The sequence below is a fragment of the Protopterus annectens genome, chromosome 5.part0 (assembly GCF_019279795.1).
Source record: "Protopterus annectens isolate FY-2018-M chromosome 5.part0, PAN1.0, whole genome shotgun sequence".
NCBI lineage: Eukaryota > Metazoa > Chordata > Ceratodontiformes > Protopteridae > Protopterus > Protopterus annectens.
Window position 1 is genome coordinate 1,356,253,452 of NC_056735.1, and position 72,089 is coordinate 1,356,325,540.

At 40.6% G+C, this 72,089-nt stretch overlaps 1 pseudogene; it reads left to right on the forward strand.

Moving 5' to 3' along the window:
* Positions 1 to 2,564: 2,564 nt before the first annotated feature.
* Positions 2,565 to 42,531, forward strand: LOC122802369 (annotated as a pseudogene).
* The last annotated feature ends 29,558 nt before the right edge of the window (positions 42,532 to 72,089 follow it).

The window sequence follows — 72,089 nt, forward strand, 5'->3', positions numbered from 1 at the left end:
TGGAATAGCCTCTTCATGTCCCAGCCATAACAGAAAAAGGTCATCCGCAAATCTCTTGAAAAATATAATATGTTTAGAGAACCTGTTGCATTTTAGAACATATGTCTGTTCTCAATGCGACATGATTAAGTTTGCGTAACTGTTAGCACAGGGTGTGCCCATGGCAACACCCTGTTTTTGCCAATAACAATCACCATTAAATAAGAACACATTGTGTCCTAAAATAAAGTTTACAAGGGAACATATCATAACAATATTCTCATCACTAAAATTGCTATGCTCCTTCAGATAAATATCTAGGAACCTATGGCCTTCATCATTAGGTATGGATGTGAAAAGAGACTGTACATCCAGAGTCAAAAATATACATTCTCCATATCTTGAAATGCTCTACACATAAAAAATAACTCCCTTAAAAATTGTTTGGTATCCCTAAAGATGGTTGTGGAGGAGTCCACCAAACACCTCAATTCTTTTTCAACATAAATGGAAAGTGACTCCGTCACCCACACCCTACCCAAGACAATAGGTCTTGTAGGGGCTCTGCTCATGTCTTTATGTAACTTGGGTAAATCATTCAGTATAGGTACTAAAGGCATACTCACTATAAAATAATTGAATAAGTCCAAAGTAATCATACATGCTGCCAAATAACCTTTTGAAACTTGTGCACATCATTAATAATAATATTGAACTGTGCTATAGATACAGAGAATATAGAAGACGAAGGTCTGAATTTTGATAAAGAACAATTCAGCAATGAGTTTAGGCTGTTAGAGAATGACTTGTTTTAATTAAAACACTATCAGTGTTAGCATCTCCATTTTGAAGCCTGTTTGTACCATAATGTAATTCCCAGGGGCCTTCGTGTACTTAGAATGCCCACTTATGAGGACACCTTTATAGATGTGTTGAAAGATTGGCGACAACTGAACTTGGACCTCAGTTTCAATTATATTAAATTATTGATTCATTATTTTAAACCTACGGAGTGTTCATTTGTTTGTGATATTAACAAGAGACAGCAAAAGCTGTCAGGTATTGCCCCTAGAGATATATATATTTTAAATTCACGAATGAACTGACAGATAAAGTCTTGGCTTTTCTAAATCAATTATTAGCCATAAAAAAGAAAACACTTGACAGAGATGTTCATGATTTTAGGAATGGACATGTCTTTTCATGGCCATGGGTTCAGGCCACAACATCATCAAACAAGGCAACTTCCAAAATTGAATCTGGAGCCACTGTTAGGTGAACAGCAATTGGCTGACTCCAGTGTCAGTATGCCAACTTCTGATTCTATTGGTGCAGCTGGCATTTCCATGGAGTCAGAAGTTACTGCAATAGCAGGGTTTAGTCAAGCTACACCCTGCATGTCATCAGATCAAGGATTACCCATTGTTAGAAGGAAAATACCAGCACAGAAGGGTTCTAAAATGGATTTTCCTTCTCTGCCGCTCCCCATCAGGAAGATGGACTCTCCAAAACAGCATCACTCATGCAGTCAAGCCAGAAAACGGCAATTGCAGCATTCAGGGTCAGACATAACTCAACATCAAACGATAAAGAAGATGTGGTAAGTACAACTGAACAGTTAGTTCATAATCTTTCATCCAGAATATTAACTGAAGCAGAGTTTTCACTACTACAGAAAGGATTAATGTTTATTCCTGCCACTGGTATGCTTTTAATGGACATTGTGTTAGATATTAAATTATTTGCCAGGAATGTTATGCTTAAAACCTTGTTCTTAAATAAGACTAATCAATGTTTGTATAAAAAGTCAAGTTGTTTTGTACCTGTTTTTGATTCAGCCCTTGAATTTTTTGCCGTATGTGTGAGAATGATGTTAGGCAGTTTTTTTCTAAATGGCTCTTCACATGCAGGATTCCATAATTTAAATAAGTCTGAATGGCAAGCTTTGTGTGATTTACATGCAGATGAAACTATTGTTTTCTGCCCTGCTGATAAGGGTGGATCTTTAGTTGCTTTAGACAGGGATTTTTACCTGACATTAATGCAGGAAATGCTCAGTGTTAGCAGTGTATATGAAGTTACTGATGTTCAAAAAGTCCACAAACTTATTAATGATGTGCACAAAGTTTTAAAAGGTTATTTGGCAGGATGCATGATTACTTTGGATTTATTCAATTATGTTAGAGTGAGTATACCCAGGTTACATCAAGACATGAGCAGACCCCCTATGAGACCTATTGTCTCGGGTAGGGGGTGGGTGATGGAGTCACTTTCCATTTATGTTGAAAAGGAATTGAGGGGTTTGGAGGACTCCTCCACAACCAGCCTTTGGAGCACTAAACAATTTTTAAGGGAGTTATTTTTATGTGTAGAACACATGTGGCAAACACAAGGCCCAATCCAGCCCACCTGACCGTTTTATGCGGCCCGCAGTGAGGGATGCACTGGCGGTGGCGAGGAGAGTGATCATCAGCCGGCTAAGAGGCATGCTGTGGCAGCGTCATCTCTGTGTGCCCCAGCACAGCCCCTGCACTGAACACCTCTACCCAAGGCCAACATCTGTGACTCTAGCAATCACTCCCAAAATGTCCAAGAGAAAAGTTGATGCAGAAGGGAGAAAATTTAATGAAAGATGGGAAAGCGAATATATGTTCATACTTCGTGAAGACAAACCGGTGTGTATTTTGTGTTACGAGGCTGTGTCAGTGATGAAGGAGTACAATATACGTCGGCATTTTGACACCAAACATGGAGCTAAGTATGCTAAATATACCCTTCACAAAAGACATAAAATTGTCCAGGAATTAAAAGGCAGACTGCAATCACAGCAGAACATGTTTACTAAAGCTACAGCCAAAAATGATGCAGCAGTGAAAGTTAGCTATATTGTGGCTGAAGAAATTGCCCGAACTTCCAGGTGTTTTTCAGAGGGTGCCTTTTTGAAGCAATGCATGGTGAAAGTGTATGAGCAGGTGTGCCCCAAACAGATGCAACCTTTCCAAAATGTCAGTTTGTCAAGAAATACCACTGCAGGTCGAGTTTGAGATCTTGCAGGAAATCTAACAACACAGCTGGCTGAAAAGGCATGCAGTTATCTTTTACATTAGCTGTTGATGAAAGCACAGACAATACTGATACAGCACAGTTGTTCATCTTTTTACGAGCCATGAAGGCGGACCTCTCTGCCACTGAGGAAATCTTGGGTGTAGCTGTAATACATGGGATGACAACAGGGAAGGACATTTTTGAGGTGGTGGAGAAGTCCATAAATAATATTAAATCACCCTGGGAAAAGTTGGTGGGGCTAACTACCAATGGTGCACCTGCAATGTGTGGAGGAAAAAAAGGCTTGGTTGGACTATTGAAGAAGAAAATGCTAAATAATGACTGCCACACACATCTAATTACCTATCATTGTATTATCCATCAAGAAGCTATGTGTGGTAAGGTTCTGGAAATGGATAATATAATAACCACAGTCACAAAAACAGTAAACTTTATACAGGCATGTGGCCTGAATCAACGCCAGTTCCAGCTGTTTTTACAGGAGGTGGGTGCAGAGCATGGAGACATGCCATACCACACAGAAGTAAGGTGGCTGAGCAGGAGCAAAGTCCACAAATGATTTTTTGAGCTCAGGGAACAATTCGCACTTTTCATGCAAAGTAAAGGAAAGCCCTTGCCTGACCTGTCAGATCCAACCTGGCTTTGTGATTTTGCTATGATGTGTGATTTAACAGAACATCTCACCCAACTGAATCAGAAGCTGCAGGGATACAAACAAGTCACCACAAAGATGTCTGATATGATCACAGCATTTCAGCGTAAACTTCTCTTATGGAAGTCCCAACTAGAATAGGAAAATCTTGCCCACTTTCCTGTTTGTCAGAGTATGTTGGCCTCCTTATCCAGTGCTTTTCCTTGTACTCGGTTGGCTACTAAATTGAGCCGGTTAATTGATGAGTTTGATCGGCGCCTCTCTGACTTCAGAGCGCAGTACTGTGGCTTTGACATCTTTGCCAATCCTTTCACAGCCGACATCAACAGTGCACCCCATCACATTCAGATGGAGTTAATAGAGCTTCACACCGATAGTGGCCTAAGAACAAAGTTCCAGGATGTCAAAATAGAGGACTTTTACCATCTACTGCCCCCTGACTTGATGCCACAGCTGTGACTTCATGCTGTCCGTGTTATGTCCATGTTTGGGAGCACCTATCTGTGTGAACAGATGTTTTCAATATTGAATCTAAACAAGAATATGCACAGATCACACATCACCAATGAAAACCTCCATGCTGGTTTGCGGGTTGCCACAGCACAAGACATAAAACCAGACATTGACTTACTGACCAGGGGAAAATGGTCTCAGATATCTAGCCAGAAAACAAATAGGTGAGCAATTTTAAAACCTAAATTTCAATGTATTAAAAAAAAACTTTTTTTTTTACTTTTATGCTTAGTTTGTTTTTGCTTGTTGTTATTTTCAGAACATGATTAATGCACCTTGCTAAGGCACACAATAATGGCGCTGATGGAATTCAATGCTCTGTGCACTGATTAATGCACCAGGATGGATTAAGATATGGTCTCTCAGGAAGATGAAGGATCTTTACTTCTACTAGTCTTAGTAGAATCTACTATATCTTAATAAAAAATTAATAAAAAATTTTGGCCCACGACTTAGCCTATGTTTTTTTATTTTGGCCCCTTATGTGATTGAGTTTGACACCCCTGGTGTAGAGCAACATCAAGATATGGAGAATGTATATTTTTTTAATCTGGATGTAAAGTCTCTTTTTACATCCATACCTAATGATGAAGGCCTTAGGTTCCTACATATTTATCTGAAGGAGCAAAGCAATTTTAGTGAAGAGAAGATTGTTTTGATATGTTCCCTTGTAAACTTGATTTTAGGACACAATGTGTTCTTATTTAATGGAGTTTATTATTGGCAAAAACAGGGTGTTGCCATGGGCGCACCCTGTGCTAACAGTTACGTGAACTTAATTATGTCGCATTGGGAACAGACATATGTTCTAAAAGGCAACAGGTTCTCTGAACATATTATGTTTTTCAAGAGATTTGTGGATGACCTTTTTCTGTTATGGGCGGGACATGAAGAGGCTATTTCAGAATTTATTGAGTATTTACACAGTACAACCTCTTTCTTAAAATTCACTTTTAAATGCTCCAAGTCAGTTATGGACTTTTCAGATGTAGAAGTCATTAAGATGGAAGATAATAAGATAGCTACTAGACTTTACAGAAAACCCTGTCATTCTAATACAATGTTGAGAAGAGATAGTATGCACCCATCTAGGTTGTTTAGGAATGTATTGAAAGGCCAGGGTATGAGGATGTCGAGGTTAAACAGCAAGGACAGTATTTTTGATTCTAACCTAACTACCCTTGCACAAGAGTTCAAAGACAGGGGCTATAGGACCAATGAAGTGGAAGGTATGGTCAGAGAAGTGAGAGCTTTAAGGAGAAGTTCAGGTCAACCCTATTTTTCAGGTAGTGGTATTACTGGTAATTATGAGTGGACCATCAATAATAATAATATTGATAGAGTTAACTTTTTGATGCATTACATCAATAATACTGACATTTTTTGTAATATAATTAAAAGAATTTGCCAGTTCTATTATCAGATACAGAGATTAGTAACATTGTAGGACAGCATCCACATTTTGTCTTTAAGAACAAACAGTCTCTAAAGAGATTGTTATGCTATGGCAGTAAACGAGGTGTGAGAAGCCAGATACAGGTATGAACACTACCTTTTGGTGAATGTAATTTTTGTCAGTATATAGACAGTAGTAAGAGATTTGTACATCCCACCACCAAACAAGTGTTTGAGTTTAAGGTTAGTGCGGATTGTTCCACTGTAAATGTGGTTTATATAGCTTTTTTTGTTTTTGTTTTTATATAGGCAAAACCAACAGGATGCTAAAGGACAGAGTCAGAGAACATCTATTGGCTCTAAGAAATAGAGATATTAGGAATGCCCTGGTGAAACATGTACAGGAAGAAGGAGATCTACATAAGTTTAAATTAAGAGTGTTAGAGCATTTATGTGTTTTGGGGAACATTTAGGAGACATGAAGAATATTACAGAACAGCATGAAACTGGATGGATTGTCAGATTTCAAGCAAATGAACTTCCAGGGTTAAATGGTTATGTACCTTTAAAACCGGTTCTTAGAGCTCGTAACTTATTTAAATAGTATTAGTGGTAATTAACCACGTGACTGATTTTACTTGATGTATTGATTATATAAGAGCTGTTGGTTTTAATTACTTTATATTGGTCTGAAGAAGTGCTCAGTTGGGCATGAAAGTGCTCACATTTTAAATAAAGTTGCATTTTTTTACTTTTGCCTGCTGTCGTGGTTGGTCTTGAGAAGTATTTTTTGGATTTTTGTTTTTGTTACTCTATAGAACTATCCACAGTGGATTACATTTTTGCTGATATTGTAAAGATACCTTGTGTTTATTCTCGCTGTACCTTCAGTTTTGTATTCTTATACCTCACTAGTGTCTGTATATTGTCTGAAACTTTAAATTCTTCCTGGGCCTCCACTTAAAATAAACATTAACTTGTTTCATTCTGTTTATCAAAAGCAGTAAATATATAAATCTAACAAACCCACCTCCCTTGAAAATATTATGCTTCCTCTACACAATCTGTGTCTTCCATTGCTAATCAAAAAGAACCTTATCCTTTCCTTTACCAAAAATGTCATCAGACTAACTACTGTCAATACTTATTTATTAAGTGGCTTACACTTGCATTTGAATGGAGCTTCCTAGCAAAGCACTCAACCTCAAACAGCACCATGAATGCACTCCAGATTTTAAAAATATTTTTTTTTGTTGGTGGTGATAAAATAATATTTGAATTCCTACTAGGCCACAAATTAGAAATAAATTAATTGTTTGTATCATGTGGTGGCATTGGTCACATTTTTGACTGGCAACTATGCTCCAATATCCTTATTAGAAAGTTGTTTCACTTTAGTATTCCTTGCATATTCATTTTTTTCTTGTTTTACACAGTATATACATAGTCTACGTCACAGAAAAGTGTTGGAAAGTGATAGTGAACAGGATGTTAAAATGTGAGAATAACTACTAGGTGCATATCTGATGACTGACTCTATGCCAAATGACAGCCTCATCCATGCCCAGCAATGTTCAGCTTCTGTTTCTGTATTCCTAGACATTGGCCTAGTGGAAAGCCTTGCCCTCAATACACTGTATGGAGCTAACAGAAGCTAGACTGTACACATAGCTTTACATATCTGAGACAGTACTTCATTCAGTCTCTGAGCATTGAACTGACTTGCTGGTGCATCATCATCTATAGACCAAGCAGATGTCATTGATACACAAGTCCTGTATGAATGCAATCTAAATGTACATCATTACTGTAGTTTTAACTAGTCAAGTAGAATTTAATACATAATTCTATCATTTGTAAATACTGTGAAATGTTGAACTTAAAACAATGTGACAACATGGCCATCTGCTGTAAAGAAAGCTAAGTCAAGCATTTCTTGTTGGTCCTTTGAAATTAAAATTATTTCATCACTGCCTTTGATGGTTACAAGTCGGCTTCAGTCCGGCTAGATGAAGGTTCCTGCCTATTGTTTTAAGGCTAAAGTTAATGACTAGAATTTACATGTGGAATGTCCTTTATTGCTCTAAGTGTAAAACAATGTAAATGCAGTTTATGTCAGCCTGAGAACACAAGGAAAGTGTAAAAGATGATGTAATGGTTATCAGGACTGCAGTTTCAATTTAAACAATGAGAACCAGAGATTATTAAGCATTTTTGTCTTGACATCCAACTTACAGCACTGCCTTATGCCCTATGTAAGTAAGTTATTTTAGAAGTGTGTTTTCTTGTAGCAAAAGCTAGGAATTAGAAAGTTTAGACTGTGTTTTTCTGTGATGTCAGTACTGTACCACTGATTTATTTTAAGTATTTCTGTGTGATCTCTGAACTTTTGACTAACACTGACTGTGTAGTAGAAAGTATTGTCTTGTGGTTTTAATTATTTATTATTAAATATTTTAAAACCTTTTAACCATGGTTGGTTTTGTGTAGAGATAATTTAAGCTCTTTAGAGTACTTGTATGCCTTTGGTAAAATTGTACAAAGCCTCTCCTATAGCTTTAGTCTTGGGCTATACTACCAATTGGATAATAGTACTGCACAGTAATAATTGGATACCCTTTTAAGGGCCTTTGAGTAGCTGATAATTATTAGTGGGTGGTGGCAAGTGGAACTACCATGTAGTCTGGGAGAAAGGGGCACAGCTGGAGAACCTGTGCCACCCTTCCCCAGGAGTGTCTGTGCGGTTCTATAACCTCTTCTCAAAGTGCATGTCTGTGTGTGTGTGTGTGTGTGTGTGTGTGTGTGTGTGTGTGTGTGTGTGTGTGTGTGTGTGTGTCAGCTACTTGGGACACAAAGCACTGGTTGGACAGAGATGGTGCTAGAGGTTTTAGCTTGCCCATTAGGCTGAGATCTGGACCCTATAGCTGTGCCAGTGGGGAGTCTTATTTGGGACATGGGGAGCAAGGAAGAGACCAGCCCTGGACTGATTGTGATCTCTGTGTGCTCTTAAGGGAAATTGTACTTTAATGTGTGTATTTGTTATCCTTTTCTCATATATGAGAGAAATTCTCTTGTGCTAGTGGTGAGGATTGAAGCTCCATGATTGCAGGGCCAGGGCATGGGTGTCACATTTGTGTTTGGCAACAGTGTGATATCCACACCACATATTAATTAGTTGGCAAATGCTAAATGGCATGCAGTGGTGAGGGTAGAGTGACTCCTGTAGCTTGTGTACAGTGAGCTTTGAAGGTGTTTTTGTACTCTAAAACAGCCACGCAGTGACTAGTCAGAGTTCAGATCACAATTGTTTCATTTCTTTTGTTAGCTTAGTTAGTTAGGGTGAGCAGGCAGCATCTTAACAAAGGAGTATGAAAAGTTGACAAGGAGCCAGCTGGCAGAGATGTGCCAGACTAGGGGACTGGTGCATGGAAACCTGACTAAGGCAGACCTGACTGCAGCCTTGGTTATAGCTGCCTCAGAAAATAGCAACCAGGAGGACAATCAGACTGGCAGTGGAGATATAATTCCCTCAGAGAATGGACAGCTCAACCTTTCTGCAGCGGGCTTAAAATCCAGCTGGAGCTAAAGAGACTTGAGTTGGAGGCCAGACATGTGGAATTAGAAGTAAATGAGAGACTGCAACGTTTGCAGGCTGAGGAGAATGAGAAACTGTTACATCTGCAAGCTGAGGAACAAGAGAAGCAGATGTAGCATGATAAGGAGATACTGACTCTTTGCCAGAGTCATAGAGATAATGTGGAAGGGAGTAACTGAACCCCAGAAGCACAAAAGTTCAGTAAATTTCTTCTGCAGTTTAAAGAAGGGGATAATTTTGATAGTTTCATTTATATGTTTGAGAGGGTATGTAAACAGTATGAAGTTGACCAAGGGCTCTGAGTATGGTTCCTGACCCCCTTACACCATGGTAAAGCTGTAACTGCATTATCTAAAATGCCTGATGTTGCATGGTTTGATTATACTGCTGTAAATAAATGTCTTTTAGAACTGTTTAAACTAACAACTGAAACGTGTAGGAAAATGTTTTGTGACCATAGACGCAAGGCAGATGAAAGTGTGTGTGAATATGTTGCTGAATTGAGCATGTATTTCCATAGGTGGGTGAGTGGATGTCAAGTCACCACTTTTAAAGGGCTGGCAGACCTTTTGATGAGGGAACAAGCCCTTAGCACTTTGCCTGAGGACATGAGGATCTGGTTAGCTGATAGACAATGTGCTACTTCAGATGAGTTGGGGAAGGAGGGAGACCTATAACTGGCAAGCAGGGCAGCCCTGCACAGGAAAGGGACCCCAGTATTGCTCATGGGTCTAAAGGAACCCATGGTGGGCAGCACAGACTGCCACAACATAATCTGCCAGTAGCAGGGGAAGCCACTAGTCCAGGTATATGTCCAGGAGCTAGGGTTAAATGTTTTAAATGCAACCACTGGAGCCATGTAGCATACAGGTGTCCACGGAGGCAAGCTGGGGAACCAAAGGTGAGGGAGCCAGTAAGTGGGAAAGACAAAATGCCAATAGGAGGTTGTCTTGAGACAACAGGGGTACTAAACTGCCATCCTGCAGATGTCCTGAGAGGGAAGGAGTTGGACAAGGCAGTACCATGAGCTTATGCAGTTACACGTGGTCAGGCTTGGAGACAAGCAGATAAGTCTGGTAGCCTGGAGGAGACCCAGACAGACTGCATGCTTGCAGCTAGGACTGGTGAGGTGCTTACTTCAGGGAGTGAGCTATGCTGCAGTGAGACTGAAGGTCAGCCACAGCAGCTTATGGGTACTGATGTTGCCTCGGACAGAGTGACTGCAAAGGTAGAGGTGGGTAGTAGTACCCAGGCTGACAGTGAGGCACCACTGTCAGAGGATGCCAGACTTCCTGTGGAAGGGGAGCTGGGAAGGGTTACAAGGAGAGAGTTGAGACAGGCTCACCTCTCGGACCCTACATGGCAAGGCCTGAGGCAGGTAGCTAGGGAGTCACCTGATTCTCAAGGAAAGGGGGAATCTGTATACTGGGACAAGGGGTTATTATACAGAGAGTGGACCCCTGAGGGAGGGTTAGAAGGTGAGAGAGTACAGCAGTTGGTTGTGCCTAGAGCCTACTGTCTGGCGCTTCTAGCCATAGCCCATGGTATTCCCTTTGCAGGTCATATGGGCATAAAATGTACAAAGATGAGTATTATGCAGAACTTCTATTGGCCTGGAATTTCCAGAGATGTAACAGGGTACTACAGGACCTGTGAGCAGTGCCAAAATGTAGGCAAGGCAGGAGACAAGGTGAGACCTCCTTTGATTCCTTTGCCTGTGATTGAGGAGCCATTTCAGAGGGTAGCTATGGATATTGTAGGTCCTCTGAGTACCACAAGTTTCACAGGGAAAAAGTATATCCTAGTGGTAGTCAATTATGGTACATGATACCCTGAGGCAATGGCTTTGTCCTCCATTGAGGCAGAGAAGGTGGCAAATGCTTTGTTAGAGATTTTCAGCAGGGTAGGTTTCCCAAAAGAAATACTGACTGACAGAGGTGTCAATCTTATGTCAGACCTGCTGGCTTGTCTGTGGAAGTCCTGTAGGGTGAAGCACATGAAAACCATCCCCTACCATCCCAGACTAATGGTCTTGTTGAGAGGTTAAACTCTACAATCAAGTCCATGCTACAGGCATTTGCAGATTAGTTTAAGAGGCAGTGAGACAAACATTTGCTCCATCTGTTGTTTGCTTACAGAGAGGTTCCCCAGGAATCCACAGGTTTGTTACCCTTTGAGTTGCTGTATGGGCATAGAGTGAGGGGACCTCTAGATTTAATTAGAGATAAGCGTGAAGGTGAGTGTGAGTCTCACAAGGAGTCTCTTGTGGCATACATCCTAAACCTTGGACAAGGCTCAGGGAACTCATGGGCTTGGCCAAGGAGAACCTGGCAGAAGCCCAACAACAAAAAAGGTGTGGTATGATAGGAATGCTTGAGCTATAGAGTATGCTGTAGAGCAGCAGGTAATGGTTATCATTCCTGTCAGACACAACAAGCTGCAAGCAGCTTGGGAGGGTCCCTACAAGGTGGTAAGAAAGGTGAGTGATGTTAACTACATGGTGGAACTACTAGACAGAAGGCAGGGGCACAAATTGTACCATGTTAAGATGATGAAACCTTACCATGATAGGGAGGCCCTTGTGTTGAGCATTTGCAGTGGATTGCAGGCGGAGTCTGAGGGAGATCTGGGGACTGATCTCCTCAGTGAAACTTGGGCTGAAGCCTCAGTGGAAGGGGTAGCATTGTCCCAGCAGTTATTTCCTACCCAGGTTTGGGAAATCCGAGCAGTGTTGCAGGAATTTAGAGACATGTTCATTGGGAAACCAGGTGCACCCACTTGGTGCAGCACCAGGTGGATACGGGACCCCAAAGGCCTATTAGGCAGGCCCCTTATAGGGTGCCTGAGAGAGTCAGACAGATCCTGAGGGAGGAAGTACAGGAGATGTTGGAACTAGGGGTGATTCAAGAGTCCAGCAGTCCCTGGGCCTCCCCAATGGTGCTGGTGCCAAAGAAGAATGGCAGCAGCAGGTTCTGTGTGGACTACAGGAAATTAAATAGTCACACATAGTTGGATGCTTACCCCATGCCTAGCACAGATGAGGCTCTAGAGCAGCTTGGTGGGGCTAAGTATCTTAGAACCATTAATCTTACCAAGGGTTACAGGCAGGTACCCTTGACTCCCAGTGCTAGAGAGAAGTCAGCCTTTGTGACTCCTTTTGGCTTGTATGAGTTCACAAAGATGACCTTTGGGATGAAGAATGCCCCAGCACTTTCCAGAGGCTGGTAGATCATATCCTAGTAAGAGCCAGAGGGTTTGCCCTTGATTACCTAGATGATATTGCCATCTATAGACATTCTTGGCCAGAGCACCTTCAGCATGTCAGGGAGGTGCTGGGCAGACTACAGAGGGCAGAGTTAACCCTTAAGCCGAGAAAATGTCATTTGGGTATGGCAGAGGTCTCCTACCTAGGACATGGAGTGGGGAGTGGTAAGATAATGCCAGAATCTGCCAAAGTGGAAACTATTCAGGCATGGCCCGCACCTGTTACCAAAAAGCAGGTGAGGGCATTTTTAGGGACAGCAGGGTACTACAGAAAGTTCATTCCCAGTTATAGTACCATAGCTGCTCCTCTCACAGATCCGACAAGGAAAAACAGGCCAGATAAGGTAGTGTGGACCCCAGCATGTGAGCAGGTATTCCAGAAGCTTAAAGAAGCTTTGGGAAGACCCCCTGTGTTAGCCAGTCCAGATTACAGCAAAGAATTTGTTGTGCAGGTGGATGCTTCAAATCATGGGGTGGGGGATGTACTTAGCCAGATTTCTTCAGAGGGGGAAGAGCACCCAGTGGTTTATCTCAGTCATAGGCTCCAACCCAGGGAGGAATGCTATGCAGCTGTAGAAAAGGAATGTCTAGCCATAGTGTGGGCATTGCAGAAACTTCAGCCTTTTCTGTATGGAAGGAAATTCACTGTTATGACAGATCACAACCTTCTAATGTGGTTAAACAGAGCCAGCCCACAAAATGCCAAGTTACTAAGATGGAGCCTAGGGTTGCAAGCATATGATATGTCAGTGCAGCACCACAGTGGGAGTAGCAATGCTAATGCAGATGGGCTCTCAAGACAAGGAATGGGGTAGGTATACTCAGATAGACCCTCTCAAGCAGTGTTTCTCAAGGGTCAATTGAAATACTAGCTTGAGTTCTCCAAGGGGGGAGAAATCTGAAGACTGGTAGAGATGGGTGAAGGCTGCCAGCCTAGTCAAATAGAATTTGGTACACAATTCCATCATTTGTAAATACTGTGAAATGTTGAACTTAAAACAATGTGGCAACATTGTCATCTGCTGTAAAGAAAGCTAAGTTAGCATTTCTTGTTGGTCCTTTGAAATTAAAATGATTTCATCACTGCCTTTGATGGCTTACAGGTCGGCTCCAGTCTGGCTAGATGAAGGCTTCCTGCCTATTGTTTTAAGGCTAAAGTTAATGACCAGAATTTACTTGTGGAATGTTCTTTATTGCTCTAAGTGTAAAAGAATGTAAATGCAGTTTCTTTCAGCCTGGGAACACCAGAAAGGTTTGAAATTATGTAATGTTTTGTCACAACTGCAGTTTCAACTTAAACTGTGAGAACCAGAGATTATTAAGCATTTTTGCCTGACTATCCGACTTACAGCACTGCCTGTTGATCTATTTAAGTAAGTTATTTTAGAAGTGTATTTTCTTGAAGCAATAGCTAGAAATTAGAAACTTTAGACTGTGTTTTTCTGTGATGTCAGAACTGTACTACTGATGTATTTTAAGTATTTCTGTGTGATCTCTGAACTTTTGATTAGCACTGACTGTGTAGTAGAAAGTATTGTCTCGTGGTTTTAATTATTTGTTATTAAATATTTTAAAAACTTTTAACTGTGGCTGGTTTTGTGTAGAGATAATTTATGCTCTTTAGAGTACTTGTACGCCTTTTGTTAAAATTGTACAAAGCCACTCCTACAGCTTTAGCCCTGGGCTATACTACCAATTGGATAATAATACTGCACAGTAATAATTGGACACTCTTTTAAGGGCCTTTGAGTAGCTGATAAGTATTAATGGGTGGTGGCAAGTGGAACTACCATATAGTCTGGGACAAAGGGGCACAGTTGAAGAATCTGTGCCAGCCTTCCCCAGGAATGTCAGTGTGGTTGTATAACCTCTTCTCAAAGTGTATGTGTGTGTGTGTGTGTGTGTGTGTGTGTGTGTGTGTGTGTGTGTGTGTGTGTATCAGCTACTTGGGCAGGGACACGAAGCACTGGTTGGACAGAGAGGGTGCTAGAGGTTTAGCTTGCCCACTAGGCTGAGATCTGGACCCTATAGCTGTGCCAGTGGGGAGCCTTATTGAGGACCTGGGGAGCAAGGGAGCGAACAGCCCCGAACTGACTGTGATTTCTGTGTGCTCTTAAGGAAAATCGCACTTTACTTTGTGTATTTGTTATCCTTTCCTCATATATGAGATGCCCTTTCTGGTATTAGTGGTAAGGATTGAGGCTCCTTGATTGCTGGGCCAGGGCACGGGCATCACATGTAGAAATGGGGTTAGGGGAAAATCTCCCATATGGAATGGCATAAACACACAGAGATACATCGTTGCCACTTTTCAGTTATACTTATATACTATTATTATGACACTCCTGAATTTTTATTATATGAACACAACATTTTTTTAAGTGTAGAATGCCAAATGGCATTCTCCCTGTAGTATTCCATACCAAGAATGTCCTTGCAACAGATACAGTAACATCTCTCTTGGAAATATGTACCAGCTGCACAAACATTGTAAACAACTGAAAATACATACCTGGGGATTTCATAAAATCTGTGTAGGCATAGTTTAAGGCCTACACAGAATGTACCATGGCTGTGTATGCAGAACCCCATTGGCAGCACTCCTTGCATAATAATGAAGGTGTGTTACTGAGGAAGAGTCATGTAACATGATTATTGAATCAGTGTAGGGAGTGCGTTACTGTGTCCAGAGATGAGTAACACACCCCCTGCACTGTCAAAGTGCTGGATATCACTATAGGCAACTGAAAAAAAGTGACATGGAATCTTTTTTTAATTGTATTTTTTTTTTTTTTGTGTTTGTGCAGTGTGGCTCGGCACGCAGCAATGGACAAGTGCTAGACATCTAAAAATAGAAACCGGATACATTTACTTATAAATGGAAAGGTCGAGTTTAAGCATAGCTGTGCATGTTTGCGTGGCACGCCTTGGTGCTTAAACATAGTGGAGAGTTATATATAAATGTATAGGAGCAGTCTGCATGTCCATGTAGCTGAATGGTTAGAGTGACAGCCTTATGTGCTGTTGGTGCAGGGTTCGAATACACAGGCATGTTATTTTGCAAACGCACATATATGAGAATTATTCCAAATTCCACTTAAATATTTTGTTTGATTACACAGACAGGTTATTAAATTTATTTTGTAAATATACATTTATGAGAAGAACTATTAAATCCCTCATTAAATTTTGTATGAATGCACAGACAGATTATTAAGCATTTATGTTGCAAATACACATTATGAGAAGTATTCTTAAATCCTTGACTTAATATTCTGTGTTCAGACAGACATGTTATTAGGCATTTATGTTGCCAATAGACAATATGAAAATTATATTTAAATCCTGGTTTGGTGCACCCAGCTAAGCTCCGCTAAGCACAGCTAAGCCTAGCCAAGCATCTCTTTAAATCAGGAATGTTTTTAGCAGTGCTTGACTGGTTGGTGCGAAGCACTGCTAAGCAATGCCCATTTAAGCACTGCTCAGTTCAGCTAAGCATTGCTTGTTTAAGCAGTGCTCAGCTGAGGTTAATGGGTTTGCACAGTGCTAAGCAATGTGCCACATTTTTAAAAATGGCCCAGTGGTGGTAAAGTGCAGGAAAACAGTCTTACCTAAGTGCAACAGGCCGGAATACTGCCATATCCTGTTGAAGTTTGAACTTGGCAGGCCCTATGGAAGGAGTAGAAGAGGGTGTGCACTCCTGGGTGCAACACTGGGACATTCTGAAGTCCAGAGTCATGGTTGAACTCCTCATTAAATACCATGATGTTTGGCTGCTGTATGGCCAGTACCAGGGATTGAAGTACAAGTCGGAGGCCTGGGACTGGCTGGTACGTGATCTCACCAGTGCAACTGGTATCCCCAAACAGTTGAGCAAGTGTGTCATCATTATGATGACCTGAAGTGTCGGAAGGGGTATCTCTTTTCCACCTGGGTCCAAGATGCTTGAGATGGGAATGCCCCACAAGTTTGTAAGTATTGTTATCATTGTTTTACCAAAACCTACTCTGAACGTATGATAGACAAGTATGCATAATGGTGTGTTTCTCTCCCCACAGCTGCAGAGGAAAGAGCTTGCAACATAGAGGCCCATGCAGGGCACCTGGCCAGATTGCGCCATGAGTGTGGTGAGTACAGATGTAACTTACAATCTATAGTCATATAAACAAGGAGTAAATTAGTAACTGCCAGTAGGTATATTCACTTTTGATTGTACTGCAATGAATGTGGTCATAGACCTGGACTGAAATAAGTGAATAATGCCAGGTACAGTTTAATAGAGATGAAAGCATGAAACCTGATAATGTTAAGGAAATAAAATTTCTACTACATTATTAATGTTAAGGGAATAAAGTTTCTACTGCATTAATAATGTGAAGGAAATAAAAGTTTCTACTGCATTAATAATGTTAAGAGAGTAAAGTTTCTACTGCATTAATAATGTGAAGGAAATAAAAGTTTCTACTGCATTAAGTGTGGAATTAGAGCTGTATTGCAACACCTGCATTATATGAACTATTCTTCAATAAAGACAGGAAATATATAGCAATCACTGCATGAAGTCACCCCTAATAAAGCTTTGTTGTGCAATATGTGTGCAGTTTGAGCTGTTGGTCATGAAATCGAGTATTACATATGCTGTGATTTAAACACACAAAGAATACCAGTAAATGACTGAAGGTTAGCTAATAAAGAGTGTTCTGCTAAACTGTAGATGTGGACAAGATATAATGGATTATGATATTTGTTCTGCGCTAAGATCTGAAGAAATAATCGGAACCCCTAGGGTATATTGTGTATGTCAGGATTGTCTTATATTAACCATTGCATTTCAGCAATATGTGTTCCTGCTGGTAGATACCCTGCTGCAGGCAAGCATGAAACTGTAGAATGTAAATATACCATCTGCAACTGTCTATGGGTCAGGTAGCCAACCCAACACTCTGATATGGTTTGTACACATCACAAATATTCTCACCAACTAGGGGTTTATTGTCTACACCTGCATTCCATGTATTAATGCACTGTTCACCTACCACCTCTGTCATGCATGGATCTCATGCATGTATGAGTTCAAGTGCCATTGCAGTCTTGTATAACACTTTACCTCTATTACCAGGTCATATTTTGTTACCAGGTAAGCTCTAGGCACATATCAGTCAATCAATATGCAGCAGGGGCTGTAGTAGCCATTAGAATGGGTTAATAATTTGTGTGTTCAGATGTACCAGAGTGTTAACAGCATTGCTCAGCAATGTGATAAGACGTCAGAAAATAAAGGGAACAAGTACAATTCTAATAAAAGTTAATACAATAAATAAAATGTATACTCTTGGTATGGCTGTATGCCTGTTGTGTCTGTGAATGTCTGCTAATAGTCTAACCCCATGCCTGCCAAGGACAGCATGATAGTCGTAAACACTTTGTACTGTGTGCAATACATGTCTGTGAAGTGTCACGCTGTTATGGACTGTGATCACTGTTGCCTAGTCCCTCGGTCACAGATCTATCATGGACATGAGTTATGTCAATAGCACAGTCACACTACATCAGTCCACAGTGCACCAGGTAGTCATATATGTCCCCCTGACATGTAACAGTCCCCTGTAGTTGTGTACCTGTAGGTGTTGCAGCTTGGCCCATACTGTCCTGTGCGGACAGCTTGAGAGGTATGTATGTGCTACAGATGCTATAGGGCACTTGTATAGATAAACTAAGGACAGACCTGTAGAGTATATGAGTACTGTTGCAGACAATATAGCCTATACCTGAATTAATGGACTGTATCCCCCCCCACCCTTTATCTGCATCAGTATGTAGCATTCTTATACATGAGTTATGGTTTGCTATTCACATCTGTTTTCTCAAAACATGATGTTGGGCCTTGTATTTTATTATTGTTATGTATTATAATGGTTGCATACTAACATACCTTGTTGAATTAACCTATGTTGTTGGCCTTATGCTGTAACTGTTACTGGCATGCTATTACTATATTGACTATTATCTCACTTATTGTTGTGTTCCATATGCTATGCAATGTGATGTTACTGGGTTATTTGCACTGTTCTGGCATGCTGTTACAATTAACTAAATGTTCTGTTCATTACTAACCTATACACTTTGAAATACCTCAGCACCCTAGCTCCACTGGGTAGGCCGGGTCCTGGCGATCCACCTACCCTACCTCAGCTGGACGTGGCACCAGGTCCCAGCATGTCTGGGACCCAACCTGGTGCAGCCCCCTCTGCTGGCCCTGCATCACCTATGGGTGGAACCGCCTCAGGGGAAGAGGCCTGTCCCCCCTGGAAGCGGGCATGGAGGGGGTTTGTCACCCAGCAACAGCTACCAGAGATGGTGCGCAAGATAGTGAACTGTGGCTAAGAGGATTGCCTGCACTGGATTGAGGTGGTCTTGGTGCCCAGCCCCCAGCACAGCCACCTTTGGGGCAGTGAAGGAGCAGTGTTGACTGCCCATGGGTGGTGAGCTCAGTCTCATGCCATCTGGGGGCATATGGCTCTCTGATTCCACAACACCTTTCCAATCCAATGTGTTTACCCCTCATTTGTCACACGCCGCTCCTGTATGCTGTCTTCTCTGTCTTGTCTGTTTGCAAATGCAACCTCTCCTACCCAACATACCTCCCCACATGTACCTATATCCCTTCTCCAACATTCTACTCTTGCCTTGAAAGAAAAAAGGGCATCTGTTGTCCCCCCAAAAAAATATCTCCCAATACATAACTCTCCATTTCTACCCCCATCCACTGGACACAATCAATCATTACATGAATTAATCAACACAGTCATGTCGCCCTCACTCCTGTCTCTGGGGTGTGAGTCTCTAAATTCCAAATTCACTACAATCTGCACAGCTGCTGCTGTACAAGAAATGGAGAGCTATGGTCTTTTTCTACATCCGTCCTGCACATCCCTACCTGCCTTTCAGTATGTTTGTCCCCATTTCACCACTTTCCTATCACCCCTTTTTCTTTTCTTTTTTTAAAATTAGTGCGGGTTTAAGAGGAGCTAACTGGCGTGGTGCACTGTTCAAACTCACACAAACCCACTTAAAACTGCTTAAAACTTCCTTAATCACCTTCTCTGTTTCTGACACTGTTAGGCACATCTGCAAAATAATTACCACTGCCAAACCCAGGATCCTGTTTACTACAGCATAGTGCCTTAGCCCACTAGGGCACATAGCTCTGAAGTAAAACAGGTGTTTCCATAAACATATCCTGATTGCTTGTACATATAATGGGAAAATTGTGTAATACTCATAGAAGCACATATGGGGCATGGGGAACTCCATGCATGGGATCCTCTCCTACTTTGGAAGACCTTCAGGTATTGCTTACAACAGAAAGATGTTAGGGCTTTGGGAGATGAGAGGAGGAGGAACTTTAGGAGTTGTCATCTGTGTACCATGCAAAAACACTATGCAGACACTAGAACTGTGCATAGAGGAAGATGAATGTTTTCCCCATTTCTTATTAATTTTGATCATATAAGAAGACTGGAGCAATGGAATGATTTTTCTGTCACAGCTTAGTTATTTAACAAAAGAAAAATATAATGTCATAAAGATATGATGCAGGAAGAAGAATTCAGACATACTTCAGTTTTATCTTAGCGTGGTAAATGGCAGAAAACTTAACCCACCACTAAGCAGTTGCTCATTCAAAGTGAGCAGGATGTAAATGGTATGAAAAATAGCTTCACTATGTATATATAGTAGATACTTGGGACTGTGATGCAGACACCAAACCAGTACACAGCCAAATAAATAATGATGGATGTATGTGAGGTCTGGGATAGCAAGTATAGCTGTCAACTGCACAGACTGTTGCAGAATGTCCACATTTGTGCCACTTACTTTTGGCACAGTTGTCATAAAACCTTTTCTGTGCACTAAAGTTCTGACAAGTCAGTGCAGAGTGAGGTTAGAAAATCATGACAGTTCAATGTCACACATCATACCCATCCAAACACACATGCTAATGCGACTCCTGTATAACAGACTGTATGCATGCACACATATCTTGCAAATACATCTGCTGCAGTAGTAACTCAGTCTGTTAAATCCCTAGCATGCTGTATACTTTGCCACACACAGTCCTGCATTCAAATCCAGTGTGTTGTACTTCAATTACATGCTTGTGAATACAACAAATAATGACTGAGTCTAGCAATTTTAAAGAAAACAGGTTGTTGCTACTGTATTCACTGTTCATAGGTTCATAGGTAGGAACTAGGCTATCAGACCAAGGGCCTAAGTAGGCATAGCCAACAAAGTTCCCTGGTTTTCACCACCCAGGAAAGTTATTTTCCTGTGCCCCTGTTGAGCAGAGCTACAGAAGTGATCCCCAGGGTGAATTTCCTATTTCCCATCCACTCATCCAGATTTTTCTTGAAGAGTGCTAATGAGGAACTCTGCTTGACATAGATGGGTAGCTTGTTCCAGAGTATGGGAAGTCTCTGGGACAGGACTCTTTTCCTCCAGCATGTTCTGTTTATTGTGGTGACAATGTTTACGTCCCTAGAGCATGTAACTCAGAGGGATTGGGATTTCTGTAGGTGTAACATGTCCAACAGCTCTGGGCTTGACATAGCTTTGTATGTTAGGCAGAGATCACCTCAGTGTAGGCGATATGCTATGGAGTAAAGCTGGAGTTTTTTGAGGTGGTCAGCATAGGGCATCTGTTTGAGGCCGGTAATCCTCTTTGTGAGGTACTTCTGCTGCCTTTCCAGATGTTGTAGATGTCTTGTGAGGTACATTCCGAAAGGGGCATTGTACTCTATAATGGGTCTAATGAGTGATGAGTAGAGGGGAACAACGACCTCTTTTTTCCTGGATGAGAACCCTTTCATGATGAGGTATGCCATGTAGAAGGATTTCCTGACCACTGTGGTGATGTGATTATCAAAGGAGAGACTACTGTCCACCTGGGTCCCAAGGTCTCTTATCACACATTTGGTGCTAAGTACACTGCCGCCTATGTGGTAGTTCATGGATACAGAGTTTTTACCAAAGGGGATGACAATGCACGTTTTGGCATTGAGATTGAGGCCATGGCTTTGACACCAGGCATCTGTCTTAGTAAGGCCTTTCTGTAGGATGTCCACATCATTTGGGGATTCGACTATGGCTCCTAGTTTACAGTCATATGCGAACTTGTTATCCATGTTAGCATGTTAAAGGCCTGTAGGTAGGGACACATTGCACAAATACATCTAGGCTAACTATATGTAGCCTAACATTCTCCAGTTGGCACTGTTACATAACATATGTACCTTAAGCACATGCCTCACCTGGACTGTTATGGGTACCCTCACCCTGGCTCTGCTGTAATGACAGGGCAGACACTGCTCCCTCACTGACACATACAGCTTGCTGTCCTCCAATGTGTTCACACTCCCCAGTATGAGTCCTGGGCAAAAAGCTGTAGCCTGCAACATATGCAACAGTATGTTCAGCTACTCACTACAGACCTACCATACAAGACAACCCACTAGAACAAGGGATCTATACTACACCCATACATGAAGGGGTGGGGGGCAGAGGTCATGTGACAGGGACATGTGTCACAGTATGCCCCTACAAACACACGACTAGCATCTACTGCAGCAGCATGCATATTCTGATGTGTATGATGTATGACATCACATCTGTCTTCTCCCTTACTGACCTCAACCCACATTGTTTAACACCAAACTGACACATAATCAGAAAGTCAGTTCACAATGGCCAAACATAACATGCAAAACTGAGGACATACCACATAAATCCCAACAGTGGACAGTATTTGTACCTACCCTCTGTGATGCTGTAGTCTCCACACCTCAGTAATGTCCTTCTCAAAGTCTAGGAAAGGGGCCAAGGCCTACATGAAGGCCTTAAATGTTGCGCTGTTCTGCCATGTCATTGGCTAATGAAATTGTATCCCAGCTGTTCTGAATCCAATTAACAAGTCTGAGCCACTGATTGGTGCACATGCAATCACCTATTATTGAGCATTACCTACAAAAGGCAAGCAGCTGCCTATGGTAAACAGGTCTGTGACTTGCTTTACCAAACCAGACTGCAATTTCAGAATCAGTTTTCTTCAGGATTTCTGGACAAAAGGATTACAGCACTCTACAAGGTATGTAATGCAAGTCCCCATCTAATGGGATGCAGATGAGATGATGCAGTTATGGGGAATACGGATTACAACAGTAGGCCTCTAGTACATCTATGGGAATGACATGTTGCTGATAGTCTGCTGTCCAAAAGCTACAGCCATGCCTTTCAATACTGCCTGCTGTGACTTAGATCACAGCTGTGGCCCTCGCACTCCCTCCTGCAATTGTTGGCCCCTGTACGAATGCCACTGGATTGTGTGTTAGACATAGTGACAGTGAGTAATGGTAGACACAGATGGCATATCACATGATGTACTGTCATTAAGCTCCTCTCAGTCTGCGAAACTCACACAGGAACAGTTCAGACATTGTACCAGTGTCCCTGACTGTCCCTGATTTACTCTGGCTGGGACACTGTTTTATCAACATTAGTATCTCATCATTTGACAGCTATGGCTACCATACCTGGCAAGCCCATACAGCAGGACTGCAGGTCATAGCCATTAGTAGTGGGGGACACAGGCCCAACCTCAGTGACAGAGTGTACATAATGATCATACAAAGTAAAGGTATGAATACAGTAACAGATATTAATGTAACATAAATAGTTTTTTTTTGAGGGTTCTGGCATGTGACAGCCATATTCTCTACATTCTAAGAACAATCAACAATTATTGTCCAACTGTTTCCAGACATCCACATGTTTCTGGTAAAAGGACCACATGTATCAGGCACACGTACAAATTCTGCAAATATCTGTGTACTGGACAAGTAGGACACCTACAAGGCAGATAGCCTACAGCACATCTGCATTACTGTCTGTCATTGTGGCACACATATTTTTCTGGACTATCCCCATATATTCATAATAACACACACCTATTTGTTGAACAGTGGCTGTCTGACATGGTATTGGGATGTTGGCCATAGGGGAGATAACACAGTAGATGGCATTGATGGGAGTGTAGACATTCAGCACACTCCATCACGGCACACAGGGACATAACCAGTATTGCTACTATGTTTCTGATAGCCACATATATACTGTGTTGATAGATGGTGGGGTATGATGTGGGAGGTAGCAGTACATAGTGCAGGCCAATTTGGATGTGCAGGGTGTGTACATAGTGGAGAGAAATTTATGTGGTCTTGTGATGTGTTCCCCTATTCTTGTCTGTTAGAAAGGATCTATAGATGGAGGCACCTGCCATTTACAGCTATGGAAAATAATGTGATCTTGGATGGCCTCAGAATGTATCACAACATTTTGCTCTCCAGGACAAGCCACAATCATGAGCAACATTCTGCACTGTGTAAAGGGTGATGGACATTGTAAATGCTGCATGGCAAAGGACTGCTGTTGTGGCCAGGGACCATGGTGCCACTGGTGGAGGGCCTGCAGCAGTAGAACCAATCTCAGCCACAGAGAAATTCCTGGTGAGCCTGGGATCAACTGCCAACTCCCAAGCATCCATCACCCTATACATCGTAGAGGTGGGTGCCACAAACTCCACAGCAGAGGATTGTCCAGGTAAGCCTCCTGTGTTCATCACTGTAATACTGTATTAGTCATTCTGGCAGCCTCTGCATACCAGTACATGGATGTCAGGTCAATCTGCATTGGGGGGGATTGTTTGTAACACATACCTGTGCACACATGCTCAGAATGTCAGCAATGTAGGCAGTATCACAGTACCTACTATACATGTTGCCATAATTATCCTATAAAAATGCCACATTTGTTATTGCTGACAATACCTCTCCCTCACATTTCCATAGGTACATCAGGTGTGGCTGGAATCGAGCATCCTATACCCGGTGAGTGTGATACTGATTTTGTATTGCTCATATATACCCTAACAATGTTAAAGGCTGCCATTTTGCTGTATTCACAACTGATATGCTTAACCAGAGTACACTGCTTTTATGTTCATTCTCAGAGGGGTTAACTGAAGTGCATTGAATCAGTAATCACAGTATTGTAGTTGTAGGATCTGTAACATATTTACAATTAATTTTGTGAAGGTCCATGCAGTCTGCTATGCAGAGGGCAATAGTATGCTGAAAACAGGTCCACTGTGTTTTAGGTGTAGGTCTATCACATACACTAACATATTGCTTATCTCATAGGTGGATAGTAGTGGCAACATTAACCAGACGTAGTTGCAGTACATGTGGTTTACTTGGCCTGTCTTGTCTGTGTATGTTGTAGTCTGCTTCTGTGTTGTGCATGGGATCAGAAATAAGATGTGGTATGTGTACTGCAGTTGTGGCACCTCACCTGTATATGCGTGTGTGTGTGTGTGTGTGTGTGTGTGTGTGTGTGTGTGTGCGTGTGTGCGTGTGTGTGTGTGTGTGTGTGTGTGTGTGTGTGTGTGTGTGTGTATCACATACATAATAGTGCAGTAAAGTACTTATTTTGTCTTCCTCCTCACAGGTGACCATGGGGGTTGGAGTTTGTCCCCCTCACAACCTGATGTTAGTGTCTCATCAGAGTCTGATGATGATGGTGGCCATAGTGAGGCACAGTTGGGGTTGTTGGAGGCTGAATCTGTCACATGGGTTAACATCCCACTTTCTCCCCCTTTGACCTTGCACAGGGTCAGTATGCCCACACATACCCAGTCCCTTGTAGCCACAGATATCAGACAATCAGAGTATGGCAGCATCAACCAGGGGAATGTGGAGACAATGGCATCAGACACTGGGCATAGCCAGGAGCTGGTGAAGTCACACACAGGCAGACTGACAGGGGGGCTCGAAGGAGGACTGCTGCCCATCCACCACCTTTCACAGGTGTCACATCACAAGTCACCCAAGGCATGTTTTGGTCCATTATGGAGGCTGAGGTACATTCTGAATGCAACACCAGATGGATGCTCAGGATCATGGATGCATCGCTGTCTGACATCCATGTCCATACCTACCAAATTACTTAGTTTTTACCGAGTTTTGGGGTCCAAATAATGGGGTGCCACAATTCCTGAGTGGCACCCTTTAATTTCTGAATTTCCCGGTGTTTTATTTAAATTTTTTATTTCCAGGATTTTTGAGCTGACATCATCATGCACGCGATGACATCAGCTCCATGAATAGCCTGTCGGAATCCTCATTGCATACATTTTCAGCCACGCGTGGAATGAATTACAAAGCAATGTAGGTTGCCTGCAAGCTGCTGAGTGTGCTATGAGGGAATAGAATTGCCTGCAAGCTGCTACAGGTCCTATGAGTGAATGGAATTGCTCCATTCAAGCTACAGGTGTCAATTGCCTTGCCTTTTTGTGAAAGGGAATTGCTGTGTGTTTATGCTGAGGGAGGCTCAGTTCCATTCATGCTGCTGTTTATGCCGAGGGAGGCTCAGTGCCATTCAGGCTGCTGTTTATGCCAAGGGAGGCCTAGTTCTGTTCATGCTGCTGTTTATGCTGGGAGATGTGTGTGTGCGTGTGTGTGTAATGCCCCAAGTGAATATATCTGGTGGCTAGAAGTACCCAGTCTCAAACCCTGTAAAGAGCCTAAAGTCCATACCCACCACCACTTCCAGATTTATGTCTCATATTTCTGTTCTGTTCCTCATACAATCTATGTTTTTTGTGGCAAATCAGTGAATGATTGAATTCACTAAATAATGACAGGCATTTGAATTTCAGACTTCATTCTTCAGAAAACAAATGGTAACACAAAACCTTTTATTTTAGCAACTTTCTAAGTTTATAACATTAGTATTTGAAATTTGTCTCTGTTTTTGGGGCTGTATTCCCCCATGATTGGCTTTGTCCAGGTTTTTTTGTACTAAGAGGTTGAGAGCTATTGTGAGAAGTGAGAACTGAATTCTGTATTCCCCCATTATTGGCTTTGTCCAGGTTTTTGTGCTAAGAGGTTAAGAGCTATGGTGAAAAGTGAGAACTGAATTCAGTAAATGATAGCCATTTAAGTTTCAGTCTTCCTAACTTTCAGGAAACTCCTCATTTGGCATAGTGGTATATTACTCTGACTATAGTGCACATTTTCCTGGGTTCAAAACTTGGCAATGAAATGTGTGATGATAACACAACATTTTATTCTAACAACTTTCCAAAATTATACAAGCAATGTTTAAAATGTGTCCCTAGTTTTTGGGCTTTTGTCCCCCCCCAAATAAATTTTGGCCTTTTCCAGATTTCTTGTGATGCAAAGTTGAGAGATACAGTTGGGTGTAAAGTGGATTTCACAAGGAGCTGAGAGCTTCAGGGGAAGAGAAATTTAGTGTTGCTTATGCTGAATCGACTTGCATTCTTAATAGCGTAACAGGTTAAATACTTGCTTTTGATGCAGAAGTCTGTGGGTTCTACTCCCACAGTATATAGATGCATTGCTGATACTGTACTATGTTGTTGAACTTTTAAAGATGGTTGGTGTAACATGTCAAGGGTGTAGCTACAGATACAACAGAAGTGAGAACATGTCATGCACAAGGCCATTTGTCTCAGTGGAAAGAGCAAAAAATATCATTAAACCAAATTCAGGAACAGAAAATCAGAATTGTTGTATTCTGTGCTGCATTATAAGACAAATATTTTTAAACAAGTACAGTACATTTTCCAGGATTCAGGATAAACACACACATTTTTCCACTGCAGACGGTAGAGAAGCAAGAGTAGCCAGTTAACAGCACCTGGATTACAATGATAGTTTTGATGCTTCAGTATGAATATTGGAGAGGGTCTGTCAGTACTTGGACTAAAAACTGGAAGTCTTAAAACTTGCAGTTCGCCTAGTTTATTTTGTTGTGCATTTGCAGCTATTGAGTTGGTCTGATAACACAAATCAGAGTAAGTCAAGAAAAAAACTGAAATTGAAAATAAGTTTGAGAAGCTGTACAAGATATATATATATATATATATATATATATATATATATATATATATATATATATATATATATATATATATATAATGTGTGTGTGGAAGTAGACTTTTATGATGGAAATGTTCTGAATTGGGTAGTTTTGTCATTATTGGTTCATGCATTTTGTTTCATTGCCTACTGGAAAAATGTTCAAACAATACATTTAAAATGCACTTTAAATCTAAGAAGTGTGCTGTATTATACAAGGAATATAATATAATGTCAGGAAGGTGTATCAAAGAACACATGCATGTTTCTTGTTTTGTGTACAAGGGCCAAAGGTAATCTTTATCCACCACTGGTCAGATACATTTTCTTTGGATGTGGTGTGGGTTTCAGTGCTGTTTCAATGAATGTGAGTTTCAAGGGCAGAGAAGTTTTAATGGTAAGTCTATTTTCATTGTGAGCCAGTTTTGCTTTGTTTAGTAGATGTCTATTAGTGTTTGTGCAGTGTACTATAAAATGTAAAAATAAAATCCAAATAATCATTGTAGAAGTAAAGCAGTATGTACATTAGTGTTTATGGTAAATGGGGTGAAATAGCCAGGTAATGGACATTAGAATAGCTGCAGCCTGCAGTGGGACTCTGGTGCCATATTTTGGTTGTCTGTTGTTCAGTTTTCATTTGAAAGTTGGTATCCCATAATTCCATTGTAGTGGGTGGGGTTACGTAATTATGTACACAAATTTTATGTTAATCAACACACAGATTTGTACCTATTTTTCATGGGCCTTGTCTGGATTTTTGATGTTTCCAGGTTGAGAGGTATATCTGTGAAGCCCTCCACCACACTGGTGACCCCATGCATCGTTTCACTGATGTAGTAGACAGATGGTGGGGTGAGACATTGTCAGTCCTTGACTGCACATTGTCTGTGCTAGAACATGTAGTGGCTGTAGGTCAGCAACAACATCCATTGGGAGTCCACATGGCCATGCACACTCATGCTCCTGTAGTGGCAGTACCTCCAGCACTAGAGAAGGGAGGGTGCTGTCCACACCATGATGTGGCAGATCATGGGCATGTGGTTCTGGGTGGTCCTGTGACTGACACAGGCCTGGCAGACACCAGTCACTGTCAGCGACTAGTACCGCATCTGACCCTAGGCATAGTGGTGCCAGTGCAACTTCTGGCAGAGCCAGTTCCCATGTTCAAAGCCAGAGATGGTAAACTGTCCATTCTGATATGTACACTCCACAGCTGTCCAACACACCCAAGTGTAGGGCTAGCATATGGCTTGACTGAGTACACACACACACTCATACATCACTGTCACATGCAGGTCACCAACAGACAGACATGGCACCTCTCCATGGCCCAGCTGACCAGCACCCCTTCTTGACTCCCACGCATGATGTCAACTGTTTGGCACAGCCTAGGCCTTTGGCACCCCACACCACAACCTGTGCATGTGATGATACCTGTGCCACATTCCTGCTATCTGTACCATTGATGCAGGGACATGCAAATATGTGTCTGATGCACAGGGTGACTATAGCACAGTACATGACATGTTGTAGTGTGGATGTGTTATGCCATGCCAGGTGGTGTATGCCAGGGTGTGTCACAAGTACACATCAATGAGTTTGTACTATTGTTGTATGATGTTAGATTGGTGGTGGTGTTGCAAACTGGTAGATGTCTCTCAGAACTTTGCATGTTTCTTTTGCAGAGGTCTGAGTGGCTACGCTGTGGAGACTTGCTGGCAGTACAGCAGCTCAGGATGGCATGGTTGCAAAGCAGACATATGACATCAGCAAGAAACGGCTGTATATGTGCATGGTTACCTAGGTGTGTATGTGTAAAACAGTGTGTCAGGGGCATGACAATGCATTCTACCTTTGATATTTGTCACCTGGGTGTTCTGTACCTACAAATGTACGTGGTGGCAGATAGCATTTATGCATAGTTAGATGTGGGCTATTTTGGGCCAGCAGCTACTAACAGGGCCTTAAAATGTATAAATATTGGACGCATATAGGTAAAACAGACACACTGCTGTAAGGGGATAGATTTACACACACACACACACACACACACACACACACACACACACACACATACACACACACACACAGACAGACACACACACACACACACACACACACACACACACACACACACACACACACACACACACACACACACACACAGTTGCCCTTTATGACATTAGAACCCCATACCTATCTAGTAGTATGTACTATAGTACTACGTACTTATCACATGCACCATGGAGCTTATGTGTTCTAAGAGGGTCTGCCACTGCTGTTAAGGTGGATGACATCAGCAGATCCTGTAAAGGAGGACAAAGGGGGGATTGACAGGGCCTGAAATGTATAACCATTGCATACACATAGACAAGACAGACACACTGATGCAAGGGGATAGATTTACACACACACACACACACACACACACACACACACACACACACACACTGAGTTGCCCTTTATGGGGTTAGAGCCCCTACCTATCTACTAGTTTATACTATAGTACAACATATTTAACACATGCACCATGGAGATTATGTGTTCTGAGAGTGTCTGCCACTGCTGTTAAGGTGGATGATATCAGCAGGGCCTGCAAAGGAGGACAATGGAAGGTTTGACAGGGCCTGAAAATGTATAACCATTGCACACAGATAGGCGAGACAGACACTGCTAAAGGAGGGTATATTTACACACACTGAGTTGCCGTTTATGAGATTGGAACCCCTACCTTATATTATAGTACTACATACTTATTGCATGTGCCATGGAACCTATGTCTTCTGACAGTGTCTGCCACTGCTGTTAAGGTGGATGACATCAGCAGCTGTTGATAGGGAGGCCACAGTTGTGGAGGACGATAGTCATAGAGCCATAAAATGATTGACCATTGCACAGACATAGGCCTGATAGAGATGTCTGTACTGCTGTATGGGATATATGTACACACACACACACACACACACACACACACACACACACACACACACACACACACACACACACACACACACACACACACAGTGGTGATGTGAGATTAGAACCCCTGCCTACCTACTATTACACACAGCTCACAGTACTACTTGCACACACCACTGGTTACATTTGGTGTGCAAGTGACTGCAGTACTACACCTTTATATGGCTCTCTCTCTCTCTCTATATATATATATATATTTGCATTATATATATATATATATATATATATATATATATATATATATATATATATATACATGTGTGTTTGTGTGTGTGTGTGTGTGTGTGTGTGTGTGTGTGTGTGTGTGTGGATAATCATGTCTGAGGGGGATAGGGAGTGACAGATGCATATACATACCTGTCTGTATGCACAGTGATATATTCACATCTCAGTTCTTTAGGCAGATGAGCCATTAGACATGGGCCGAAATTAACTAAGTGTAGAAGCATGCCCAGTGTGACCATCAGTACTTACAAGGTGACTCCAGGCAGACGTACCTGTACTCCATGACAGGATTTTGTGTGTTAGAGCCAATTGGCTGCTGCACCTGTTTCAGCAGTCCAGCACCTTCATGATATTATGTCCAAGGGATTCCTTGTCTGTGTTCTACACATAATATCTGAATCATACTTAGGGTGTGTACAGATTCTAATCTACTGTACAGGGTTTTGCATCATATGTCTGGTACATTTTACATAGCATTGTGATTTTCTAGTACATCAGTGGCAAATCATTATAGATTGATATTAGGAACTGATGAAAAACAGTTGATTTACTGACTCCATCCGCAGCAGGGAATCCATGCTGTTGGATGACCTGTTATTCTCTGCACTGTCAACATTTGTGTGGCCACTAGTTAATCCTTGTCCTTATATGTGGGCCTTTGTCCTACTCGTCTTCATGGCTTTGTCCATATTTCCTGCTCTAAGTAGTTGTTGGTATGCTGTGACTGGGGTACATGATGTAACACCACAAACAGGGTTACCAACCTCACACCTCTGACTGTACATGTTTTGCAGGATGTCCAGCATTCCACCCTATATGTCTGCTCTGATCCTCAGACAGTTGTGTTGTTTTGGTAATATACAGCTACATGGTGCCCGCTGACTTATTGTAGGTAATGACAAAGTTACGTGATGACCTGTACATACTGCTGCTACTCTGACTTGTTATAACCTGCTGTTATACTAGCCATCCTCTATGTTAGAGCATGTGTAATGTCCATAGCTGTGGCCCCCTGTCCCTCCATTGTCTCTGGTATTGTCCAGCTTTCTTGCAGTAACAAATAGTGACATATTTGTTCAGTCTGTGTGACTCCTACCAAAGGAGTACCTCACATGCAAAATTGTAGGTGCAGCCAGCTTTGAACCATGAACACCATCAACCATGCTAATGTACTTAGCCCACTAAGCCACATCAGCCACCAGAAAGTGAAGTTTAATTCCTGATACTATCAACAGCAGACAGACATAAGTTTGACCACTGCATATTGAGGAAATAGGACATGTCACCAGGTTGTTTGGGACAGACATTGTGTGGTCTGCTGCTATAACCTTGCTAACATACTGTTACTGCAGTTGTATGGGAACATGGCTGTGTTGGGGTAGGGGACTCTAACATTGACAGTTATGCATCTATCCTTTGGCCCCACTGTTTGCCATTTCCCTCGCATACTGCCAGTGAGTTTTGCTGCCTTGTGGCCTACTGCATATTATGGGGCAGCGAGTATTGGACAGACAGTTTCTGTTGTCCCAAATAGCTGTTATTTCTCTGCAGGTAGCCCAGAAGCCCACTCTTTTTCCTTGCATACATGCCGCAGGTCCATACACATGCTACCATAGTCTAGTACTCCATACATTTGTTGTAAAGAAGAGTGACTTACCTTGTGACTGTAGCAGTTGAGATAGTGCTACAGGGCTGACTCTGTCTGATGCACACAGTAGACTGTCAACACAAGGTAAAGTACAGGCTGTGTGGTGTGACCGGCTTCCTTTTTACTATGTATGTTAGGTGTCAGTTCCTAGGACCCTAGGTTGTCAGTGCATGTGCTATGCATTGCCTCTTTGCCAAGGCCAGGTGGGCACACCTACATCTCCCTACAGGGACAGGCTCAGGGGGTTCCTCATCCAAGTCCCCCTGTGGCTGTAACAACCTTGGCAGTTGTGGGGGGCTGTGTGTCCCCTCCCTGTGATGATCCTGCTACAGCTGTTTCTGCAGGATCATATTGTGTAGCATGGCACATACTGTGAACATCTCTGCACATGTGACTGGAGAGTATTGCAGGGATCTATCAGATATATTGAGGCAGTGGAACCATGACTTGAGCAGCCCAGACCCATTCTCTATGATGTTCCTAGTTTGTGTGTATGCCTCATTACGGCATTATTTGGAAGGTGTGTATGTATTTCAGATGGGTGTCATCATCCACGGTTCCAGTGCATAGCCATCATCCCCTGGTAGATGGCCGTATGGGATGTCCCCCCCTGGAAAACATCTGGTACAGCTGTGATGCATGCCAGATATGGGAGTTGTGATAACTGCCAGGGCTACCAGTACACCCACTCATGATAATGCCCTGGGCATTACACATGACCTAGCATTTGATGGAGTGATACCCCTTGCGGTTGACATATAATCTACCCTCCTCACTGGGCAGTGTTTTGATGTGGACATGAGTGTAGTCTATGGCACCCAGTACCACAGGGTAGTGTGCTACATGGTGGAAGAGACACATACTGCTGGCCCTCTCCTCAGGGGTGCAGGGTAAATAAATGTGCTCACTGGCACATGTTTGTATGGCAGCCAGGAACTGGTGGAATACCCTTGATAAAGATGCCTGTGAGACCCCCATCATGTCCCCAGTTGGTCTTTGAAAGGTACCCATAGTTAGTATTCTAAGGGCTAAACATACTTTTTTCCCACTGGGATGGGTTCCCCCCTGTTGGCTCTTGGTCTGAGTTGAGGGTGGCAAAGTTCAGGGGGGGTTAAATGGGCCAGTGTAAGTGGAACAGGGGTTATCAGTATTTTCTACATGATTGGCTTTCCCTGGCAATTTCATTTTTTTTTTTAAACTGCCTTCCCTGCTAAGCAAGGAGTGTGGTGCGCAAACCCCCAGTGCTGGTGTAAACACTGTTCAGCAGTCTGGACACCCCCCCATACACAGACATGCTCAGCATAGCTTAAACCAGCTAAAACATGTGCCCTGCAGCTAAACAAAGCTTAGCAGCACTAGACACCCCCCCCTGCTTAGGTCAGCTGAGAGGCACACGAACAGGTGCTGCTGATTTCCAATCCACTTATAGTTATAGTGACACACCCCCTTTTTATGTCAGCTACCTGTTCTACTGATGCAAACATGATTCTGAGGCTACATGGGTTTTGTCTGTGGACACAGTGGTCCGTTTTTGCTACTCAGTAACCCCAGCTCATTTGCATACAGATCCTTGTACATAACCTGGATACTTCACTATTCCAGGGCCTGCCTCCTTAGCAACTACTGTCGTCTATCATTGTACATACTGCATGCAGGGCACTAAAGTTTGTGCTTTGCTGTGTGCCACCAAATGTAATATGGGTATTAAAAAATGATTTTATATTGTTTTACATTAGTTTTTGGACTCACGGGGAATAGTTTTGTACATATCTGTGCCTACCATGACATTTCTGACCTTCTAATTGGACTTTTACAGCCCCTGTTCAATTTTTAAATTTCTGTACATGGTTACACTGACACCAACACGGGTTCTGCATGGATACCTATCTGCTTCCTAGATCGCAAAACACCCTCATTTGCATGAATTTCACCTGCTTATGAGGTGATTTGCATGCCACAGACACTTTCATGTCCGCATGATCGTGCATGCTCCTCTGCTCTGTTTACTGGATTGCAGGGCTGCCGGTTTCCATGTTAGATCTATGCCACTCTGCCTTCATGGAAAATCACTCAGTGTAGGCTTTATTGAATTCCCCCATAATTTTCTTTGTAAATGTACTAACCTTTGTTCCACTTAAAGTGTTATTGGTCACATTCAGAAGAATCTTTGTTTTACAACTACCTTCATGCCTTGTTATATTTCTTATCTTGCAGTTGCAAATGATTTTGCAAAAAATGAAGTTAATAGTGTGTTGCTTGATTTTTTAGTTTCACGGTTTATTCAGTTTTTTCAATAACCTACCTACAAATTATATCATGGTAAGTATTGGGCAGTGTTTCTCATATTACTGCAATCCATTATGGGTAAGCATAAGTAACTTATCTATTTGGAGAAATAGATACTTATTTACATTGGAGTTTGAGTACTACATAGTCCCGTTAATTTAAATGTGAGGTTTCCACATGCAAGAGCTAGCTGACAAAGTGACTTTATAGAAAGTAAGAAACTACAGTTGATATATTTATCATAAAATATAATAGTTTATACATTAATTTAGGAAGTAGGATATTGTGGGTTTGGTCTTTCATAATGACATGGCAAGTAGTTTCATCTCTGAGAAAAAATTCCAGGAGGTTGTGCTTAACAACAAAATAAAATGTAAAAACAATGTACTTTCTGCACCAACATCAATATAATTTGGTTCTGTGTATGATAAGGAAGTTATACCCATCTTCATCAGTTTGTTATCTACACTTGCTTCAGAACATAACCAATATACTTTAAGGTAATTATTTTAGCCATTTATATGCAGCAGCAAAGGGCAGGTTTTCAAATCTTTTGTTGAAAAGCTGGAAACACTAATTTTAATTTTATTGGCATCAAGTTCTGCACTGTCTTACTACAAGCAGATTGTTTAACATATTTGAGCTATAAGGTCACCATAGAAAATAAGCAGTTAGGTTATGGAACCTACTATTTAATCCTAGGTCCAACTACATATAAAAAGAAATGCAAACCTCTAAGCAGACCATACCATGTTTGTGATGACTACATAATGCCCTAGGCATCTCTAGAATGCCAGATTTTGTTAGAACTGTTAAATGTTTTGTTGGCAGCTGTAAAGCATTTCTCAACACTTTTCTGAAAGTGTTTGTCAGAATTTGCATTTTTGACATTATGAAACCTGTTTTATGATGCCTAAAGTACAGAATGCAACTGGCTGTGCAGGGACAGCTGTGAATGGCAGTAATTACTATGCATTCCTAATGTGCATCGCTATGGGATGACAGTTGTGATTTATCAAAATGTCTGCTTTTCAACAACAGTGCACAAGTGACGTTCTGTATTGTACTTTTAGAGAGAAGGAATTTGACTTTCTTTTCTCAATATTACAAGAAATGTACACAGTAGGTCATGGTACGAAAGATGATGAAATAGTAACGTATTCATCTTGTAAGATATTATTTTACAAAAAAGAATTACAGCTGAGTATTGGCACTGAATGCACTCTACTTCTGCACTTTGTGTTTGTGTGGCAGTGCGTATGAGGATGATACATGCTGCGTGTAGCCTTTATTTGCATCTTCCTACCTGAATACCTCTAATCTCATGATTACATTCATAGCAAGGCTACCATAAAGAAGAGATGAGGGATTCTCCAGATTTTGGTGTTGCATATATATTTATGTTAACTTTGCAAATGCACTGATTAGGTCAGCATAATCCTGCTATACTACAGATTTCATTGCTACTACACTGAAATCATCATAGATGTGCTGTTTAAAAGGCTATTTCAGCAGCATAAAGGTCTCCCACAAGGAATTCATGTACCCTAAGCAGCTACAGCACAAGCAATTTAGCCAGCTTGCTCTTCTTTGCTCATATGGGCTACAGGTGATCTGTGCAAACCTGTTAGATATATACTAAGGTATGCTATGTACAGACAAGAGGTCTTTGTAAATTGCATAATACTATCATTTATTTTGTTGGTGTAACTTTGTAAGCAAAGAATACACCTCCAGTTATTAAATTATATATTCTATAATGAAATGGCCACAAACTATAAAATATAAACTGCAGCCCACCACATTTTGTTACCTGAGATTTACCTTCTTTGACTATATGAAGTGATACATGAACAAGCTCACTGATTATGTGTCTCAGGCAGCTATGAGCCCAGCACTGAGCAGCATACTACCTTTTCCAAGGATGATGCCATGTTACCAACAGAAAGTGATTGATTTTAACAATTGAGTTAGCTTTTGGTGTCAGTCTGGGGGGGGGGGGTTACCATAGTTGATGGCCTGGGAGGATATGGTTGACAGACCACTCTGCTTTGCCAGGATGGTCTGCACATATCCCCTCTAGTCTTTCAGATATTGGCAAAGACCTTTTCCACCCCATAGTGCCTTTTTTAGGCAATGCCAAACTGATAAATCTACCAACTTAACCGAACCTATGAAGGAATATCTGAAGGTGGTACTGCTCAATGTTAGAAGTCTTAACAAGAAACTTTACTCCCTGCATGCCTTCCTCTCCCTGGAGAGTATAGACATCTGTGTAGTAATGGAGATATGGTTTTAAGTCACTGAAATTACCCCAATAATATAAGGTTATAATGCCTTTCACACCTTTAGACCAGCTACTGCACAGGAGGGAATTAAAGGCAGAGAAGCCTCAGTCAATATTAAAATCAGTCTCACATCCAGACTAATTAAAGTGTATGACCCACTGGATCTCATATATGTGCAACTCACCATAAACAGGGTGTTGTACCATATCCTTGCAACCTATGGTCCCCTTCCATGTCCTAGGAAATCCATACCACCTATCTCAATGTACTACAGTCCATCACAGTTCAACCCAGTACAATATTCATGGGAGATCTCAACTACCCCTCTATAGATTGGGAATCCTACACCATTCTAAAGCACAACCCAGTGATTCCTAAAGTTTGTTAATACCAACATCCTAGAACAGTTGATCCATTCTCTTCACAGACATGGTGGGGTCGATGTTCCTCACCCAATATAATATCTTCCCTCATCAAATCTGACCATGAGACAGTATTACTTGAAATAAAAATTAAATTCAGGGATGCAGCAAAACTAAAATACTTTAGGAACTATTCCAAGGCTAACCTCTCTCTACTAAGCAACACCTTGGCTAAATTCCAAGCACCCCCAAACCCAGGAAACACCATAGCATACACTGAGCTATTTACAAAATCTCTATAAGTCATATTGATAGTTGTATAGAGCGAAATGTGTCCACTCACATTAAGAATAAGACAAACTCAAAAGACAAGCCCCTCTGGTGGAATCACAGTATCAATCAGTTGTACAACAAAAAAAAAAAGTCTTGGCCAAGCATAGGAGGAACAGCGCCATACATACTAAAAAACCCTGACCAAGCTAAACAGGCAGCTAAGAGGTTAAATAATACTTCAAAGCCTAAATATAAAGAAAAAATAGCTTCTCAGGCTAAGGATAACCCCAACATTTCTATATCTATTTCCGTAACCTCAGAGGAAATGCAAAACAAGGCGCAGAACTTATTCTAAATTGCATCACCCACACTGAAACAGAGGCCCTTGCCAACCCCCCCCACTTCCCCATGATAGTCCAAAGGAAATACCACATAGCACAATCCTCCCAACCATCACTAGGGAACAGGTAAGCAATGCACGTTCCAAGGTGAAAAACACTGCATTGATGGGCCCCGATAACATCCAGGGATGTTTAATTAATAGCATGAAACATGACCTCTCTGGTTCACTTGAATCACATTTCAGCTGGAGCCTTCAGTCAGATTTTGTGCACAAGGAATGGAAGATGGCTACAGTCATTCCCCTGCACAAAGGAGGTCCAACCACTGATCCAGGTAACCACAGGCCTATAAGTCTTACCAGCCTCATATGTAAGGCCATGGAAATAATCATCATGAACATAATAAATGAGCACATAGGTAACCTGTAAAAGCTGGGCCCTTCACAGTTTGGCTTTGTTAAAGGAAGGTCATGCCTATTAAATCTGGTGTACTTTTTTTAGAGGCTCACCAAAGCATTGGATGAAGGTAAGACTGTGCACACAGTTTACCTCGACCTGGCCAAGGCTTTTATTTATTTATTTATTTTACATACATTGACCGGGATTGTCTGACTGAGCTGAGTAGCCCTTTTTCAGCGGAGGCCCGGGGAGAAGAGCTCCACAATATCACATTATGTTTTAAAATGAAAGACACATTTTGGTATTGGGCTTGTGTATTTGTAGCAGGTCTTGGTGAGAGCTGCATAATGGCCTGGTGTGGTTATAATATGAGATGAGAGGAGATAGGCTGGGATAGTAAGATTTCTGGTAGAGGACTGAGTGCACTATGAGGAGTTGGGAGAGAAATAGCTGGCGGGGTAGCTCAACCCAGTTTAGGTGTTTTAGGGCAAGACAATGGTGAGATATGTAGGAATGTTGTGCTACAAATCTAGCTACCTTGTTGTAAATTGTCTCTATCTCGGCTCGTAATGTAGAGTTTAGATTTGTAAGAATTTGGGAGCTGTAGAGTAGGCTAGGTAGGAGGTAAGCATGCAAGAGGGTCATTTTAGCTTTGGTAGTAAGGAACTTTTTGCTTTGATAGAGAAGCCAAAGTTTTTGATGTGTTTTTTTGATACAGTTGGTTGTATGCATGTCCAATTTAAGTTGGTCATCAGTTGTGACTCCTAGGAGTTTTGCGTTGTTTTTGACAGTGATGGAGGTGTTATCTAGGGATAGTGCAGAAAAATTAGTTTTGAGGTGGTGAGATTTTTAGGAAGAAAAAGGAGTTTTGCTTTTTTGGGGTTAAGAATAAACTGATTTTGAGACAGCCAGGTTTCTACGGAGTTGAAGGATTCTTGCATAGCAGCGATAAACTCTGAGGGAGTGTCAGAGTTGGTGATGACTGTAGAGTCATCTGCATATTGTATGAGGGATGACTGGGGGCAGGAGATATAGAGAAGATTAGTGAAGATGTTAAAGAGTAGTGGGCCAGGGATGGATCCTTGTGGGACACCCATCTTTACTGGGAGAGGAGGGGAGTGTGTTGAGAGCCATCTCACCGATTGCTTATCCTCAGAGAGAGATCTGGAAAACCAGGCAATGGTAGCAGTGGAGAAGTTGCGGTTAGACAGTTTGGTTAGAAGGAGAGAGTGGGAGACAGTATCAAAGGCTTTAGAGAGGCCGAGGGAAATACAGGAGACACGTTTATTGTTGTCTCTTCCCAGGGAGATAGTATGGATGAAGGATAGTAGGGCAGTTGTTGTGCTGTGTTGTGGGTGAATGAAAGATACAATATCCCACTCAGGGATTGTAGACAAGTTCACTAATTTAGGTATAAACCCTTTTATCACCTGTTGGATAGCCAGCTGGCTAACTGATAAGACTTAGGAGGTCAAAATAGGTGAGGCCACCTCCACCAAAAGGCCAGTCATTAGTAGCACTCAGTACTAGGCTGCTCCTTTTTGGCATGTATTTCTCTGAAATGGAAGTAGATGCTGAAGGTTTATGGCTGACTATATTTGCAGATGATAGCAAGCTGGGGCTTATCATCGACTCCCCTGCAGACACTAGCATTCTTCAAGAAGGCCTATCTCTGACTAACAAAGGGTGCTAAAGCCATGGTCATAAACTCATTGCTAAGAAATGCATAATTGCAACATTTAAGAAGTCAACCATCCCAGCTAATTATGATATTGATAATACATCCCTAAGAGTTGACTCAGTGGTCAGGGATCTGGGTACACACATGGACAGTAGCCTTACCTTCAACCACCATGTGGCCACAGTGATGAGGAAATCCTTTTATGTTGTACTACTTATAAGTAAGGGCATGGCATCTATGTCCAAAGAGGTCATCATCCCACTGTACTTCTCCCTTATCAAACCAATCATAGAGTACAATACTCCTTTTGGTATGTACCTGACCAGGCATTTGCATCAACTAGAGAGATCTTAGAGGTTCCTTACAAAAAGAATACAAGGAATAACAAACATGCATTATGCAGAGCACCTTAAAGCCCTTTCCCTCTACTCAGTCTTCTATAGATTGCTGAGGAGTATATATGCCTGGCTTACAAGGCATCCACAAACCACACACTTATGAATCTCCTACATATCCACAAGTCAAAGGCTACCAGAAACACAAGGTCTAGGGACCTGAATTTTGTCTGTGACTTTAACAGAACTTGCTGGAGAGACAGATATGTGTGACTGCCCTCCTGTGGAACAGACTTCCCATCCATGTGAGCCTGTGTTTGTCTATTACCCAGTTTAAGCGCAACCTTAACCAATGAATGGAGAATAGGAAATTTACACCAGGCCTGGCACCCATGTCCCCTATGAACAGAGACAGCTTATAAATGCCTGGCCCTCAATGTCATATTTTGATACAGGACATCATTACTCTTTTAGGAATACTTGCATAGGCTTAGAAAGGGCCCCTAGGTCAATTGCCTAGTAACAGTGTATGAAGCTATGACTCTATAAATGAGTAGTGACTGCATATTTAGGTGAGTCTATGATTCATCATCATCTTCTCCCCTTTTTCCCATTTTTATACACGAGGTTGGGGTATCATGTCAACTTTTGACATTTTTCCCAGTTAGTGTACCCACTTATATTCTTTGATGGTAGTGCCTGACTGATGGTGGTCTTCTCTCACATAATCCACCTATCTCTGTGCTGGGCAACCTCATGTCCTCTTGCCTTCTTCCTGGCTTTCTCAAACTTTCTTCACAGATTGTCTTCTACTTTCCTACAAATATACCCGAACTTCCATAATCTAGTTTCTTTGATAATCTCTGCATTTGGAGCTGCTTTGGCTTCTGCTCTGTTATCATCATTTCTTCATTTGTCCCGCAGTGTGCATTCTACCACTCATCTCAGGCACTTTATTTCATCACCTCTAACTTCCTCAACTGCTCTGCCTTCACTGCCCATGTTTCTGTACCATAAAGTAGTACTGGTTGTACCACTGTTTTATAAGCCTTAGTTTTCAGCTTCTTTGGTATTCAGGGGTGGACTGGGAAAAGTATTAGCCTCTGGCACCATCAGAACCAACGGCCCATTTTCACTAACCTTGTACTATCTGGTTGACCCTGCAAGTCTACAGCCTCAGGATGTCAGAAAGATAATTTATATAGGAGACTGTACCAAGATTTATCAAGTATCTGGTTGACCCTGGAAGGAAGTAATTAAATACAGAAATTATTTAGTCGACCTTGGTAGGAAAAAAAATGAAATACAGAAAGTATCTGGTTGACTGTGCTAGGAAAAAAATGCAGAAAGTATCTTGTTGACCCTGCTAGGAAAAAAAAAACTGAGAACTTAACTTAAAGTTTAAACGCTAATCTGTTTGGATCACTGATTTTCTCTTCTTTGGTCTCTCGACTCTCTGCTCCAGAGTGACACAATGACTTCTGAGCATATTCATTGATGCCTGTAGTCTTCCCAATATGGACTGTTTTTAAAAAAGTCTAGAGACAAAAAAGATAGACTTTTTATGCATACAGTTTTAAAGAGCATTGGCTCACTAGTGCATTTTGGCACCAGCCCTTCTGGCATTCGCCAGAACTACCAGATGCCCCTGTTGTATTCTTCTGTCAAACTCAACTACAATGCACTGTGCCAGTTGTCTGCAGTCCCTCTGGATCTAGTTTTGACCACCTCATTCAGACTTTCCTTCTCTTCAACCAGGTCATCAGTTCCACGAGGGAATCCGCTCCTGAATTTGGGTTTTGTGATCCAGAAGGAAGGACCAGAAGGGAGAATTACTCCGGTTGCTGTGGACAGAGCATTTGAAGATTTGCTACGTGACCTTACTTTTAAAGCTGGTAAGATGCAACGCCTGCAATGGCAAGCTTTTCACCTGGAAGCCTGTTTGGCTTATGGAATTGTTCCCAGGGGGATGAGAATTCTGTGTATGCCAGCTCAGGGTGATCGTTACCCTGAGCTGTTAACCAAATGGCAGACTTTAAATATTAATACTAGCTTTCAGTATATGCGGATACTTATTGACTTCTTTGCCCCGCAATTACAACTTTTAAAGAAAGAGGTAGCTTCATTATATGATAAACTTACACATGACTTTATAGAGCCGAAGTGCACTGAGAGAATAAATTCTTTAAAAGCAACATTAGCTAAGGAAGCGGATAAGTTGCGTGAAACCAAACTTAATAAAATAAGGTGAGACCATCAAGATTTCGTTAATGGGAACATTTTCGTTTGGCCGAGGTATAAGGAAACCACGGCGGAATTTGCTAAACGGAACTCCAGGAAATCTACGTCAAGAATGACTGATGAGTGTGAGCGTGAATCAACAGAGCCGAAATCCAGTATGGCGCTTGTTAATCCGCCTTCTATGGCTGTTAATGCAATTTCTCTTGATGTTAATACAGCTCACACTAGTGAAAGTACACATACGGCCGAAGAGGGCAATGCAGAATCACTTATAAGTAATGAAAATGTAATGATGCGAACATATGCGGATATTTCTGCTCCTACAACTGCGATAGCAGCTGGGACTTCGGGACCAGTTACACCTTGCTTGACGAATATAACGTCTGATACGTTGGCAGGTTGCTCAAACAGCATGGGAGCTCATCCGAAAGCTGGCCATGGTTCTACCCTTTTTTTGGGGAAACTTCCAGCCCCAGTGAAGAAAGGGGCATGGAAGAGGTCCTCCAGCGAAGACAGAATGGTGGAAAAGAGAAGAAGGACATTACAATGACTGATTCTGTACGTGTTGGTATTGTATACAATTTATCTAGTTACAAGCTTAATGAAGTAGAACTGCAAGTTCTCAACAAAGGTCTTACTTTTGTACCTAGCAGAACCTGTATATACAGTGATGTCATCTTTGATCTGATGTTATTCTGTAGAAATACCATGCTGAAATTAGTGTTTAACAATTCAGAATCTCATTGTTCTCAACTCAAAAAACCTAGCAGTTTTGTACCTAGCTTTACACCTACTCTTAATTTATTTTTAAATGGATGTGAGAGTGAATTAAATAAATATTTTAATGAAGGAAATTATAGTAAATATTATAATTTAACTATAATACAGAAGCACGCATTACAAGGGCTGATAGAAAACAAAGCAATTATGATAAAAAACGTGGATAAAGGGGGAGCGATAGTTGTTTTAGACACCATGTGGTACAACAATAAGATAAAGAATATGTTAACATCAGATAATGCTTATGAAGAGATCAACCCCCTAAAAGTTAAAATGATAATAGATAATGTGCATCGGAAATTGCAGTTTTTATTGGCTGAGATGAAAATAAATGATGAAACTTTTGATTTTCTGTGGATAGACAAACCATTAACTCCAATCTTTAAAGCGTTACCGAAAATCCATAAATCTTTAAATGATCCACCTTTAAGACCCATTGTTTCTGGTAGAAACTGGGTTACAGAGAATATTTCAATATGGTTACAGAATACACTTAAACCTTACATGGATAAGATAAGTAATATTTTGGTTGACACAGGACATTTCTTGGGCTTATTAGCTGATTTAACTAAATCAATTGAGGGACAAACTGTGCTAATGGCAACATTAGATGTCAAAAGTTTATTCACGGTCATTGAACATGATTATGGAATAAGAGCTGTTGGTGAACTTATTGAACAACTAGGAGCCACTCATCATTTGAGACAACTGGTGGAGGAGATGCTGCATTTAGTTTTAGATAACAATGTTTTTATGGGAGGAGGATCTCTGTATAAGCAGGCATGGGGGGTTGCCATGGGCACCCCCTGTGCCAACACTTATGCTAATCTTGTTTTATCAAAGTGGGAAACCCAGGAGATTTTGAACAATAATAGATGGAACAAATATATCACAATGTATGCCAGATTTGTAGATGATATTTTTATTTTGTGGAATGGGGATGAGGCCTCTTTTGATAATTTTCTTGTCTACGCACATTCCACCACTACTTTTCTGGAATTTAGTGCAAAAACTTCATTTACCAAATTAGAATTTTTGGATGTATGTATAGAACAAACAAGTAATGGTTTTACCTCCAGGTTATATAAAAAGAATTGTTGGCAGAATACATTACTGTCATTTGACAGTATGCATCCACGCCATGTTTTTCCGAACATTATTAAGGGCCAAGTGAGTAGAGTTTCTAGAATTTGCTCTGAAGATACACAATTTGATACTGAAATGTATAAGCTTGACCATTATTTTGCAGAAAGAGGTTATGGTAAAAGCCTGATTGATAATGTAATGGATAGCAACAAAAAACATAGGCATGCTAGATATAGACCGTGGATGAATGACACACATAGCAAAATGCACAATCATAATAGGGACACTAAACATTTAAGAGAAAAGCCCAGATTGCTATTTACTTATGGCAGTAATATGAATGATATCTGCAAAATAGTGCATAACAATTGGAATATACTAACAGTTGATTTGAGTTTAAAAAACATTATTGGTGAACGTCCTATGTTCACATATAGGAGGAATAAAAACTTGAAAGATCTTTTTTGCAAAGATATACAGCATGACACAGCCATCGTACCTGTAATGAACTTAGGTACTCATGCATGTGGTAGATGTAAAGCTTGTATATATATTAACACAGAGACAGATTTTAGGCACCCCGTTTCACATAAATTATTTCATTTTCCAGGCAGAGCCACATGTAGAACAAAAAACCTGGTTTATTTGGCTGAGTGTATATGTTGCTCATGTTTTTATGTTGGTATGACCAACAATATGCTGAAAGTGAGGGTTTTACAACATTTGAGTAATATCAGAAACAGTGATTTGAGTAATGCTTTATATTGACATATTAGTGTGAATCCCACACACACTTTTAAATTTAGATGCATTGATAACATAAAACTTAACAGTAGAGGGGGTGATATCAGGCATCGGACAGCATTAGCAGAATCCAAATGGATAGTTGACCTAATGGCCCATAGAGAACCAGGTCTTAATGATGTTTTACCAATTAAACCCACCTTGCAGAATAGGCAGGTTTTTCTAACAAAATGATTGGTTTGTTGTATTTTAAATAGGATGTGATAACCAACGAGGATGTACAGGCAACCAGGAAATGTCATCAACAGCCAACCAGCATACAACCAAATTGCTGGAAAAGGAAGTACATCCAAAACGAAATGAAATAATCCAATTCAGTTTATTTGGATGTACTTCCTTTTCCAACAATTTGGTTGTATGCTGGTTGGCTGTTGATGACATTTCCTGGTTGCCTGTACATCCTCGTTGGTTATCACAGTTTGTTCGTTGTTTGTGCCTTGGGTTTGTATTTTAAATAGGATGTTTTATCAGTTTGAACATTGTCTGAAGAAGGGTTTGTCCCGAAAGCGCTAACCTGTCTTTACGAATAAAGAATTTTGTAGCATTTTACTCCAGCACTGTCCTGTTGCTTTTATTTTATTTAGAATACGAAAAACAGTGGGCAATTATTGATCATTCAGCTACTTTTACCAGTGTTGTTTGTCTATGCACTATACTTTCTTTTTAATAAATTCATATCTTGTTAACAAGTTGCAAGATGCTTTATTTAAATTTCTGCATGGACCTGTTTATTATTATGTTATTCTCTTAACTATGTAATTACTCAGTTCATTTTAACTAACTTTTGATTCATAACTAAGCCTTGTTCTCTCCAGTTACTTTTTTACCAGTGTAAATAATATCTAATTTAAAATTAGCAAATTTCTATCTATAAACTAACTAATCATTGTCCACTGTCAGACAGTTGCTTATTATGTTATAAGCCAGTGGTTGTGTGTACTAACATAAGGTCATTCTAATGTGACCCACCAAACTATAACACAGGCTGTTTTGGTTATGGGGGTGAGGGTGAATCACATGGACCCGTAGCTGTATCACCAAGACATGACACTATATTTGGAACACTCAAGTGGCATGGAGTTTCTTCCTCTGTAGGCTTTCCTGGGTGTTCAGACTGATAAAGCTTTGGAGTCTGAGAGCTCTAACCTCTCTTCTTGTGTTCATTTTGGATGCCTTATAACTCTTGATAATGCTTGCCACAGTTAGTTCCTGCTATCCATTACCAGGCACCCATGATACCCCTTCATCTGAGGATGTCATTTCAGAGGCCTGGAGGCAGTCTCATTCTGCTGAAGAAGCCCTCGGGGGGGCTGATGAATTATCATTCATCTCCAGCAGGCTGGATTGGTGTTTTGTCCAATGATCTATATCAGTCAGGAAACTGAAAGAGAAACATTGTTACTATTGCATTTTATCAATAGACAATGGCATGAATACCAGCCACAGGACAGAGTGAATGTGACTGCAGAAAAGTTTTGCACAAATTTCACAATAAACAAAGAAGTATGCTGCAGTGTTGTAGACACAAGCAAAGCCATCTGTTATATAACTATAGACATGGTAACACCTGCCACAAGTAAAATAATAAAACTGAAGTGCCATCACACCAGAAAACATAGCCAGTGCTTTCCTACACAGCATCAGTAAATAACTGACTAGACCTCTATCAATCATGTAAATATAAAATAAAACATTGGCATGTGAACATGTTCCTTGGCAATTACATCAAACAATTCTCGACCCGTCTAAACCCATCAGCCTAACTAGTATTCTATGTAAAGTACTAGTTAGAAATATTTATAACAGAACTTATCTGGAACAACACAGAGAGATGCTTCTGTTACATTAGGAACACTATATCTGTGTTAAGAGGAAAACATGCTTTATAAATCATGTGGCATTTATTGAACACTTAACAGCAACACACAATCAAGGAATAACAACACTTCCTGCTCAATACAATCTTGTGAAAAAGATTGGCATTGCTACACATAAATTAATAACTGACAAACTAAAGCCATTCAGTGGACAAAACATAAACAACAGTGATACGGGGTTACATATCTGCAACTGCAGTGGGTGCCAATAATATCTCACAGGGCTCTGTACATGGATTTGTTCTTTTTGGATTCTTCTTCTCTGATGTAAAAGTGGGAAATGAGCTAAAGATAAAATATACTAATGATTGCAAACTAGGTAATCTAATTATTTCAAATGAAGTTCATCAACATGGTAAGCCTTTTGCAGTAGGAATAACTGCACTATTAATGTAGCATCAGGAGGCATGACAAAAAGTATAAGTTATGATTAGAAAATAAATTGCTAGGTCACAAAAATGACAGCATCATTAAAGATTTAGGAAAAATGATAAACAGCAATGTAATCACTGAGAAGTAAGAGTTCCTGCAGATGTGTTAAATTCAGGCCCAGGAGCCTCATGGCTGCTTCAGCTCCTGACCCAGCTATTTTGCCTTTGTAGCGTACCTTTAACAAGTAGGTACTGCGGTGGTGGTGCTGCGGTAGCATTGTCGCCTCACAGTTAGACATTGCCCGTTCGATTCTCAGTTAGAGCGTCTTCTGTGTGGCGACATGCGTGAATGGGCGTTCCTTCATTGAAGGTTGTGCGTTAGGCCCGGCAAGCCAGCACGTCAAAATCTACTGCCAATCATTAGCGGACCGGAGTTCCGCTGTGGCGACCCCTAACTGGGAAAAGCCGAAAGAAACAAACAAACAAGTGCACTTTTAACAAGTAATGTTGCATAGAGATTGAATCATGTGACTTAAAGTGTTTGAGCACTTTTGAGGTAGTAGCATGCTTGTAACATTTGTCTTTCTTCCTAAAGTTTTATGCTTATAGTGGTAACTAAACTGTTAATGACTGTGCAGAGTATGAGTCTGGAATACCTAAAAAGTTGTCAAAAAGGGACTAAGTATGAAAAAAAATGATGAACTGACATCTGTCAGTGTGAATCTTGGTTCTAGATGATTGTCGTTGTTAAGGTGACACCTCTGCCTCATATGTAAAAATGGGAAAAGGGGTTTTGGATGATGAATGGATGGATGGATCTGATAATTGTAGAAACAGCACTCTTCTTTACCTTTAACGGCCCAGATGCCAGCTGCATAGTTTATGTTCTCTGTATATTCTAGTTCAAATGTCCATTAATTTAACTGAGGTGTATTCATGAGTTAATAGCACCATTATTTCATTTTCACAAACAGCTTACCTCAGTATATTGATTTTAGTCCAACAACACCTCACTACCTTACAAAATGATGAAAATATAAATTTTCTTTGAGTTACACACACACATGCACACACACACGCACACACACACACACACACACACACAGACACACACACACACACACACATATGTATACATATATATATATATATATATATATATATATATATATATATATATATATATATATATATATATATATATATAAACTGCTTGTTTAATTTTGGGGAAGATTACCTTAAATTTTTATCTGAAATTAAATTAAAACGTCTCTGCAACTGCCAGAAAAACTGTCAAAAATGGCAATTCTCGATCTAGACATCTGAGGTGTGTTTCACTGTAAGTGATGTTAGTGAGAAACCTGAGGAGGTCAAGTGTGTGATGTTACTTCATATTGTAAGAGAGGAAGCTATCAAGGTATTTAATAGTCTTGCTATAAGTGAAAAAGAGAAATAACAGTTTGGCAGTACCGCAAGCTAATTTTTTGACATACTGTAAGGCAAAGAAGAACCTATAATATATCAGAAATTTATTTTTTACAGAAACCACTAGAGACTGTTGTTGCATATGTGACTGATATGAGAGATTGGAAATATCACTGTGAATCTGGAAAAATGTGACTCATTGATATGAAATATAATTGAGTTTGGCATATATAACAACTACATATGAGGCAGGCTGGTAAGAAAATCAAACCCAGCATGTAAAATAACTGTTGGAGTTTGTTGTGAGAGTAAGCTCTCAAATGTGTTGTTAAATCAGTGACTGACTGCTTAGAAGTGTATACAACTGGCATGAAACTTGAGAAGGACAGAACAACATAAACACTTGTGATAATAAAAATAGTTATAATAACTGATGGCATTTTGTTCAGTCATTGCCCCTGTTTTTTGTGGATGAGGTATTGTAGGTCATGTAGATCATTGTTCTCCAATACACGACAATGCTGATCTCCCTTTATACTACTGACTTTTGTCAAAGGGAATGCTGGGATTTGTGTCATATAATCCATCACTACCAAAGAAGAAGGTAATAGAAGTTAGCCCAGGCCAAGACTTATGTAAGCTGAGAATATACTACTTATACATATCCAGGAGGACTTGAGAAAATAAGTACAAATTTTAAGGCTCCTAAATCATAAGATCAGAAAGACAAGATCAGCTCTTGACATGACAAGTGAAGGTTATCAAAGAGTGCTAGACTCTGATGTATCTTTTTAATGTTTTTAGCGCTACTGGAAAGGATAATAGTATGATTGTTGCCTCAGAAGCACTTTGTAATAGTTTATATTATTGCTATACATTATTCTATGTATATTATTTCTGTAAAAAGTATGTATATGATAGTTATGCTTGTCAAGCTTACAATTTCAAATGTATGTACATGGATTTTGAGTTTATCTGATTTTATACTCTGATTGCGTCCGTAAAAGTTTTCTGTTCTCTTTGTTTTGCGGAGCTTTCCTCCCTGCTGGGCCTCCGCTAAAAATGGGTTTCTTACCCAGTCGGACTTTCCCGGTAATCAAATGTCAAATAAATAAATAAATATCACATATATGGATGTATAGGTAAAGCTTTGTCTTCAAAATCTTCTCAGTCATCTTAGTTATTTGATAGTTTAACACACATCACTGAGGGATGTCACCAAAAACACTCCTCTACCATAAAAAACTATAAATGATCTCAACCTTAACGAAGCAAATCCTACACTTTTACAATGTTCACAGCATGCCTTACTGATGTGAATAAATTAGTTCTTGTGCTTTAATAACCCTTACGTAACGAAAGAAGATTCTTGTGTAATAAGCCATCCATCTTGTTTTGCTGCTGTTGATGCTCATTAATTTTGGGGTTTCTTATTAAAGCTGTTAAATCATTTAAAGTGCTTTTAAGTTTTTATGTTCAAGATGTAAGACCCACATCACTGATTATGAGATCTGAACTGTTTATGGAATATGGTACTTGCATTAACCTAAGGATGAGGAAATCAAAGAAGAAACTGCTAGTTTTATGTACTTTGACTCCATCAAAGCCCAGTACTGGAAGGAATACTGTGAAAGACCTAAACAGTTTTTATTATTAGTGATATCACAAACAAAGACAGAGTTTTTTTGTGGTTATAGCATGGCATCCTGCAAAGGCAGTTGGTAACCTTACTATAAAATAATTTTAATCTTACATTTAGTGAACTTTAGTGAAATACTAGTGTCAATTTGCTTCATACTACATAGCATACTGAATCATCAACTGGGTAAGTAAGTGAGCTGAGAAAGTGAGCCCAAAATTGTATTGAAGGACATGCTGAGAAATGATAATGATGCACAAGGTGAAAAATAGAACTGTATGGGGAAATAATGTTGAGGATACAACAAAACAGTTATTATTAGCAAGTAAGGAAATGCCTTAGGTATTGCTTTCACTATGGTGATAAATGCAAAGAAATAAAGCCTTCAAAGTTGTAGCATGAATCAGACTAAAAGAGCATGGTGGCGTGATTATGGCCTGCAACAAGAGAAAGCTTGCTACACTAAAAAAGGTAAATACCACACAATTTCTTAATTTAGATTTAAGCAAGAAAATGAAAGTAGTAGAATTGGACAGATATTAAAAAAAAATTAAAAGAAAAAAACCCTAATATTCACATACAGAATCAGTTAAAAGAGCTACAGGATAGTTTATTACTGTTTATTCAAGTAATTGTATTAGTACAGAAAAAAAAAACAGAATATTTAGAGTAAATAATTCCCTTACATAGTTTGCAAAACCTACAAAAGCTACAATCTTGATGGTGTTAATGTAATTAGAAGGACTTCATATGAATTCTGAAGTGCATATTAAAAAACAAACATAAGGAGGAAAGAGAAGTAATCATAAATACTCACAAATGACTCCTTATATGTGACAATGCAGCTTTCAAACCATAAATATTCAGAAGGGATTGTTTATGAGTAATACTTTACTTTTTGTACCATACATATTCAAGAGGGGCTGTTTATATGTAACAGTACCCTCTGAAACATAAATACTCACAATGGACTTTTTGTATGTAACACAATGACTTTTGAACCACAAATATTCACAAGGGACTGCTTTTGTGTAACAGAGTACATTTTCAATAATAAATACTCACAAGGGGCTGTTTATATGTAAGAGAGTACCTTTGGTCCATAAATACTCCCAAAAGATTATTTATATGTAATAGTATACCATGTGAACTATAAATACTCATAATGGACTGTTTATATGTAGCAGTATAACATTGTGTGCCATAAATACTCACAAGGGACTGTTTATATTTAATAGTGTATCTCCCCATTTATAAACACTGACAAGGGGCTGTTTATATGTAACAAGATATCTTTTGACCAATAAATACTGACAAGGGATTGTTTATAGGTAACAGTATACCTTTTGATCCATAAATACTGACAAGGGATTGTTTATAGGTAACAGTATACCTTTTGAAGTGCCATCTGCATCTACAGAATTTCAGACAATGATAGAGTGCATATTACCAGGTGTGCCACACATTGCTATTTATTTAGATTATATCCTAGTTACTGAGGATACACCACAGAAATAGCTACAGAACTTAAGACTGGGTACTGAATTGAATGAATCATTCAGGTTTGCATCTTAAATGAAGCAAATGACACAAATGTGTGGTTTTTGAAAAAAAGTGTAGTACTTAGGAAATTTTGTAGATACACCTGGCCAGCATCATGTTGAAACAAAAGTAAAAGCCATTGTAATGAATCCATGTCCTTCAAATATTACTAAAATATTAGGAATAAGGATAACCATTCCAAATGTCAGATCCTTGCCACAGCTAACTTAGCAAAACTTAACAAAATAAAGTATGATTAAGCTGCAAACATATTTGGGTTTATCAAATTATTTTAATGGGTTCTTGCCAAATCCTGAAACCTTATTAACCTTTTGCATGATTTATTACAAAAAGATCTGAGCTAGTCATGGGAACTCTGGTGATGTCATGATAATCAGTGTGATGGATGCTAGAATGGTCACTCGTATTTAAACCTAAATATATTTTCCCTTAATGCATGGGGTAGTACTAGAAAGTTATTAGTTGTCTATATTGCTGCCAAGACACTGATGTTGCTTTAATACATATTTGTATACAACTGGTATTGAAAATGAATGTCATACGCTAATATATACTACTTCTGTTTTTTTGTAAAGCTTTCAGTTTTTAAATCTAAGCTCAAACTGTTGATATGTGCTTTTGAAAAATTGTGTGAAGCTGATATAGGAAAAGTTTTGAGTAAACCTGTTTCTAACAGGTTTTATAATTCATCTAAAGAACAAAAAGAAGCAATGATATCTTAAAATATAAGACTATATTAATAATGAAAGCTGAAATGGTGAGGGGTGGTGGTAATGAATGGTAATGATTATAATGAAAAAATGTATAACTTACTAATGATGATAACGTTTATATGAAAGTAAGAAAGAATTTAAGAAGACTTTTAGAAAGCTTGACTTTCCATTAAGAGAACTGATGGAAGAGGGTCTGATTTCTAATCAGTTGTTTCAACACGCAATCAATGTAACCAATTATAGCAGCCTCTGGCTCTAAAATAAAGTCCTTGGCTATATTTATTGAGCATAAAGTCTTCTTCTTTCGGCTTTTTCTGGTTAGGGGTCGCCACAGCGGAACTCTGGCCCGCTAATGATTGGCAGTAGATTTTTACTGTGCCAAGGTGCCAGCCCGACGCTCAACCTTCAACGAAAGCATGCCCATTTACGCATGTCTTTCGAATGCCACTCAACCACAGGGAGGACATGCAGACTCCACACAGAAGGAGCTCCAGCCAAGAATCATACGGGAAAGCCTCTTGCTGTGAGGCGACAATGCTACCGCTGCACCACCGTGGCTTTTATTGAGCATAAAGTAAAGAGCATTATTTTAGAATTTAAATCTTGCATCAGGGATTCCCTACAGTTATTGGAAAAAAATTAAAATATATTACTGTTGGAAATAGTGAGTTTTAGTTGCATTTAATATAAATTCAATATATTCTATCATCCCATATCAAATTGGAATAGAGTGGTTGAATTTTAAATTAATTTGGATTAATTCTCGATAGGTATGGCTAAATATTCCTCTTATGTCTTTGACAGCGGCAGTAGAGCAGGCTGTGAATCAGGAAGCCCATGCATGTAGGCTGTAGAGGCTGCGTCACGAGGCAAGTTAGTAATAATCTTGCATGTACTGTCATAAGAAATACATTTAAAAGTAGTAAAAAGGTAATTGCCAGTATAAAACCTGTGTTGTGTATGGCATGTACTGAATAAACCAGACAATATGGCAGGAAGAGTCTCATATAGGTTGAATGTAAATAAAAGGGTAACAGCCTGGCAATAAAGGTCTAACTCCTGGACTGCTTGTGTTTACTCTGGTATCATATGGTAATGTAGTGTTGCAATCTCTTAATAGTACTGTTGTATTAAGCACTGTTACCCACACTGTGCTACATAAAAAATGTGTAGGAATGTCTGTATATGACTGTTGTAATCACAAGGTCATATTGTACAACTGAGGGAGACGTAGACAGAAAACAGTGAAAAGATAGACAACATAATCCAAATAACACACTCAACTGAGACATGAAGTATTGTATGTTTAGCACACACACAGCCATGGTTCGAATCCTGGTAGTGGTAGTAAGCTGTATGCAGAAACATACCTCACAACTGTACAAATATTGTCAGAAAGCCCAGATATTTGGTGTAATTCCACTGCCTGTCACCCTTTCCCCCTGGCAAATCAGTGGGATGATCACAGAAGTTTAAGCAGCAGATAATGGCATACAACTGATTGTCAGACATCATAACTGCCATAAATATATCTATAAGAACAAACCTGTCACTCTAGCAACTCCTCACATTGTTATGAGAGTAATAAGCAAAGTATGTCCCATCCCCACCCCCATGTTATGCAGCTATGACCAGAGTGTGTGCAGTAACAGAGTGAGACGTATGTGCATAATATTAATAACGTGGAATCTGGTAATATGTGTGGCAACATTCAGGTAGTATTAAGAAACTTTCCCCCCACAGGTCTGTCAGATACAAAAACTGTGCCTAGAAAGAAAAGATTGAAATCCTGGACTGGTACTGTTTAGTCTGGTATTGTATGGCAGTGTTAGTGTTGCAGTTTCTCTGAATAATAGGGTATTACTCATCACTGTCATCCGCACAGTGCTACATAACAAGACTGTCTAGGAAACCCTGTATAAGTGTTGCAATTACAAGGTCATAGGGAGACTTATAGACAGAAATCAGAGAAGAGATATACAGCAATATCGATATAGCACACTCAACTGTGATGTACACTGTTATATTTTTAGCAGAAACAGCCATGGTTCGAATCCTGGAAAGGATTGTAAGCTGTATGCAGAATCATACCCCTCAAGTGTACAGATTTGTCCAGAATGCTCTGATAATTGGCCCATATCTGCTGCCTGTTACCCTGTCCCCCTGGCCTATCAGTGTGATAATCTCTGACATTTAGGCAGCATTTAATGTCATATAACTGACTGTCAGAACTGTAAATATTTGGAAAATGTATATGAAAACAAACCTGTCATTGTAGCAACTCACCAAAGGTTTATGAGGGCAATAGTCAAAATATGCCCCAGTTTCACCTGCATGTTATCAAGACTTAGCCAGAGTGTGTGCAATAAGAGATGGAGAGGTATGTACATAACATCAACCTGGAATCTGGAAATATGAGTAGAAACAGTCAGGTAGTGTTAACAAACAATTACCTCCACAGGTATACCAGGTAAGAGGTGTATACTGCAGGTAAAACACAGTTCATGTATATATTTGTCTACAACCATACCACTGTCCAAACTAAGGCCATAGGGCAGTGTAATAATACCTGTAAGGTACAGATTACAGCACTGACTAAGAAAGTAATGAGAACTACAGGGATATACAAGTTGTTAATTGACATATTTCTCTCCCCCACCATATCTGCAACAATAATTTAAATACACAATTCAATGGGTATGTGTACAATTAAATCTACTGTTGGGACTTATGTCCTATTGTTTAATAAATATTGAAATTTGTTTCTATGCATGTGCCATGTTGAAATACTCCCACATTGGTTGCATGCTGCCATCAATGTACATGCATGCTGTTGTAATGGCCACTGTGGTTCCATATATGCATGTGTTCTATTTGCTATGCAACTGTTCCATATCTGGTGTATTGGGCTAATGGGAATATCTATGCATGCTATTATATCTAATTCTGAAATGTGTTAACTATTACTAACCCACATATGTTATAAAATTTAAACACCATAGCACGTTTAGGAAGGCCAATCCCAACGGACCCACCTCTCCCACCACATCTGGCCATGGCACCAGGCACCAGCATGTCTGGGGCCCACCCTGGGACCTCCTCATCTGCTGGTCCAGCACCACCTTCGGATGACACTGCCTCAGGGGATGGGGCTCACCCCCCCCCCAGCAGCAGGTGCGGACAGGAATCTGTCACCCATCGGTATGCCCAGGGTGCATAGCGAGCTCCACTGGGAGTTCAGAGATCTGCTACGCCAGCTTGAGGGCCATGTGGTGCATCTAGAGGGACAGCCTGCCCCTCCTACCCAGCCCCCAGCACAGCCACCTTTGGGGCCGTGAAGTTGCAGTGGTGACTACCCATGGGTGGGGACCTCAGTCCCACTTTTTCCATTAGGGGACTCATGGGCTTCCGACTTCCAAACACCCCTCCCCATCCAAGGTGTTTACCCCCCCACATGTGTCATATACCGCTCCTGTATGCTGCCTTGTCTGTTATCCTACCCAACCAACCTCCCCAAATATACCTACTATTCCTCCCCAACATCCCACTCTCAACTTAAAAAAAAAAAGGGCAATATGTTCCCAAAAAAAAATCTTGCCCCATACATAGCTGTCCATTTCACATGTGTCCACTGAACACATGTAATCTGGTCTAATTGGCTTCACAACATATTATTGCTCTACTCACCCTTCTCTCATGGATATGAGTGTCCAAATCTATCACCAAATCAGTGTATATGCACAGTTGTTGCTGTAGAAGAAATGGGAAGCTATGGACCTTCCCTACACCCGTCCCTCACATCCCTAGCTATTTTACCTACTGTCTTTCCCACTTTGTGCCCATTGCCACCACTTTCCTATCAACCCTTTTTCTTTTAAAAAAATAAGCAGCAGTAAGCGGGTTTAAGCCTGTTTTCATGGGCCTAAGCAATGCCTACACAGGTTAAGCAATTTAGAAGATAAATGAGTATAAGAAACTGTAACTGGAAGTTAGCATTGCTTACAGTCATGCAAACTTGCTTACAACTGCTTTAAAGTGCCTTAATTACTCTGTATCCAATGGCCCTTGTTCTGCCCAGCAACAAAGCCTTTGCAAGTATCGAACCCAGGAACCTATACACTGCAGTGAAAGCAGTTAACCACTAAGCCATGTCAGCTGTGAAAACAGCTGTTGTTTTTTCCAATATATATATACTCAAGTTCAACCTACACATACTCCAATGTATAAAAAAACAAACAAACCAGAAACTAGATATGCTATATTGGAACAAAAAATTCCTAACCCCTGAATCTAAACTTACCTGGGCCAGGCACTCCTCCTCTCCTCCCTCTTATACGCTGCCCCAGTTCTTACCAATATCCAGGCCTCCACTCTAAACAAACTCCAACAGACTTACCATAAAATAGCCAGATTCATTACTAACTCCCCATACAACTCACACCACTGCATTTCTTTAAACTCTCTTCAATGGCTTGAACTTCCCCAATTTCTGCTATCTTATCAATTTCATATGCTACACTCTATTCTTTATAAACCCTCCTTCTGTCCATCTCTATCTTCCTTAGTCTCCATCTACATGCCATCCCGGACCCTCCATACTTCTAACCAACAATTACTTGATATCTACCACCCAAAAAGGTCAGTAGGCAAACTAAAAACACTCCCTTGCCCATGCTTGGAACAAACTTCCCCTTGACTTACGTTCAGTCTCCCACACCTCACACTTTAAAAATGAACTAAAAGCTTATTTTCTCAATTCCAGAACCTGCCCTTGCAATGACCCTACCTAGTCTTCCTTCCCTTTATGTACCCTCAAAAGGACCATACTTAGTACCTCATTACACCTCTCTCTACAATATGTCTACTATGCATTTGCATAATTTTATACAAACAAAAAATGTTTATTGTTGACCTATTAAACTATATCAATGTAAAATTGTTACTTAGCTTCTTTTTAATGCAACTTTAATTTTATGCATGTAACCCAACATATGTGAATTGTTTTGCTATAACTGCTATTATATCAATATTGTTTAAAATTGTACTTGTTTTAAAATGTACTACTGGAGCTTTTCTCCTCGGGTCTCCACTGAAAATGGGCCACAAGCCCAGTTGGACAAACCTGGTAAACAAATGTCAATAAAAAAATAAAATAAATAAATAATCGGTCAGTGCGCATACTGCATAGTATTTAACAATTGTTGTGACTGTGAAGTATTTGTTAGTGGTATTACTGTTGAATCACGCATGTTGTTATATCTAAATATACACATATCAGATAAATATGGTGTGATACATCTGGGAAAGTATACACAACAGTAATGCTTACACATAACAAGGATAATAATATATATATATATATATATATATATATATATATACATATGTAGATATATGTGTACATGTACATACACATATATATTCATATATATGTATTTATATACATCTGTATATTGCATTATATATATGGCCATATATAGATCTCTCTGTATATATGTATATATATATATATATATATATATATATATATATCTGTGTGTGTGTGTGTGTGTGTGTGTGTGTGTGTGTGTGTGTGTGTATATGTATGTATATATATATATATATATATATATATATATATATATATATACATACATTATATATATATATATATATATATATATATATATATATATATGTGTATATCATATTTGTATATATATATATATATATATATATATATATATGTCTATATATGTAGATATCTGTAACTATATATTTATATATATATATATATATTTATGTCTATATATGTAGATATCTGTAACTATATGTATATGTATATATATATATATATATATATATATATATATATATATGTATATATATATATATATATATATATATATATATATATATATATGTATATATATATATATATATATATATATATATATATTTATATGTGTGTGTGTGTACATATATATATGTATATATATATATATATATATATATATATGTCTATATCTATATATATATATATATATATGTGTGTGTGTGTGTGTGTGTGTGTGTGTGTGTGTATATATATATATATATATATATATATGAATAGAAACACCCAACTGCCAAGGAACTGAATCAAAGAAATCACTCTAGGATGGTAATTGTCAGACGTACCATATAAGTCCATAGGCTGCAAAATATCCATGATACTACAAGCCAAGCAACAGAAGATATATCACAGTTCCAATAAAAAACTGGCTATTCAGCCCGAAGACATAAAATCTTGTAAAAACTCTTTATTCACTGACAAGTAAGCGCTTTCGCGGAGTGAACCTCTGCTTCTTCAGACAAAGATAAAAAGAATGAACAGTGACTTTATATGATAGATCAAGTTAGGCGTTGCCTAAAAAACAATTTCCAGGCTATTTCTTCCCACAATATTTACTTCCCTGGACCCCTGTGTAGCAGGGCAACTGACGTGATTCCCCTGGGTAAATTTCCTATTTCCCATCCAATCATCAAGGTTCCTTTTGAAGAGGGCCTAAGAGGCACTCTGCTTGACATGTATGGGCAGTCTATTCCAGTGTCTGGGGAGTCTCTGGGTCAGGAACCCATCCCTCCAGCATGTTTTGTTCATTGTGATGACAAGGTTTGGATCCCTGAAAGTGTGGCTCTGAGTGATTGGGATTTCTTTAAGTGTAGCATGTCTAACAGCTCTAGGTTTGACATGGCATTGTATGTTAAGCAGAGATCGCCTCTGAGTAGATGATATGTGACAGAGTATAGCTGGATGATTTGCAGATGGTCAGCATAGGGCATCTGCTTTAGGCCTGTGATTCTTTTAGTGAGGTATTACTGTAGCCTTTTTAGTTGTTGCAGATGTCTTGAGAGGTGCATACCAAATGGGGCATTGTATTCTATACTGGGTCTACTGAGAGATGACTACAGTGGGACAATGGCCTTCTTTTTTCTGGATGAAAAGGCATTAGTGATGAGGCCACATAGGTGGATTTCCTGACTGTTGTGGCGATGTGGTTATCAAAGGTGAGACCACTGTCCACCTGTGTCCCTAAGTCTCTTATCACAATTTCGGTGTTTAGTGTACTGCCACCTATGTGGTACTTCATGGGTACATGTTCTTTCCCAAAGGGGATAACTATATATTTCTTGTCATTGAGCTTGAGCCCATGGCTCTGCCACCAAGCATCTCTTTCTGTAAGGCCTTTTTGTAGAATGTCCACATCATTTGGGCATTCAGTATTGGCTCCCAGTTTGCAGTCATCATTGACCTTTGTTAGCCAGAGTCCCTTAGTGTTGGCCTGTACTTCAGAGCAGTAGATGCCAAACAAGAGTGGTCCCAGGACTACAACCTGAGGTACTCCAAATGTCACTTGTCTGGGGCTGGATTTGGAGTCACCTACTTTTACAGTGTGGGTTCTGTCAGTATGGCAGTTGGCAACCCATTGAGTGATGTAGGGATTAATGACCAGCTTAGTACATTTATCTATGATTCCAGACTTGGGGATGGTGTCAAAGGCATTGGCAAAGTCCGGATAGGCTGTGTGAACCGCCTTACCCTCATCCACAGTTCTGGAGACTGATTTGAAGATGTCAATTAGGTTCAGGAGACATGATCAGCCCTTTGTAAACCCAACCTGGGTGGGGTCCAGTGTTTGTAGGTTGCCAAAATCTTTGTTTATAAGTTCCATGATAATACATGACCTTGCTGATCAGGCTCATTAGACTGTTGGAGCGGTAGTTCCAAGGATCCAAGATGGATCCCCCCCCCTTGTGGACTGGGATAACTGTAGCTGTGCGCCAGCCAGTCAGCATGAAGCCTGAGGTGTGATTATGATTAAACATGGCACGTAGGTGAGGTACCAGTTCATTTTGTACGTCATGTAGTACACAGCCCGGGATGTTGTCTGGTCCAATGGATGCTGTTTTCTTAGCTCTGGAGAGTGTGGTTTTTACCTGTGTGGCCATTATTACTGGAATATCACAATCTTTCTGTATTGAGATGGGCCCTTTAGGGGGCAGGAGGGGGGTGCAGTTGGCACTGAATCGATTTGCCAGGATATTGGCAATATCCTTGGGATCAGTATATTTAATGCCATTCTGTTGTAGCTCAGAGCAGATCTGAGCATTATCATTTAGATTCCTGACATAGCTATGGAATGGCTTGCGGTTGTCTTTGGAATCTTTCGCTATATTATGTTCATAACTAGCTTTGGAGGCTTTTATGAGGGATCTCAGCTTCTTACTGAGGCTGGTAAGGGAGTTTATTGCATCCCGGGAATTTCCTCTTTTCTGCAACAGTTTCTTCCTTTTGATTTTAAAGTTTGTTTATGACAGGGGACCACCACATTGCCTTCCTTTTCTTGGAGGCGAGTGTCTTGGTTCTATTTGGGATGGCATGATTCATGCACAAGTGGATGTGCTCATACAGTGCCTTAGTGTAGGATTTAGCAGTCGACCTTTTAGTTCCCATCTGCATGGGTGTCGTGACATTTGTCACGTCTGACATGTGTAGCATGAACTTTGCTTTGGAGATGTTTTTATGGGAGGTTTCCTTACTGGGTGTTGGGGAGGGATGTGGATGTTAAGGGTGATTAGCTTATGGGCAGACCTGACCACCGATGGGGTGACCATAGGTATGGAGCATTGATTTTACATGTTGGTAATGACCAGGTGTAGAATATTGGAGCCCCTGGTGGGACTATGGGTTACTTGATCCAGGTTATTGGGAATTATGACTTCCAAGAACTGTTGGGCACAGCTGTTGGTACACAAGTAGTTTTCCCAGTTAATGACAGAGTAGTTGAAATAACCCAGTATTAGGGTGTTTGGTTGTATTTTAATATTTTCCAGTATGTTTAGAAAGGTATAGTGAGAATCTTGGTGCATGGTAGGGATCTGTAGCAAGCTATACAATTTGGATTACAGTCTTACCTAGTGTTAGTTGCACCGGGAGAATTTCAGATGCATTGTGTTGGGCAAGTAACCTGGTGGTGTGAATATCCTTGGTGAATATGGATGCTCCTCCACCTTTAGTGTATAGGTCCTGGTTTGGTGGCTGACAGGTGTGGTAAGAGCTGCACCTGGTATTACAGGGGTGCTCTCTGGAGCCTTGGATCAGGTCTGTGTTACTGCACAGATACCAATGTTCTCCCTTTTTAGGAGTGCCTAGTGACTGTGACTGGCCACAAAAGCACTGTTGCCTCCAGACACACAACCAAACACACACATAAGCACACACAGTTTCACAGTTGCAATGTCTGGGATTAGAACTCCTACCTAACTAGTACATCACACTACAGCATTCTCAGTTATAGGACATGCCACTGAGCTTACTGGGCTACACCTTCCCCAAAGGTGTATTTCAAAGTGAATGACATCAGCAGGCCTGCCAAAGTAGGGCAATGGAAATTGTAGTTACTGTGAATGGCCTCAAAAGCATTGATCCCTACACATACAAACAGACACACACACCCACCACGTGCCACAGAGCTTACTAGGTTACTCTTTCCCCAAAGGTGTATTTCAAAGTGAATGACATCAGCAGCCCTGCCAAAGTAGGGCAATGGAAATTGTAGTGACTGTGAATGGCCACAAAAGCATTGATCCCTACACACACACACAACCAACCACACACACATACACATGCAGTCTCACAGTTGTCATGTCTGGGATTAGAATTCCTACCTAACTAGTACATCACACTACAAGCATTTTGCAGTTATAGCACGTGCCACAGAGCTTATAGGGCTACTCTTTCACCAAAGGTGTAGTTCAAGGTGGATTACATCAGCAGGCTTGCCAAAGTAGGGCAACGGGGAGTGCAGTGTGTGTGCATGGGACTTACACCATTCATCTTGAAGCAGACACACAACACTCAGGCACACACAGGTTTAAATTTAACAGGTACGTGTTTACAACTGCTAGATGAATAATGACTTGTACAGTCCGTTACACAGTTATCACAAGCACCACAGACACTATAATGCTGAGGGATACCAGAGACAAATGGCTACAGTGATTGACATTTGCACATCATGTAGTTATAGCCAATTGGATGTATGCTGGGTGGGACAGGCCTCCTCATGGGAGGCTCTTTGTCACTGTCTGTCACTCTCTTCCACACATCTATGTATGTGTACGTTTGGCCTATTATAGTGTGTTGTCCTTGGATATATGTATGTATTCCTGTCCAATGTGTGTGCAAAGCATGACTGGTGTGCAATGTGGAGTGTGTGCACAAACATCTGTGACTGTCAGATATGTATAATCCATTGTTATTGCCAGACATGGGCTTCATTTCTGTAAGTGTGGGAGCATGCCCTGTATGACCTTCTGTATTGACTGTGTGAGTCCATTCCAGGTAATACTCCAGTGCAGGCTTTTGTGTTCTACACTTACAGCTAGCAACCTGTTTCTGTGGGATATCTGTAGAACGGTTGACAATATGGGGTCACAATGGGCAAAGGATAGTGGGTTACTGTAAGGAATTGTGTCTGTGCTGCTTCTGCTACATGGTTTTGGTGTTAGCAGAGATATTCAGACATATGTACTGTTTTACACTGTGATGTTTTATGTCATCAACCACTGTCAGGTATACATATTTGCTTACAGTAATTTCCTGGTGAACGCATGGTGAATGAAGCTGTGTCCAGTATTGGGGTCTGCAGCCTAGAAATTATTGCACAATCATGCCATTCTGGAGGGGAAGCTGCAGATACTTGCTGATGGGTCTGTGTAAATGGTTCAGCATCTTGGTACAGTGGTGGCTGAGGATCCCATGATTGTACATCTATCGACGTGACAGTATGGCCATATCCTGCTGTGGCCATACCTCATAGCTGTACAGATTCACACAGATTACCCAGATGCAGGGTTCATATTTCTGGTCATTACTCCTTCACATTGTGGTTTACAAGCAGATTTGTAGCCACCCATTCCTGTGTTTGCAGGTATGGATATTGCACACGGCTGAGTTTCAGACTTCACACACTCCATGGTCTCCTAACCCCCCCCCCCCCGTTATTCTATTCTCTTCCAAACATTATGCAAACATTATCTGACATGTTCCCTATAGTTATCACTTCATCCCAGCAGTATTTTGGGCTTGGTCCACAGTTCATGCAGTAGGACATGGTGGACATGTTACTGGGATTTGTCAACATGGCCTTGCATTTGGGTTCTGTGGGCTGTGTTATGTTGATATTTGGGAGTTCATGAGATAACATGCATTGGCAGTATGGGTGAGACACAGGCCTTTGACAGAGGTCTGTAGGGCATTTGGTAGTGATGCAGGCCATCTGTAGCAGGCCATTGCATTGTGTCACTCCTACAGTCCCTGGCTGCAAGCCACTATATTCCCCTGGGGTGACAGGGAAGGATTACAAGGTGTCAATGTCAATGTGTTAATGTTTCTGTCATTATTGATCTAGTGGTGTGGATGCTGACAGGGTGCTGCTTACAGCTAGGGACACACCTGCATGGGACACCTCTTCAGCATGCTGCATTCTGTGGCTATTTCCATACAGAGGTGGGGATCATATTGTACTTATTCCCAACAGCAGGGATAAGACCTGTGAGGTACCTGGGGCTGATGGTGGAGTGAGCTTGGTGCATGTGTGCTACTTGCAGCTGACTCACAGATATAAGTGGGGCATTCCACTTATGCTGGCTTGTGCAGGGACATCAGCGGGTGCTCAATACTTCATACCTGTAACCTTTGTGGTCTGCCAGTGTTTGGCCAGGTGACATTGGTATTCCATACTATAAACCCAACTAATGTGCTGCTAACCAGTATGTACAATTCCAAAGGTGTGTCCATTTGACAGTAACATTTTATACACTGTCTGTCTAGGGTACTTCCACCTGTGTACTGTTTGTATGTCTAGCCCACATTCACACCATGTCCATCTTTCAGATAGTGACAGATATTACATCCGAACAATTACTATGGCTTACTGCTGGAATGCATCTTGCTGGGATGCATTGTGTTTGGCACAGCAGTTATGAGAACTTGGCCCTCTCATTGGCAGTACTGGCCAATGGCCACCAGGACAAAACCCACCATGCCTACATGCTGACCACACTCATACAATATACAACACACACCAGCCTAACACACACAGCCCTGCATATTGTACATATGCTACAATCCATCCTGCTTCTTTGGCCAGCTCAGGTGATCTGTGCTCTACTGTTATTATACCTACACATACATGTTACTACATTTCTGCATAGGATTGTGAAGGAGGGGTGCACACCTGATAACTGTACACATTTGCTATGACTGTACTGTTATTTCAGGTATGCCATTTCATTCTGTATTCTGACCTATCATGCAGGCTAGAGGCATATCAGTGTACTACAGTTCTTAGGTTTTATTGACCTACATTTCAGCGTCAGACTTCTTACCCTTCAGAACTAACATCCCACTGCCTGACCTGTTGTAGTCTGTCTGTGTAGGTCTGGAGGGGGGGTTGTTCTCCATAGCCATCAAACAGAGGCCTTAGCACAGCCTTTCTTTGTGTTTGTCTATGTCTGTCCTACTGGCTGAGACTGTTGTTGGGTATGCGAGCCTCACTGACTGGCATGTGTGTGTCTTATGGACACACCTTTGGCCCACCACATTTCCTGCAATGGGTTTTGTCACCTTGTCTAGTACTGGCTACTATGGTGACACCAGCATTTGTGACAGATTTCATGCTGTCAATATACGTGCTTACTATCTGCTGCCATCCTATTCAGCCACCTTGATTCCCTTGTATGCTCACAGCCATACCACAGATACAAGTAACAAAACATACTACTCCATTCAGCAGTTGATAGGGAGAGTGACTTACCTTGTGCTAGTATTGATGATGGTGCTGGTGGACTGACTATGTCGGATGCACATCGTATACTCCCTATACATGGTTAAGCACAGGTAGTGTCATGTTTGGCATCCCTTTCACTGTATGTGCAAGTCAGAGAGAGGTTTCATTCCCTGGGTTCCTACCGTGTCAGTGTATGTGCTATGTGTAGCCTCTTTGTCAAGGCCTGGGCATACTGGGCACTCCTTCTGCCTACTAAGGCAGGCTCAGGTTGTTCCTCCTTTGAGTCACTTGGTGCCTGTGCAGGCCTTGGCAATGGTGGGGTGCTGTGTGGCCCTGCCACGTGCTGTTCCTGCTGCAACTGTTTCCACAGGATCATATTGTGTTGCATGGCACATAAGATGACAGTTTGGGTACATGTAGCTGGTGAGTACTGCAAGGCTCCATTGGATATGTCCAGGCACCGGAACCATGACTTGGGCATCCTAAATACATGCTCTATTATGATTCTGGCCTGTGAGTTTGCCTCATTATGGAGTTCTTGTTTGGGTGTGTGTGCTTTTCTGATGGGTGTCATCAGCCAGGGCTCCAGTGCGTAACCAGCATCCCCCACTAGGTGGCCGTATGGGATGTCCCTACTGGCAAATCTCTGGTACAACTGCATCATATGCCAGATGTGGGAGTTGGGATAGCTTCTAGGGCAGCCAGCACACACATTCATTATAATGCTCTGGGCATCGCACATGACCTGGCAGTTGATGGAGGAGAAGCCCTTGTGGTTTTGGTAGACCCTACCCCGCTCACCAGGTGGTGCTTTGATTTGTATGTGTGTGCAGTCTATAGCACCCACTACCTCAGGGTATTCTGCTGTTTGGTGGAAGAGATGCATATAGCTGGTCACTGCCTCATGGGTATTGAGGAAATATATGTACTCACTGGCATGTGCTGACATGGCATCCAGGAACTGGTGGAGTACCCTGGATGCTGATGCCTGTGAGATCCCCATGATATCCCCAGTTGCCCTTTGGAAGGTACCTGTGACTAGTATTCTTAAGCCTACACATACCTTGGTATCCACTGGGATGGGTTCCCCTCTGTTGGTTCTGTGTGTGAGGCGTGGCCGGCACAGCTCACCAATTTGCTGTAGGAGGTCCCTGTCCACCCTATAAAGCTCCACTATCTCCAGCTGATGTAGCCCTTGGTAGGTTACCCTGGGTCTGTAAACTCTTCTCCTTCTCCTCACTGTGAGTTGGTCATCAGCATTCTCATCCTCACCACCCTCAGCATCCTCCACATGGTGATTTATGAGAGTGAATGCAGCCCCTATCATTTAAAACGTCTCTGTTTGTGTACACCAGTGGTGTAAAGTTTGTGGGAAAAACCAGAGGGAAAGGTGTTTGCATAGTTTATAGTAGTGTGCTGGGCTGGGCTAGGCTGCTGCCTGTGTAATTGGCTGATTCTGATACCTTTCACCTGCCAGCTATGCTAGTTCTCCTTTATTACCTTCCTACTGCTGTTTTCCCTTCCCATTGCCTTCCTGTTTAAGCGCAGAGGAGCACTGCACAAACACAGTGCTCAGATGTGCACGGAGCTGCTATTTCCTGGTTTACTTTTGTTTTTGTTTAAAACCCGGTGCGTGACACACACACACACGTTTTGGCAATGTAAAGTGTGTTTGGCAGCTTCAGACACACCCCCTTCCTTAGCTCTGCTAAGCTTAGGGCAAACCCAAGCCACAGGGCTTCAATAAGCTTATGGTCTGCCTGACACACCCCTCTATGATGTCAGCTAGCTCTTTGGCTTGCACCATGGTCTTCCTGCACCTTCACGTTTGGGTGCAGGCCAGCCATGAAGGGTAATCTGTGATTCAGTATCCTTCCCCTCATTTGCATAGGATTGCCTGCTAATGCCTAGTTACAAGTCCCACACTGAGCCTTCCCCCTTAGCAGCTGCTATTCACTGGCCTTGTTGTCTTCTGCCTGTCATTGACTATAATGGCAAAATTGTGATTTTGCAGGGAAAGCTTTTTTCAGCATTTTTCTTTTATTTTCTGGCCAATCCCGTTTGCGTGCCCTATGTTTAAACGGCGAATATCGGCCAAAAAAATAAATAAAAGTTATTTTTTTGTTTTGCAACTGTTTTCCATGCCAATGGCCATATATTTAGCCATTGACATGCTTTACACATTATACACACCCTTTATTTGGAGCTGTCATGGCTCTGTTTTGTAGTTTGCAGAAATGCACTCGGTTACTAACCGAGTACATTTCTGCAAGTTACCCTAGTCTTGCATGGATGGCTGCCAGCTTCCTAAATCGCAAATCCACCTTGTTTGCATGGTTTTCACCTGCAAATGGGGTAATTTGCATACATGAGCTGTGTCTGTGCAGGAATAGTGCAGTAGTGCTTGTGCACGTTCCGGGAGCTTGTTCCTGGATCTCTCTGTGGCCATATTGCCTCCAGCAGTTCCTGCACTGTTCCTGCATGCCGTGCAGAGCTTGCTGAAACCTGGGGATAATTTTAGTTGTAGCCGTTATCCTTATAAACTATTGGATGAAGCTTATAAGAATATTTTAGATAAAATATTTAATCAAGCTAATGCTACTGAATTATGTGATTTAAGCAATAAGGATATAAAGACACCAATTTGTTATGTTGGATTATATAAGGTTAAAGAAAAGGCAATGATACTATCATATACTGGTGATTAATTTAAGATTAAGTCTGTTATTAAAGATAATTGAAACATGTTAAGGGGTACCCTAATGTTTGGAGGGGAATTGGAGATGAACCAACCTTTGTTTACAAAAAGACTATAAATGTAAAAGATTTATTTAATAGAGATGATAGAATAATTGAGTTATGTAAAAACAGGAAGGGGACCTATAAATGTTATAATTGTACCTTTTGTAGGTACATTTTAGATGGGTCTTCAGTTTTATAAATTCAGTTTACAATTCTTTTACCAGTCCAGGTTATTTTAACTTCAGTTCGAAGAATGTTGTTTATTTTGTCAAATGCCTTTCATGTGAATGTTTTTCTATAGGAAAGACCACTAGAAGTAGGATTTACCACCATGTCTTTGCTTTGTAAATAGATGAAAAATAACGCTTTAACAAAATATAGGCAAATGTGTTTGAATTTTAAGATGTTTGGATTTCTTGTTTTAGATGGAGCTGATATGGATCTCACAGAGGGAGATTCTGAATCATTGCTTGAAGCTAAAGAATTGAGATGGCAGATTTTGTTAAAAGCATAAATGTTTCAAGGGCTTAAGAGAACTCTGAATTTCAAATGTATGTTTATGTTAAAAAAGCTTAAACATTGATTCTGAGTAATAAAGTTATGTGATCGTTTAAATGCACACCACTTAGTTGTTTAGTTACATTTTTAATTATATCAAAGTTTTGCATTTAAGTTCTACCTCTATTTTAAACACCATAGGAAATGGATTCCATTTGGGAGTGGTCAAGATATACGCATGCCATTTGGGTTTAACTTAATCTGTACTGGTTCACAATCAAGTAGGTCAGCTTCATCAGACATTTCTATACTGTGTTCATTATTCTGGCAATTAAGCTCATTTCACCTCCACTGCTGCGCTGATCAGATTATTTATGCACGGACCATCCAATATCTAAAACCAAAGCTCAAACTTGCACCCTTTCCTTTCCATCATGATTAGAAATCTGCCAATGCATTTGTTTTCCTGCTATGAATTTTAGATTTTTATGCAACTGCGGATCCTTCAATAAATTTCTATATGTAGCATGTGATATCCCAGTAAGATAGACCCCCTGTATCAGTCTTTAAACTTACTAATGTTCCTTGGATAGGAACTTGCCAATCTGTAGTGAATGAATCCAAGAAAAACATGTTTTGTGCATTGCTTTTAGTCTTGTTTTCAGAAGCAGACTCTTTAATTAGCTTTGTTTTACAAATGAAGCAAAATGGTTCAGTGCCTTAAGATTTCTTACACATTCTGCCTCGTGTAGCACACCCCTGTGTCTCATTGAGGTAAAGTTCACACTTAATGCATTTCCGAGCTTGTAGTCTGCTTCTCAAATATTTGTTAAGTTTGACCAGGATTATGCCTCTTGTGAAACTTGCAATTGTGTTTTACCTCATACACATCATTTACTATGTTTAAATTAACATTTTGACTTTTAACCAAACTCATTCCTCTGTTCATTTGCATTGCATTTTTAAAGTGAGATTTCAAGTTGGAGCTTTTGCGACAATTCGGTATCTGTCAATCTAGTCAAAATTCTGTCTTTTTCTTATTTGTTTATCTTTAGTGTCACTAAACCCAACATATTCAACTTCAACTCATTCACCTTTTGCTTGCACACGTGTGGAAGCATGACCTTTCGTATAGTATGTTTCTTTCAGGCACAAAGCATTTATTAAGTTTACTAATTACTGACTCCTAAGTAACAGCCTGGTCCTCTGTGAGTGAAAAGGATCTGTTCCTGGCTTCGACTTTATGCCCTATAGAGTCTGATAGCATGTTTACCTGGATTTCATCAATTTCTTTATCTAATTTATTCACCTCACAGAATCTCTTTCCAGTCTCATAAAAGGGTTTTGAGAAGTCAAACATCAGTGGTGGGTTAAAATTTGATAATATTGATGAAATTCATTTTTAGGGGGTGAGGAGGAGGGGCCGAATGGTTCAAATTCAGTAAAACAAGGATTTTGAAAGGTAAAGCATGGTTTTATCAGTAAAACTATTCAGCTGTAAGCCTATGTAATCATTCAGGGTGGGTTGGTACACATAAGGGAGTTTTTGTTTTTTGTTCATCAAAACGTTCCCCCTTCTGACAGCATGTCAGAGTGTGGACACATGGTTGTCACCTTCTAATGTTTGCTTGTAGTCTTAGAAATGTCAGAACAGAAGATCAGTTTAGTCAAGCAGGTAACTTATTTTCAACAACTTGTCAGCTAAACACAAATTGGTAAAACTTTAAGCTTGATCCAAATGAATTTAGTTTGGAAATGGAATATATTATGGGGTATGTACCATCTTGAAAGAGCAACACAATATATCAGTCTTAACATGGCAGTGGCTATATTACATATGTGCAATGTATGCAAGCACTCTAACAACTTTATTCTGCTTATTATCAGAGGTTAAAAGTGACAGGAATGCAAATGAAGCTTTCTTTAGGAGCTCTGTGTTTGCAGCCAGTCTCAGATGAAGAATAGTTTCCATCTACAAAGAGAGCACAAACCACTGGTACCATATAAAAAATTCACATGACTTGGATAAGATTCCTCCGATATGTCAGTGGCTATTGATGAAGTGCAGAAGATTTATTGTAAACCAGCCCATGTTCCAGGGAACAACTGGTTGTGACAAATACTGTCAAAAATCAACAATTTAGATTGCCCAGTCAGATAATGGCGAAGATGTCAGCACATATGCATAAGCCATAATGTCCAGCAGACCAGTGACTGCCTGTGGAGTGGATATACTCAGAGAATCAATCAAGGGAGATACAGACCTGCAGACTGTAATTAGCTATGTTTCTGATAGTTTACCAATTAAATGGATATGGACAATTAATTTACTGTACAAATACTTCATTTTGAGAGCTCAAATTTAGAGCATGGGAATTTGTTATTGCACCAAAATCAGACTGTGGTTCCAGCTTTATAAAGAAAAGAAAAGAAGTTTGGACACAAGAGAATGAAGGATGTCAAAGAATGGCCAAGTGCATAGAGACAGCAAAAACGTCTTTGCAGTGAACAAATATGAAAGCTGATATAACTAGGCTTGCATCTATGTGGCAGGTCTGTATGGAACTTAGTGCATTTAAAAAAAAAAGAAAGAGCAAACGGTGGATCCATTACCAAATGGGCCATGACAAAGAATTGCACTAGACCTATGGGGAAGTAGTAGTATACTATTACTCAGGAGACATGGAGATAAGATACCTACTAATGTTAACTAGTTAACAAGTCATATTTTGGTTTAAGATAATGTACTCCAGATGAGGAATGTCTACAACCCTCTCCTTGTTACTGACAACGGGACTCAATTTACATTTTCAGCAGTTTGCAAAGGAGCATGAGCTTGTCAACAACAAGCTGACATTTTCCACAAGCCAATGATGCTACAGAGAACACAAGGCAAGCAGCTAAGCAAATTCTTTACCAGCTATACTCACGCCTAGCTCTAATATCCTACAGAGCAACAGCAAGTAGGAAAACTGGAGTGAGTCCAGCACATCTAATGTTAGGCAATCAGATTTGAACTACCATCTCAATGCTTGAGACCAAGTTGTTGATGAAAACTATTCCATTGCACAGTGCCAAGAGTAGATAGCCCACTGTGAAGCACATTTAGTTGTATCCAGTCAATGCTTATTTTGAGCTCCTCCTTCTATCATTTTTGCGTTCGTTTCTGCATCAGTGCATCTAGATTAATTCAGACTGCTTTTGCTTCTGTGGCTGTTTTTTTTTTTGAAGTCTGTATTTCAGATGTTTTGAAGT